General features: G+C 44.6%; 3 protein-coding genes across 3 annotated transcripts; 1 reads left to right on the top strand and 2 right to left on the bottom strand.

Annotated features, from left to right (window-relative positions):
* Positions 1-7,159: 7,159 nt before the first annotated feature.
* Positions 7,160-31,240, bottom strand: ZNF597 (zinc finger protein 597). The gene is given in 9 exon segments (XM_045820666.1): positions 7,160-8,250; positions 8,252-8,346; positions 8,349-8,490; positions 8,493-8,666; positions 8,669-8,883; positions 8,886-9,083; positions 12,655-12,733; positions 24,748-25,428; positions 31,232-31,240. Coding segments are annotated over 9 exon segments (1,632 nt in total). The 3' UTR covers positions 7,160-8,211.
* Positions 24,876-46,985, top strand: NAA60 (N-alpha-acetyltransferase 60, NatF catalytic subunit). Its single transcript, XM_045820877.1, has 6 exons — positions 24,876-25,062; positions 40,667-40,782; positions 42,204-42,333; positions 44,158-44,254; positions 45,071-45,305; positions 46,695-46,985. The coding sequence occupies exons 2-6, from the start codon at positions 40,673-40,675 to the stop codon at positions 46,849-46,851; spliced, it is 729 nt and encodes a 242-aa protein (XP_045676833.1). The 5' UTR covers positions 24,876-25,062; positions 40,667-40,672; the 3' UTR covers positions 46,852-46,985.
* A 3,565-nt stretch (positions 46,986-50,550) lies between these two features.
* CUNH16orf90 (chromosome unknown C16orf90 homolog) lies at positions 50,551-55,476 on the bottom strand. The gene is made up of 4 exons (XM_045820665.1): positions 55,409-55,476; positions 54,862-54,917; positions 52,772-53,125; positions 50,551-52,385 (listed from the first exon to the last, which is right to left on the bottom strand). The coding sequence occupies exons 1-4, from the start codon at positions 55,474-55,476 to the stop codon at positions 52,198-52,200; spliced, it is 666 nt and encodes a 221-aa protein (XP_045676621.1). The 3' UTR covers positions 50,551-52,197.
* Between the last annotated feature and the right edge of the window lie 350 nt (positions 55,477-55,826).

Below are 55,826 nucleotides of genomic sequence, written 5' to 3'. Positions count from 1 at the left end.
GCAGGATGATTCCCTGGTAAAGAGGTTCTGTTCTAGAAGAGAACAGTGAGAGTCCTTTCTGATCCAGCATTGGGAAGAATCGAAGGTCATAGATCAACCAGAAGTCAGATATGTACCCTCAGGAAAGGGATATTGGAGCCAAGGAGAAGTCCTTTTTGTTGGGGAAGTTTGCTACTAGAGAATAAGGGACCTTCCAAGGCAAGTGGATGGGATAGGACAGTTGTATCCCAAAGGACTATTCATCCTGGCTGGGTGGAGGAGCTGAGCATGAAGTGTTTCAGGACCAGGACCATGGGTTTCCAGGTCAGATTCCCACCCAGAGATGGCATCTTTTATCAGGAGTCTTTCCAGTTCAGGGGAATGGGGAGGTCCAGGATACCCAACTTTGCAGCCATCTTATGACTTAGAGGGACAGCCTCATGCCAGCTGGGACTGTACCTGGGAATGGCACACTCTCTCTGTCTGTAGGGTGTGGTCAGGCACCTGGGTTCTCTAGTTTCTGGCTGTTTTTTTTTTTTCCCAGGAAACAGGGACAGTACAGGTGAACAGGGAAAGCTTACCATACATAGGATCAGCTGACACATTAGCTGAGGCCCTTGTTAGGTTCTCCATTAGAGAGGTCAGCCCACTGCCCTTTCCAGAAGTGTCCAAACAGTAAACTCCAAGTCATTGTGCAGCTTCCAGCTCTTCTCAGAAGAAAATGGGTTCCCTGGCCTTCCTGGCCAAGTGAAATCTCTTTCACAGCATGATGTGTCTCTTCTCTATAGTATGTACCACAGTTGCAATGTCACACTCACTTGTGATTAAAGCATCTCCCTAGAAAGTTTAGAAAAAATGGCAAACTCATGAGGAAGCAAGAGATCTTCTCTCCACAAAGCTACCAACCATCAAGTCACCCAAAGCAGAAACTTTCAAGTCATCTGTGACTCTGCTTTCTCACCCCACCACATCAAAGTCAGCCCTTTTTCCTCTTTCCCATGATTCCTGGCTACAGGCCCTCATCTCTCCCTCACTCTATTACAGCAGCTCCTGAATCTGCCATCCCTGAGCTAGTCCCACTTTGCAGTATTTGGCTACAGTTACCCCTGCAATGCTGATTGCATCCAAGCCCTGTCCCTGTCTTCCTACCTCACCATGGCACGGGGGCGCCCCTCAGCTGAGAGTAGCGCGTGGGGCTGCAGTTGGCCACCAAACTGCCCCAAGAGATGATTAGCTCAGAACAGTGTCTCCTTGGCTGGGCTAGGGGCTGGATTGGCAGATAGGACATAGACACTGGGTGCCTATGGGTGAGGGGCGAACCCCTCTACGGAATGTACACAGTTCCCCTCTGATTGGGCCATCTGAGCTGGGACATCGTGGAGCCCCCCAAGAAATGTAGTTCTAGCCAGCTCTGTGCCTTGCTTGCGTCAGGAGGCATTGTGCAGTTGCTTGCTTGGGACAGACGGCCTGAAGCTAAAATGCTGTCCTGGAGGTTCATTCATTAAACTTGTTCACCCTTGTGAAAAATATATATTGAATGCCTACTTATACCTTAGGCACCTTTAGGTGCTGGGGGCGGGGTGCTATGGTGAATCCAGACGATGCACATGCTGTCTTAGCCCAGTTTGTGGGGGAGGGGGACAGAACATATGAATCAAGCAGTTAAGCAAATGTAAAACTGCAACAATAACTAATAAAAAAGAAACGTAAACAGGAATTACATGCTGGAAAGTGACGGGAGAAGGCTGTACTTGAGATAGGAAGGTCAGAGCCCTCCTGCTTTCTCCTTCAAGGACAAGGACAGTCACTTGATGGCAGCACTGATTCTTCAGAGGTATACCTCACAGCCTCTCCTTTGACCCTGAGATGCTTTGAGGTAGACTTGATGACTAGTCTCCTGGCCTTTTAGGAGATTGAGACTCAGTCATTTTCTGGATGCTTGCACAAAACATTAAAAGCTGGGTGATTTTCTTAGACTTCCAGCCTGTCTCCCTCTTCCTGACATATCCTACAATCCAGCCTATTTTCTCCATGTGTACAATGTGAATGATACTGGTGAAATAATCCAGGAAAAGTGGTTAGTCCAGGGGGGGTTCAGACATATAACAAGCACTTCATTAGTATTAGCCATTTTCATCACTATTCTAATTACCTGATTCTCTACTCTGACTTATCTGTTACTTTTGACTCCAATACCCATCCTTTCTTCTTCTTCTTACTGTATCGTAAGTATCCCTTAGAGTCACTTCTTCCTTCACACTTGATCCATGTGATTTTGGTGAGGTTTGATCCCAACCATAGCTCCAAGGTAGGGAATGAGAACCAGACCTGGCCGGTCTATTACATCCTTCTAGCCTCAGGGGTTGGTTCAGGGATTGGCTCATGAGCCAAATAAGTCAAACACACTCCTAATAGGCATGTGGACCTGCTAGCCAAGTCCCTTTTGTTCCATGATGTTCAAGGTGTCAGCAGTTCCCCCTCTTGGAATTTCCTAGGCAGCCTAGCCTTCAAGTATAGCACCATTCTGCCACCCATGGATGTTGCCTCTGCTACACTTTTTACAGGCAGTGATGTTATTGGGCCAGGTTCCTCTGGTTCAGTGATGAAAGCTACTTTGGACATTAAGACTTTATTCCTGGAGGGTTCAAAGTAGTAAGACGTAGACTCAACTTGTTCAAGTCTCATTCTCTGTGGTCTTGGCTCAACATGATACTATTTCATACAAACATCACATTTATCTCACGTCCTTCGAACATGGCTTATAACAATTGTGCATCTTTGCTAAATTATTCCACTTAATCCTATAGATCATAACATTTTTCTTCTGAGAAATATTTTAGTCAAGCTTTTTGCTAAATTCCATACTGGAAGTGGGCCACTATTACACTTCCTATTTGTGACAGCACCAATGACTATTCCCTTTCCTCCAGTCAGTCTCATGGCTGTATCCAACAGAGCCAACAGAGACAGGGCTCAGAGAAGCATGAATTACATCAAGTTCAGGTGCAAGTGCACAATAAAGTAACTACTGAAAATATGCCTCTTTGACAGTAACTAACACTTAGGGTTTTTAGAAGATTTTATTTACTTATTTTTAGAGAGAGGGGGATGGAGAGAAATACTGATGTGAGAGAGAAACATCAATTGGTTGCCTCTCACACATGCCCTGATGGGGGACTGACTGAACCCGCAACTCATGTACGTGCCCTGATTTGGAATCAAAATGGTAACCTTTCCCTTTATGGGATGATGCCCAACCAACCGAGTCACACTGGTCAGGGCACATTTGGGGTTTAAGAAAAATTTCTTCTGCATATCAATCATTAATATTATTACACCGAAGAGGTATTTTAATTACACTCATGTCTATATTAATGTTTATGTAAAAGTGCTATTCTTCTAATCTCTTATGGAGACTTGGCATATCTCCCAACATCTGAAAAGTAAAGAAAAATGTGAAACCTGAAGTTAATTGTGAAGAAGCTTCATCTAGAAAGGTGACTTTCCATATTGAGGTATATACAGAACAGCATTTCTGGCATAAATTCTGACCTTCCCCTATACTTTTTTAGCAAAGGGAGGAATGACAGCTTCCAGCTTTTACATCAGACCCACTCTGTCCAAGTGCCTTCTAAAGTAACTTTTCCTATTTCTTTCTGCAGCAATTCTGCTTGTAGGGGCCTCTTTCCCAATTAGATTTCCCTCCCACCCCCACAACTCTTCATTCACTCAACTGAACTGCACTATGAGAGTCCCCAGTGTGTGATGACAAGGCACTGACTGTGCCAGCTGCTCCCACTGAAGGCAGGAACAGGAGACAAGGGAGATAGTGCTTTTTGATATTTAGCAAAGATCATTATATCCCAGAGCTGACTGACAAATCTAACTGGAGACTATCTTTTACACAATTTTAAGCACCTTAGAGAGGCTTGCTGAAGAAAAAACTCTAGAAGCCCTCACTTTTAAAGTTAAGACCCTGACAACCCCACAGACTGGTGTCCTGTATCCTAAGAGTGAAGATATCATAAACAAAGAACCAAGTGTGACCCTGGCCTACAGAAGAGCACATGGTCTCAACTTTGGAAATGCACACTGGGAACAAAATAAGGATGACAGAAGGGGGGAAGGAGTGGTGGAACTAGGCTAGGACTATTGGTTTCCCTTTTCTTTATTTACCAACAGTATCTTCCTGACTCAAACCAGTATTAAGTGCTTACAGCAGCAGCCAGCAACCTTTTGAGTATTCAGTTCTCAATCTGCTGTTCTGTAGAAAGATCATATCTTCGAGGTACGACTTTCCATCCACTTAGTCTTAAAGAGGCCTATTATTGCTCCTGAGGGTTCCCAGCAAAAACCCCATTTTAGTAAATGCTGTACATCTATACTTTTAAAATCTAAATACCATTCTCAAATCCCAATCAAAAGCCCACTTTAATGCTGTTATGCTGATAGGTACAGAATTTCACTTTAAAGAGAAATTCTATGAATTTATATTTACAAGATCCCATTTTTTAAGCAGTAACCATTCCATTTAATAATATAATGCTCCAACATTTACATATAACACAGTATCTAAAGACCTATATATTCTCAAGTATTTTGGTTAAACTCTGTATGTATTTTTCTTTGGAGAGGAATTTTTTTTTAAACCCTAACCCAATTAAAACTATTAGGACTGTACTCTACAGTCTACAGTCTCTGATCTGAACATAAGGATGGGAGTCTGAAGTTAAAGTGTTCCTTTTTTTGGTCCTGTCTCATCTGAGGATATTTTTCATTGCTTTTAGAGAGGAAGGGGAGTGAGAAATGTCAATGTGAGAGAGAAGCATAGAGTGGTTGCCTCCTGTACACACCCAAATGGAAGATGGAATCCACAACCTAGGTATGTGCCCTGATTGAGAACTGAACCTGCAACCTTCAGGTTATGAGACGATGTTCCAACCAAGCCATATCGGCCAGGGCTGAAAAGGTTTTTTTGTTGCTTTATCACTATACATGTAAGTCAGGCATGGGATAAACCACAAAAGGTGTGTGAAGGGATCCAGGATATGCATGTAACGCATAGCCTCCATGATGACCATCCTTATCCATCTACTTCAGCCTCCTCAGATGCTTGCAGTGCTAACATGTGATACAAATGCCAACACATAATGCAGTGTGGCAGTATGCACAGCCTTTGGTGTCAGAGACCCAAGGCTAAATGCCAGCTTCAGCACATTGCTATTTTTGTGACTTAGGCAAGGTACTGACTACCCTTTGTGAGCTTGTTTCCTAGTCATGAAATGAGAATAGTCCTTTCTTTATCATAGATTTATTCTGAAGATTAAATTACCTGATATACCTAAAATATCTGGCATGCTCACTAAAGAATAGTTACTATTTTTCATAGCAAGACTGGTAACAATGTGCCTTGGTAGAGACTGGAGGTAACTCTTCCTAGAGAGGAGGAAGTATCTTTCCTTTGGTCAAGTCCAGGCACCAAAAAGGACTATAGCCAAATTGCCAAAATTCCTTATAAACACTTAATCACAAAGGCCAACAGCATCAGATCTGAGACTGGGAACTCCACAGATACTAACAGCCATCAAGACACTAACTAGTCCCAACCCATCTGGGAACTTTTCACGTAAGGGAGAGAAAGGCTTCTAAACCTTTCCAGTAAAACAGTAATAATTTCAAACAAATATTACATTCAGATAGTTATAGCAAAAACCCTACAGATATACATCCTAATTCCAGAACCAGATAAAGACACAACAAAGGAAAAAAACTACAGGCCAGTATCACTGATGAACATAGATGCTAAAATCCTCAACAAAATATTGGCAAACCACATCCAGCAATACATTGAAAAGATCATACACCACAATCAAGTGGGATTCTTCCCAGGAATGCAAGGATGGTACAGCATTCACAAATGCATAATATCTCACATAAAGGAACTCTAGTGAACTGTTAGTGGGATTGCAGACTGGTGCAGCTACTGTGGAAAACAGTATGGAATTTCCTCAGAAAACTAAAAATGGAAATGCCTTTTGACCTGGCAGTTCCACTGCTGGGCTTATAACCTAAGAACCCTGAAACACCAATCCAAAAGAACCTATGCACCCCAATGCTCATAGCAGCACAATTTACAATAGCCAAGTGCTGGAAGCAACCTAAGTGTCTATCAGTAAATGAGTGGATCAAAAAAAACTGTGGTATATTTACATGATGGAATACTATGCAGCAGAAAGAAAGGAGGAGCTATCCTTTGCAACAGCATGGATGGAACTGGAGAGCATTATGCTAAGTGAAATAAGCCAGTTGGTAAAAGAGAAATACTGTATGATCTCACCAATAAGTGGAATCTAATCAACAAAACAAACAAGCAAGCAAAATACAACTAGAGACATTGAAATAAAGAACAAACTGGCAGTAACCAGAGAGGAGGGGGGAGAGGGATAAGGGATAACAGGGGAAGGGCCATCAAGGAACATGTATAAAGAACACATGGACAAAACCTAAGGGGATAGGTCTGAGGGTGGGAGGCAGGGTGTGGTGGGGTGAAAATGAAGACAACTGTACTTGAACAACAAAGACTACACAATTGAAAAAGGCACAGCTACATTCTTCAAGGCTCCCAGAGCCTGGCAAAAAAGACTGAATGGATCTAGTGCATAAATTACTAGGTCTGCAAGTAGTTTAGAAGAAATGTAGACAAATCGCTAAAAATATTCAAAGGGAATAGGCAGGATTATGAAAATTTTTATAAAATAGCCTGTATTTACAGTGTGCCTCAAAAGTATATAGTATTTTTTTTTTTAGGTAGGACAATGAAGGCAGGGAGCTTTATATGTGAACAAAAACACAGAGCTGAAAAAATAGGTGATGTATTCTGTAAACAGCACCATATTCTAAGTGGCTCAGAATACAGAGTATACTTATGGAAGTAATGATATTAAATGTTTACCAAAGGTCTGAAAAGTTGAACTGAAAAATGGGGACTTCATTTGGTTAAACCAAGATGACTCCTGGTGGATTTTAAGCTGTAAATAATTTAAGAGCAGCTAAGAACAGTCTGGCAGTTTGCATGCAATCGACTGGAGTTTGAAAAGGCAAGGGGCCAAAGGCAGAGTGAAATGTTAATGAACTATTACAGCAGTCCTGGAGAGTACAGGAGCCCTGAGATGCTGGTAGTGAAAATGGAAAGGAGATTTGAGCAACAATGCCGAGGCCAAACCTACAAGACTTGGATTATAATTTGCATGTTAATAAGTAGAAAACAAGGAATAAAAAATAAACGTTTTCAAACATGGAATGCTTACTTAAACATTTTTTAATGTTCTAGTATATGAAAAATAAGCCAAAACAACAAAAAAAAAACCAACAAAAACAACCTACAGATATACAAGTATTTACTTTCCTAGATGCTACATCTGCAAAATTGGCAAAAAAATAAATTCTCCTCCTTCTAAAGCTTGCTCAGAAACCATGTAAACTACATTAACTGAACTCTAGCAGTAACCTTTATTTTAATGAAAACTGATTTTAAAAATGTGTTCTCCAACTCGTACAAATGGAATCTGAACAGTAATTGAGTTACTCAGTTAGAATCCTGGCTTCATTCTCTAGCTCTGGCATTGGTTATGTTTCCTTGATTATGAAATAGAAATCATAGTGCCTAAATCAAGGTCGTGGTGAAAATTAAATATTACATGGAATGTGTGTAAAGTGCTTAGCACATATAGGGTAATGGCTCCCCATTTTTAGTATAGATACTGAAAAGCACAAGCATGAATGAAAATCTGTTGTATATACATAATGTTTTTCATATGGGTTCGCTAATGAATAATGAGATGCATATTCAACTGGAAACTCCCCACACACAGTACATTTAAAAGGCTTCTCTCCTGTCTAGCTCTTCTGGTAGTACAGAAGCTCTGAGTCCAAAATAAAACTTTTTGCGTATGTTTTGCATTTATGGGACTTTTCTTCTTTATGAACACTCTGAGGAGAAATAAACTCAGAACCCTGGCCAGTGTGACTCGGTTGGTTGGGCATCATACTGCAAGGTACTAGGTTGCTGGTTGATTTCAGGTGGGGATATGTGTCTGGGTTGTGGGCTGTCCCCAGTTGGGGCTGTGCGAGAGGCAACCGGTTGATGTTTCTCTCCCTCTTTTTCTCCCTCCATTCCTCTTTCTCTATAAATAAATAAATAAAATCTTTTAAAAATATATTAAAAAAATAAACTCAGATATGAAGAAAGCTCATTGCACATTCAAGACATTTTTAAGAGTTTGAACTGTGAGAACAAAAACAAATTTTCCCCACAATCTCTGCAGTGTTCAGAGTCATCCTTGTGGCCCTTTTCAGGGAGGGCAAGCAGTAAGGCTGCCTCAAACATTTCATGCACTGAATATACTGAGACTAGGTGGCTAATGTGTGCATCTTCTCATGCAAAGCAAGATTTGTTTTCTGACCAAAATATTTACCAGAGTTGGTACATTCACAGGCTTTTTGTTGTTGTTGTTTTTGTTAGCATGGGTTTTTGGATGCTGTGCTAATGCCGGGAGCCACAAAAAACCTCTTCCACATATGCCACATGTGTAGGGTTTCTCCTTTACGTGGACATGCATGTGCTCAGTCAGATGTGAGTGCTAGTGGAAGCTGCTGCTGCACTCTGCACAATTGTAAGGCCCTTCTCGCCAATATGGATTCTTCTCTGCATCCTCAGATTTGGTCTATGACTGAAAATCTTCCCATAGGCATCACATTTATACGTTTTCTCTCCTGAGTGAGTTTTCTGATGCAAAACAAAGTATGAATTTTCACAGAAGCTTTGGTTGATTTCAGAACACTTGTACAAATTTCTGGCTTCTTCCCTGGGAAATTCAAGAATTTCACAAAGTGCTCTGGTATCTAACACTGAGATAGTTCTATTAATGGGGTATAGTTTTCAATGGTAACTGAAAGGCTTATGACATTTTTCTTGAAAGCAGAAGTTTCACCTGATATTTTCCTTTCAAAAGGCACAGCAGTGGAGGAGTATTCTAGGGCAAGCTCTTCAAGTCCTACAGTTTCAAGACTTAGTTGCTGTTTATTCTCAATTTTGCCTTCCCCTCCTGTTGATAAAAACAAACCAAACCAAAGCATAAACAACATCCTGAAGTAGTACTGGGGAAACAAGCTAAGGTAGTTACACAGAGGATCAGGGAAAGGCAGGTGCTTTGTTCAATAACTCAGTCACTGATAATATACAAAATCAGGAGTAGCAGGTTCTCCTGGCTTCCCAGAAAATCCAGTTTTTAAGTGAGCCTGCGAGAGGAGGAAGGAGAAAATAGCTACAACTAAGTCAGGGTCCAGTGGGATAAGAACTAAGGGCAATCTTGATAGATATTGTCTAGAGGTGAGGTTTTCCAGTTAGTCTTTTTAAGCCTCAAGAGCTGTTCATCGTTTAAGCAATCTCAAGTGACAGCTGAACAACCACAATGGGAATAGAGAGTGGGATTCATATTTATCAAGAAAGGAAGAGAACAAATGAGCATTTTTCTACCTAGCAGAGAAACAGTCTGGTTATTAGAAATACTTTTATTGTTACCAGGAGTTTTTTGTAACAATACTTTTATTGTTACAAAAAATTTTTTTTTTTTATCTCTCACTAAAGATGGATCAAGGTAGAGCTGCTACACAAACCACAGGGAAATAATAACCAGTCTTATTGCTAGGACGGCTGACAAAACTCGGACCTGCTAAAAAGTATTTCTTTTTAATATTTTTCCAAACATCCTTAATTTATAAAGCCAATATATCAATATAAAAGGGGTCTTTCCTTTCAAAGAAACAGCCCTATCATTGACCCAGCTCGTTACCTGGAAAGCATTTCTGGGTTACAGTATGTTGTGCGGGAATCCAAACAATACCCAGTGGTTTTGCTGATTAGAGGAGACCAAGTTCAAGGATGCCAACATGGTTAGAATTCAACAGCAAAATATCAGAGAAGAATCAGGTGCCCAGGCAGAAAGCTCTGGACATCTAGATAGGGTCCCCTTAAGACTCTGGCCGAGTACTAATCTGTAAGTGCATGTGAAAAAACTACCCCAGGCTAGAGAAAGAACTACCAAAAAGGAACAGAGAGAACAATCTCCAGAGTTCACATACAGTTCAATAGTTCACATACCCCCAGCCAAAGTGGAAAGACTCCCTAAGAGGCATAGGCAGTATCTTCAGAAAGACATTGCCTTAGCAGCAGACTGAATCAGCCCTACACTAAAGGTTACTCTGAAAACACTCTAACAAAATAAAAATTAAGCCTTGAAAGGAGTGTTTTGATTCCAAGTAACTGCATTGCACTGCACTACCAAGTTCAAAAATGTTTTTTAAAATACAATAAAAAGCCAGCTCCAACAACATAAAACTCACAATGCCTAGCATCCAATCCAAAATTACCAGACATGTAAAGAAGCAAAATCAATCAACAGGCCCAGAAATAACACAAATGATAAAACTAGTAGAAAGAATGGAGAAATATCTATTTAAATATACTTCATATGTATGAGAAGATAGAGGAAAACATGAACATGAAGAAAAAAGTGGAAAATATAAAATATGGATTATAGGATAGTTCAAAAAGTCAACCTTCATCAGGGATAAAATCTACTCAGGCACAGAGTTCCCCTTAGGTAAAAAAGGCATAGCACCCTCTTAACAGTCATCAATCTCTAGTCTTTAACGACAGTAACCTATACTAATGGAGTTTCAAAAGTAAAATTGTGAATTGACCATAACTAATATTTGAGAAGGTAACCAGGTATTGCCATGTCTCATGACAAACCATAGTCACTGTACTAGAAAGAATTTTTGTGTTTTAAAAATCATCTTATCCTTTGAAAATTGCACTCTCATGCAAGTTCTTATCATATCTACATAAATTACCCAGGGAGAGGTCCCAATCCCCAATACCAACATGTGGATTAGACATGAAATCCTAATCACAGAACTGACAAAACTTCCAATATCCAGAAAAAACTGCCTTACCCATTAAGGCCTTACCCTCAAAACACTCCTGGGGGGTGTCTCTGCTGAGGGACATCTGGGCAGGTTGCAGACTCACACTTTTCTCTTGAGAAAAATACAGTCAGGTCTTCATAGAGCATTTGTCCCTCAAACAACATGAGAGCCCACCTCAGGACAAGAGCTAGGAACACCATCCCCTCACTTAGTCTAGGAAGGCTGAGAAGAGCTAGAAACATTAGATGCAAGGGAGAAAATGGCTTAGTGTAAAAGGATCCTGAGTACTGGGGATGGGATATAAATTGGTTCTAAGGAATGCTGGTGGGGATTGAGAAGGAGGGAGCAAAAATGGACATATCTTTTTTTTTAATCATCACCTGAAGATATATTTTTATTGATTTTAGAGAGAGAGGGAGAGAGAAAAATATCAATGTGAGAGAGAAACACCAATCGATTGCCTCCTATAGGCACCCCAACCTGTGATCAAACTTAAGTATATGTCCTGACTGGGGACTGAACCTGAAACCTTTTGATATATGGAAGGATGCTCTAACTAACTGAGCTATCTAGCCAGGGCTAAAAATGGACATAATTTTTGAGTCAGTGCTATAAGGACCAAGACAGCAAATTGTGAAGTTCTAGAAGAGATTAATAGAAGAGAAGGGTGAGGGAACAACTCTTGGGGAACATTAAGAAAGGATGCTCTAGCAGGGGTGTCCAACCTTTTGGCATTTCTGGGTCACAATGGAAGAAGAGTTGTCTTAGGCCATACATTAAATACACAAACATTAGCCCTGGCTGGTGTGGCTCAGTGGATTGAGCATCAGCCTGTGAACCAAAAGGCTGCAGGTTTGAACCTGTTGGGGCACATGCCTGGATTGAGGGCCAGGTCCCCCAGTTGGGGATGTGCAAGAAGCAACTGATCTATGTATCTCTCGCACATCCATGTTTCTCTACCTCTCTTCCTCCCTCCCTTCCCTCCCCTCTCTCTAAAAATAAATAAGTAAAATCCTTTATATACCCAATAAATAAGTAAATACCCAAACACTAACAAAAACTAATGAGCAAAATAAAAGGTTTTAAGTGAAATTACGGTTTTATGTTGGGCCACATTTATAGCCATCCTGGGCTTGGGATTGGACACCCTTGCTAAAGGTAAAGGAGAGGACTGAGAAGCCCTGGAAGAATCATAGGAGAGATAGGGATTCAGAGTTCTCCCAACACCCTTCCCTTTGCTAGTCCTTCTTCTTCTTCCATATGACACTCATTGATATGCTCACTGTGGTATCACATCCAGGCCTATTCCTTCTTCCCTAAGTTTACCAGTCCTATTTAAATCAACAGAATTTCAATGTGATTAACAATCAAATGGAGGTTTTGTTTGTGTTTATTCAACAGGTATGGAAGACTAGATATCCATAGTTTGAGCAGCATTTCAGAAAGACACTTGAGGTACTATTATAGCCTTCTACTATGGGTTCTCTTCCCAGGTGGTGATTCTGAAAGTAAGAATTTGGTAAGCCACTTCTATGTGCGTGGGAGCAAAAACAGCTTGTTGAAAGGGATATTTGGAGACCAGAGGCCTTCCCATTACATAGGGCCTACCTTATTCTAAAAGAGGTCAGGCAGAGCACAGAAAGTAGCTACTGGAAGTGGGACTGCGAGGCAGGGATCTGATCTCACCCGGGCCGCGGTTGTCGGGAGCATGGGCGCCTTTTCGGATAAGGGAGTGCCTTCTTTCAGACGCCACAGGGACTTCGGGTCAGAACTGGGAGGGATGAAAACAGTCCTTAGAGGTCCAATTCTGCTGCTAAGCTCCCTCGCGCACCGCCAGCCTACCTCGCTCCCCTTTAAGACCTGAGCCGATGGCTCCCCTTATGGTCCCAGTCTCGGAAGGGCTGACTCCAGGGCCGGGGCCCACTTACAGCTCCAGAACTAATGATTTTGGGAAACCTCCCGCTACCCAGGCAGAAGTAGCAGAAAGCGACCCCCCAATCGAAACCCGAGATCCCGAATACAGGACACAGTGGGCGACCCACGCTCTTATACTCTCCATTGGTGGAGCGGTCGGCCTCAAGCTGTTAAGCAACTCTGCCCTATGATTGGACAGCGTGACCTTGGAAGGATCGGTTTCTTTTACGTAGACCACGACGCCCGACGGGTAGGTTACCGTGCATTCTGGGAGATGTAGTCTCTTTCCGGTTTTTCCAAGCAATTATTTCCGGTTCCGCTGCCTAGTCTCCTCGGTGAGCTCCACGCAGGGTGACCCCAGGAAGTGGAGTGTTAGAGTAACTCTAGAGGGATGTAAATGTTTCAGGAAAGGACGACAGCAAGAAGACAGGAGGCTCGAGCCCGAAAGATTATCGGTATCGAAAGTTGGCTATAGCCGGCAGTGTCCTGTGGGCCCAAAACTTGGGTTCCGCTGGTGTAAGGTGAATAAGTCACCAGAAATGAGGGTCCTAGTCTTGGCTTGAGCAGTACCTTGTGTCTAGGGCTACCTGTGGGTACGTGGAAAATAATGGGGTGTCTTCAGCGTGGGCGAAGCTATGATCGGTTTAGGCCGGATTGCTAATCTCAGGCCCAGTGTACTTTAGGGCAGTGATTTTCAACCTTCTTCACCCCATGTCACACAGAAACTAAATACTAAAATTCTGCGGCAGCACACCAAATGATATGGGTTTTTTTTTGTTGTTGATCCAACAAAAATAGGTGTAATTTTTATTCATTCACACCAGACTGCTATTGTGTTGGCTGTCGTTGATTAATTTACAATCTAAGGGAAAACAGGTTAGTAACTCCTGACGAGTCGGGTTTTGCATGCTTTAAAAATTCTTGCAGCACACCCGTTGAAAGTCTCTGGTCTGGGGGAAAATGGCGGCATCTGAAATAGTGTTAACAATAAAAGAAAGGAAGAAAGAAAATCACTGGTTTAGAGGCATTGTGTTCTGGGGAGCTGCAGCCCATCTGAGGTCAAGCTCAGAGCCTGAAGTGGGGATTGGAAGTGTCTATGTGCTACTCAGAAGGTTGTATGTCTAATGATACCTCACCTTGGACCTGCCCCACTGCCACATATATTCCATGCTGACGACACTCAGTGCTGTGGTGTAAGGGTTTGGAATTTAAAAATTGAGCTCCTACCCTGGCCAGGTAGCTCAGTTGGTTAGAGCATCATCTCAATATGCCAAGATTGTGGATTTGATCCAGGATTAAAGCACATACAAGAATCAACCAATGAATGCATAAATAAGTGTATCAAGAAATCCCCCCATCTCTATATCTCTATCTCTACCTCTATCTCTGTCTCTGTCTCTATCTCTCCCTCTTTTCCTCCCTTTCCCCCTCACCATTCTCCCTCTCTAAAGATCAATAAAGTTTTAACAATTAAAAATTTAAAAATTGCTTGGGTTCTCTTGGTCAATATACAACTTTGCTTTTTTCAGGTGCAAAGAGCTCAGAATATCTCTCCTCAGAGTCTATTTTCAAAGAAGTTGTCAGTTTACAAAGGTGTTTGTATGAAAATCCAAGGTTGATGGGTACCTTAATAGAAAAATTCTGATTGAGTCTCAATATATTTTCTTATTCTAGTGTTGGGCATGTACTTATACTTAAAAGGATACTTAAGGAACAGCATGGTTATTGAAATAATATTGTCAAAATTCACAAAATAGGTTGGGATTTGGTGGAATATCAAGATAGTTTCAGCTGCAAATAACAGAAAACCCAACAAAACCATATTTAAATGTAGGGTAGTTACAGATTGGTTAATTCAGTGGTTCAGTGACACCATCAAAGTCCTAGGGCTTTCATATTTCTCTTCTGCCATTCTTAGTGTGTTGGCAAAGGTGATGTGCATTGTGTCATGTACTTATCCTAATCCAGTCATTATCAAGAATAAAGAGCCTACTTGGCACTGTGGGAAGGACCCAGACTCCCTGATCATCTATTTGCACAAAATCAGGGCTTTGCTGGAAAACAAAAAGAAGGAAGTAGAATAGATAGATAACTAACAGAATGCCACAAGTGACATCTGTTGACAGCTAGCTAAGACCTAAGTTTGTGGGAATGGGTCCCAAAAGATGTATCTGGTTGTTCCGGGAGGAAGAAAAAAGGTGTTGAAAGGACAGGTGTAACAATGGTAAGGGAAAACTTCCATATGACCTAAACCAATCCAAAACATAAATGGTTAAGAAGAGCTAACAGCCTGGTATATATTGGTCTAAACCAAAAGCATGTTCATCATAGAGTCACAGTGCTGCTCAAGGAGTCCTCCTCACCCTCTTCCTTTCTGCTTATATTTAATGGTATTCTTACTTAAGGCATGTCTCGTTTTGGACTCAGATTCTCCTGATTTTGATTTTTAGCCTTTTCACCAAGAATGAATGAGAGGTTCTCATAGCTCTTTCCTTTGAACTGTGTTCTCATTATTACAAACAGATAAACACAGTTTCAGATGTCTAGAAATGAAGCTTGTGGCATTAACTCAGTGGATGACCCATATCTCTGAAATGGGAAAGGAAACAGAACCTTCCCTAGACATTCTAACTACCAAAAACTAAACAAGCAGAGCAAGAAAGGAGAAGCTAGAAAACTTGATCCTTCTGAAAGTAAAGGGATGAGATGTGAAGTCTAAGATAAACCAAGATCGAAAGAAAAAGACAGTTATATGCCTAATTTGATTTTTTAACAAATCAGAGATGTTTGAGTATATATTCATTATATGTTCAAGTGAAACATTTTAATCATCAAAATTTTCAAAATCCTTCTGCTACAACTTCTGACAAGTTTCTTTATTTCAGCCTTTAATAATAATAATAATAATAATAATAATAATAATCTGTCAGTATTAAGATTCTTCCTATAGCCAAACATCTGCTTTCTCTCTGAAGAACACATCATTTTTTTAAAAAATTAAACATAATTGTTTATTATTTAAATAGTAGTATATGTACATTTTATAAAGTTAGAAAATGCAGCTAAGAAAAAATAAAAGCACCACATTTTTATCACCTAGATATTACCGCTGCTTACTCCTCAGTGTATGTATTTTCCTTGGTAATTTTAAACATGATTTCTAGAATTAATTGTTTACTAAGTTTAGTATTTTTAACACTCCCAGATGGCACTGTTTTTTAGGGTACATTACTTAAAAATAAGTAAGTTGCTGGTTTTTATAGACTTCAGTGTATGTTATCTATGGGAAATTGGTAGGACCTCACAGTGCATCAAAGGAGTTTAAATAAAAAAAGACTATCTTTCCCCCCCAACTTCAACAAGAGGCTTTTCTCACAGGTATCTAGAATGCTTGACTAACCTGTTAAAAAACTAGGTTTACTAGTATCCAGTCTGTCATTGTGGAAAGGATGTCTATAGATCATACCTGAAGGAATTACTTTCACCAAAAACAAGAGGCTCTCATGATTTTGAAACTAGTATTACCTTTAGCTGGTCAAGAGTTCCTTCATCAGAAACAGGATCAGGGCTCTAAAATGTCTAAAATGTACCCCCTCAGTTAATCCCATTACCAGAAAATGGCTTTGCTCCATGTCAACTCTGGCAGAATTCTCTTTTAGTCATTGAGGCCAGAAATGCTTCCAAAGTAAGATTCTGGACCAACCGTTGCTGATTATTGAATAGACTATTGAGTAGCTGCAACCAGAAAGTCCTGGAAAACAATGAAATCTACAGAGAATGCAGGTTAGACAGTGAGGGTGGAAAAGAAACAATGGGTTGTATAGTATGTCAGTGCACTGCATGCTTAGATAATTAATTTATTCCCAAAGGGCCCATCAGATTTAGAGAGTTGAGATCAGGAGTTTAATTGTCTGAGACAACTGAACTTAGGAGTTAGGGAGACAGCATGGCCAGGAGTGAAGTGATGGCCTTGCCTCTCACCCCTGCAGCATACAGAAGGGCAGTACCTGAAGGAACAAGGCACTGAGCCAGCCATAGTGGGGAGAAGAGTACCAGGGGGTGAGTCAAAGCCTGCTGTGTCCTGCTGTATATGATGCTCTCATAGTTAGAGGAAACCTACTGAAATGAAGTCTACTTTATTGGTCAATTTTTAAAAAATTGTTAATACCAAGTGCTAAAGAAGGTTTAGTGAAACAACTGTTTTTACTTCACTGGTAAATGGGTAAATGAGTATATTGTTTGTAAAGTAATTCATCCCCACTGTATGAATTGTGAGGTTTAAAACTATTCATAGTTTTTCATAGTCCCTGTCAATCTAATTTGTAAAACCTCTCTGTATTGATTGGGCATTTGATTTCATTAACTATACAAGGAGACCCAAAGTAACATTGGCTTAAACATATAGAAATATATTTTTCTTTTACGTATAATGCAAGCTAGTATGATAGCTATGCTCTTGAAAGTCGTTAGGGCCCTGGCTGGTGTGGCTCAGTGGACTGATTGCTGGCCTGTGAACCAAAGGGTGGCCAGTTGGATTCCCAGTCAGGGGACATGCCTGGGTTGCCGGACAGGTACCCAGCTTGGAGCATGCAAGAGGCAACCACACACTGATGTTTCTCTTCCTCTCTTTCTCCGCCCCCCCTTTCTCTAAAAATGAATAAATAATATATTTTTTTAAAAGAAAGAAAATCATTTTAAAAAGAAAAAGAAAGTTGTTAGGGACCCAGTATCCTTCTGCTTTGTGCTGTACTGCCCTTAGAGTGTTTTCTTTCAAGACTCTACTCCACTATGGCTCACTACCACATGTGCATCGCAGCCAGCAGCAAGGGGAAAGGAAGGGCATGTCCCTTCCTTTTCAGAGCAGAACTGGGAGATTGCATCTGTCACTTCAGTTCACATCCCATTCGCTAGTCATGTGGTCACATAACAACACCTAGCTTAAGGGAGGCTTGGAAGCATTGTATGTATTTATTCTGGGTAGCCCATGCCCAGGTACAAAGCACAAGTTTTATTGTAATGAGAATGAAGGAGAAATTAGACATCAAGGGCAACTGGCAATAAGTACTATGTTATCCTGAGAAAATATGTTGAAAATGGAAAAAGACCAATGGAAATGTATGGAAAAACATGAAGATGGCTATTGCAGAATTATTTACATTAGAGAAAAATTGGAAATGACCTGATGTCAAAGTATGAGGAAAGACTGCAGCCAATGAAGATGATATTTATAAGGAGTTTTTAATAACATGAGGAAATGCTCCAATTATAAGTTTAAAAATTAGATACAAAATTATAGATACAATGCCATAATTATTAAAAATATACTGACAAGAGCAATAAGGAGACATACTAATGTTGAGTGATCATCTTTGGGTAATGAGGAATGGGAATTTTTATCTTCTTTATACTTTTCTATATTTTTCTTATTTGTTACAGTGGGTATACATTTCTCCTATAATTACCAGAGCAACTAAGTCAGGGCTCTGGATTTAGATTTCCTGGGTTGAAATTCCTCTTAACAGCCCTATCATTTTATGTTACTCATTTAACCACTATAAGCCTCACTCTCCATATCTGCAGAATAGGAATAATCATTGTAACTACCTCATGTGATTGTTGGGATGATTAAATGATATAATATGTTATACAACACTTAGCATAAAATAAATGTTCAAAAAGTATGAGCTTTATAACTGAAAAAGTTTTAAAATCAAATTATCATATATTGGTCCTTTAGCAATCAGATACATTAGTGTAGTCCACATATCACTTCTAGTAATGAGGTGTTTCCAAAGAACATAGAAAGAATAAGGCTGAATTTTGAGAATTAACCTGGGAAAATAGAAATAAAATCACATTTCTGTAGAAAGAAGTAATCTTAACCAAAGCCTAGAAAGTTAATGAAGGCATGACTTATGACCTGAAAGGGAATGTGTTTACAGAGTTCGAATGTGCCAAGAGAAAGAAGGGTCATCATGAGTGTGGCAGCCCTCCAGGCACTGCTCGGACACCAGGAACACTTGGGGACAAGCATTCCTGACACTATGGAAGGGTCTGTTGTGTCATATGCTGCCTGAACAAAAGGCTCTGTTTTCCTTCCTCTTCTACCCTGCTCACCAAGAACTTTCTGGCTGGTAATCTAGCTTCCCAAGAATACTATAGAGGAGAAGTGTCTGGAGCAGGAATACAAGTATTCGAGTGTCTCTTAACTACTAAACAAGTAAACCAGCATTTGGCATCATTTGGTTTAAGCCTCAGTCTTGTGAGTCTGGCTGGTAAGCCCACTCTCAGGGCACACCGACAATGTAAGTGGAGAGCCAGACTGTCCCAGTGTACTAGCCTGACTCTCTGAGTCCAGGCTAAGTGACCACATGGTCTGCAAAATAGGAATAATGATTGTAACTATGTCTGTCACCTCTGTCTTGGTTGTAATTGCAGCAAGCAGTATCATCTTTGGTGATTCTTATACACTTGCACCATTTTACACTAAAAGAGAATTTCTTTGAAAGCAAAATATTTGGTTCCTGGTTGTACTGGCTTTGATTCATGCAAATGTTAATAAAACCTTCAGAACCATGAGTCAGAATAATCTACTCCAACTCAAGCCAGTCCCAGGGAGTCTTTCTCCTCTCATGGGAATGCTGTCAGGTGGTTAAGAGTCCTCTCAGGCAGAGCAGATGCTGGTCAACAAGCTGACTGTCCCCAGAGCTTGCCAGTGAAATGGCTTGTTCATGATCTGTTTCTGGGACCCTGAAAAAATGTTTTTAGGGTCTTCCTGGAAAGGCTGCTTTTGGAAACTTAGCTGTTTTCCAGGGTGAGTCAGGAAAGTTATGATCCAAGAGAAGGCATCATGGCTTTAAATGGTGGAACAGTTCATTTGTTCCTCGGCTTTTATCCTTCATGCTGTTGCTGAGGAAAGAAGCTTCACTCTGCATGCTGTAAAGACCTGGTTGGGGTGGGCTTCTTTCATCATCTGTAAAATAGGAGAGTAACACCTACCTGTCAGGGCTATTGGGAAAATAAATGAGTACATTCAGGAAGCACTGTAATACAATGAGTAGCATATAGCGGACACTCAGCAAGTATGCGTTCACTCATATTCCATTGTCCCGTGTAAGTACCTCTGTTGAAATCCTTATCAAACCATCTTGTAATTATGCATCTTCTCAAAGGCAAAGAATGTATCTCAGTCACCATTTGTACCCACAGCTCCTAGCACAGTGCTCAGCTCTCTGTAAATGAGGGAAGAAAGAAGGAAAAGAATCCAATATCCAAGCATGGCCCTCATCTCACTCACACTCATTTTTTATTTAGGAAAATGTCATGTTGCTTGTCTGTGTAAATAAGATCTCTGAGAGGATACCAGACACTGTAGGAGTGGTTACCTTGAGAACTCTGGCACTCAGAGTCAGAAGGGAGAGAAACTTACTTTTCCAGTCAGAAGGGAGGGAAACTTTACTTTTTGTCCTGCTTTTAAACATTTACCATGGACACCCTGGCTGGTGTGGCTCAGTGGATTGAATGCCAGCCTATGGATGGAAAGGTCACTGGTTAGATTCCCAGTCAGGGAACATGACTGGATTGCAGACCAGGTCCCCAACTGGGAGTGTGCAAAAGGCAACCAAATGATGTTTTCCACCCTCTCTTTCTCTCTCCCTTCCCCTTTCTAAAAGTAAATAAATAAAATCTTTAAAAATTTATCATGGGCAGTCATACTTCTCAAAAATATTTATGTCATTTTTTAGGGGGGAAATTCTCCAAAATTAAATCAAAATCAAAATATCATGTTGGAAAGATCTCTAAAAATCATATAAGGAAGAAATATCTGTGGTTAATAAAAATAGGAAAAAGTGGTCAAACTTACTAGGAAATACACATTAAGACAGTGAGATCTTCACCTAGATTGCAGAGGTAAGGAATGATAATACTCCATGTTGGTAAGGATGTGTGAAATAGGAATCTTCTCACTTGAAAAATTTTAACAAACATTCTAAGAATTTTCCCCAAGGAAATAATTGAATTGTGTGCAGGTTTCTGTACAAAGTTGTTAGTTGCAATAACATTACAACCCAAATGTCTGGATATTTGGTGGGGAAACCTGATCCTCATCCAATGCTATGCCTCTCCCCAACCTCAGTCCATCTGATGGAGCAGCAAGTGGGGTCCTAGGCAGTGTAATCACCCAAGTTGGTGTAAGCAGTATGGGCCAAAGAGAGCCTGGGAACAAAGGGAAGAGGTGAAATTGAAATGCCTTAATTTCTGGAGAGATCTTGGCCTTGGATATTCAAGGGACTGCAGAGAAAGTTAATTCTTATTTGGTACAGTATGTATCACTTCCATAAGTAGCAGAGTAATTAAACTAGGGCTCTAGAAGGGCAGAGACTGCTCACATAGATGGTAGCTTGTTGCACTGTGTGGCCCAGAGGAACCTGGGTACCTTCCTATCTCTGAAGAAGCAGGAGGGTTCTGTATCTGAGAAGGCAGGAATTGAGGGGTTTTCTTCAAGTGCTGCATAAAGGATTGTCTCTATATGGCCTCTTGGACTGTGGCTAGACTGCAGGTGTAGAGACTGCTGGCTTTGCTCACTCATAGTGACTCTAGGTATCTCCCTGCTTGACCCATGCCAGAGGTTAAAAAGAGCCATGAGTAGACAAGAGAGAAATAATGATAAACCTGAAAAGACCTTACAGCAAGAGAGAGGGAGAGCTGGCAGAACTCTTTAGAAACAGAGGAGACAGATGACAGTGCTACCTGCAATACAAAGACTGGAGATTTGTAGCAAAACTTTCTGGAACTGAACAGCATGTTTTGTTTTTTATTTAATTCAGTAGATAAATGAAGGAGAGGATGCTCATCACAAAGCCAGTGGTCTCTTAGATAAAATGTAGCAAATATCTCAAAACACACCAAAAAGAGAAAAAGAAACCAGAAAGGCAAAAACTGGAGGGACCAATCAGTACTGAGCTCAGTGCTGATTAGACTTTTTGAACCAATCTCTGTGACCAAGAGTTGCCCCTCCCACTTGCTGTGTTACCTGAGTCAATCACCAAGCCAAGGGGCAAGGCCACCAAATTGGTTAGCGCTGATTAAAATAATTTTGAGGGTGGAGTCAATACCACTCACATAGTGGGAGGAGGTGGAATTTTTTTTTTAGAACAATTATCTTGGCTATCCCTATAATAACTGATAGTACCTAACTGAAACAATTGCCCTAAGGATTGGTGAGATCCTGTGTAAGATGCTTAACACAGTGTATGGCACTTAGTAAGCTCTGGGAAAAGAGCTATTATTTGTTAGATCTAGGCAGGCCTAGGAGGAATGAAAATCACCAGGCAAGAAAATGGCACCATGGGAAGCTGCTGCAGACCCTAACCAGGGAGATTAGGGTCTGGGGTCTGCTTATCTGGCATAAAAGGATGCAGCTTTCACCCAGCAACCTGCTCTAGCCAATCAGACTCTAATACCCCAACCATAGGTTTTTGCATTTAAAAAACCTGATCTAAGAACGACGGAGTGAATCCTAACCTCCCTTGGTTGGCTCCACTTTCCCTCTTATTCCCCGCTAATAAACCCTGCTCTCCTTAGCTCGCTGCACCCTTCCGGTTTCTTGAGCAACTTCAACCTAACATTATTATTTTCTCATTTGTGTTTAAAAAGTGTTTTTAAAGTTTGAATGGATATGTACATTCTCAGGGATTTTTAAAAGATTTTATTTATTTATTTTTAGAGAGAGGGGAAGAGAGGGAGAAAGAGAGAGAGAAACATCTACGTGTGGTTGCCTCTCCCAGGCCCCTCACTGGGGACCTGGCCCGCAACCCAGGCTTGTGCCCTGACTGGGAATCAGACTGGTGACCCTTTGGTTCACAGGCCAGCACTCAATTCACCAAACCACACCAGCCGGGGCCCCTTCTCACTTTTGACAGTTCATTTTAAATTCATTTTAAGCTCACCTGTACATTGAATCTTAGAAACAATAGAATGTTCCTCTGTCATCAGCTAGGGAGTGCTTCTTAAACTTTAATATGCATATAAATCACTTAGGAAACCTGTTAATTGAGGAGTCTTAGTTAAATGCAAATTATGATTCAGTCGATCTGAGTGAGGATTGAGGTTCTGCATTTTTAACAAGCTCCTAGGTGATGCTGATGCTGCTGGACCACAGATCGCATTTTGAGTAGCAAGGACATACTTCGGGTTTTGCTTCTGTTGTATGATTGAAGGGGCTTACCACTGCATCCATGGGGAAAGGGGAGAGAGAGGACAAGGAAAGCAAGTAATTTCCTTTTTTTAACTTTTTATTTAAAAATTTTCAAATGGGATTATCTGAAAGAATAATGCAGTAAACATCTATGTAACATTCACCTAGCTTCATCAATTGTTAACATTTAAGCAAGTTCCTTTTGAGGACAGGACACAGAAGATGCCTACATCACTTTCACTCTCATCCATTGGTAAAAACTTTGGCATATAGCCTCACCTTTGCCCCAAGAGAGGCCAAGAAATATAAACCTATTTTATAGGTCTATAGGTCTAGCAGCTATTTACCAGCTAGAGAGGGTAAGGTTCTATAACTACAAGAAGATATAATAAAGCAGTTATTTTTTAGGAGGGGAGGAGAAGGGGAGGGGAGGAGGAATGGGACAATGGACACTAGGGGACAGTTAGCCACTTCTGACACACTCCCCTCAAAGTGGATTCTGGAAAGATTGGATCTAAATTTGCAGCCCATCTCTAGAGAGTATGTAGGGCTTCAAATTCTGCATTTTACACTCCCACCTCACTCTTAAGTGTCTTATTGTCCTTTATCTCGATGTATTGTGTAGATCTTTCTAATTATTCTTAATGTTTTGCAACAAGTTTATTAATAAGCAATTTAATGACACATTAAATAGTGTAGAGTGCTCATTTCTGAATAAGCCTAAACACAGTTTACCATAGCATTTTTGCTTACAGTAGTATGTTTGTAGTACTTAAACCTATAACTCTATAGAGTTGTAAATAGTATTATATTAATTTTCATTGCGTCTGTGATTTATTTTAGCCTTTTACAAAAGATAGGAACTTACAGAAACAGCTACCAAAAAGGAAATGTAAATACAGGTTACTTTACATAAATCAGGATTCCACTAGCCACTACACATATGTAGATAACGCATGATTTATTTCTTGTTGTTTTCTATCGCATTGTTATACTATTCTTGATCTCTTTATACAAGTTACCTTAAAACTTTAAATCTATTTAGATACCATTTCCTTGTCAAAATGTTAAAAGAATGTGGTGTTAACATTTCTAACATTATTTTATTTAGACTTTTAATCTGTGATAACGTTTATTCTCTTGAATATGAATTAAATCTTTTAATAATTGATCGCTGTACCCCTTGGCTGTAAGCAGGCCCTTTTTATTCCACTCTCTGGCTATATGAACCATTGTTTAAATTATTGGGAGGCAAAGAATAAATTCCTGCTTTAAAATTAACATCAGATTTTGCTCAACACGATTCCCTAGAGGGCTCTGTATCTTGTGATATAGGGCCCTCCTGCAATTTGAGGTCAACTGACCCCTGCCCATTTACACAGTAACAGCCCTAAACTGCCTTTCTCAGACAGATCTCAGGTTGTTGGGCTAAAGTCTGGCGCTGGGAAGGGGGATGCTACTTGCAGTCGGGCGAGTCGTTCAATCTCGCTTCCCTGGGCTGGGACAGACAAGCACAAGACCAAACAAGGGAAATGCTAGCCGAGAACTGGAGAGCTGTGAGCAACCTCCCAGTCTGCGCATAGGCCCCTTAGAATCAGGCCCGCCTCATCTGGGCACCCTAGTCAGCTGTCAGAGCTCCCCCTCGCCTTCCATACGCCCCCCCTAACCCTGTAGACGTTCCCCCACCAGCGTCCCAGCTTTGTCGCCGCGGATTTCAGGGGAGGCCTGCCCGCTCCTAAGATGGCGGTGTCGGCCTCAGGGAGGTGGCGACCTACGTGAGCCCCAGTGGCCAATGGGCTGCCGGCCCAGCACGAGGGGCGGAAGTGCCTCGGACAGTCGTCTCGGTAGCGGCGGCGGCCCCTGCCGGTTACATAATTCGTTACGGGTTTACGGGCTCCGTGCGGCCCCACTTCCGGCTCCTTGCGACCCCAGGATGCGTTGAGCCCCACGGCGCCGTGCGCTGAGGCTGGCTCCCAACTGAGGTAAGGCCGCGGGGCTCTGGCTTGTGGTGGAAGCGGACGACGACGGATCGTAAATAGAGAGGAGGGGCAGTTCGGGTTGGGACAGGCGGTGGCGCAGGGGGCCTTGCTGGGGCGCGGGACTACCGCGCTGGTGGAGGGAAGCCGAGGGGCGTCTCTCGCCACTCGGTGCCCAAATCTCGCCGCGGGGTTTCGGGGCCACGAGTGACCTCGCGCTGGGCAGGGGCGAGGAGGGGCCGCGGAGTGAGGAGGAGCATCACCCCAAACCCCAGGGGTGCCGAGGGGTGCGGTTCCCAGCGTTAGGTAGAAGCCAGCCCTTTCACCTAGGGCGCCTCGGTGCTGGACCCCAGGAAGAGTTGTTGGGAATGCCTGGAACCAGAGTGCAGCCTGCCCCTCGTTACTCACTGGGTCTCACTCGAGGTTGAAGTGCCTGGCCTTTTCACAGTTGAATGACTTGCTGCCTCCTCGATTGACTTTGGTACTTGTTGCACTGTTTGTAGTTGTTTTGCCGGTTTGTTTGCTCTCCTGTGAACTCCTGAAAACCTGGGGGCTCTGTCTTGGTCGTCTCCGCTTCTTATTCAGCTGCACCTTTTCGTAGTAAGATAAATCAATTCCTTGCTTTTCTGGTAGTTTATATGCACACCCCTACTCTGACCTCCTCCGCCAAATTGGGCACTTTCTAAGGAACAGAGGGAATTTGTGGCATCTGTGGTTTGTCCCACTGAGAAAATTTTGAGGGACGCTGTGGGCCTTCTTTGGACCATTAATAGCAAATGTCTGTGTGCCTGCCCAGCGGGTGACAAAACCCAGGACCTGAGATGAAGCAAGGAGTAATTCTGCAGTAAATGTGGACATTGCTGTTTCATTGATCTGTTTTCACTCTGCCAAGTCCTTGACCCGTATAATTTTGTTACTCATTTGTCCTGAAGGAAAGGATAGCCCCATACAGTAGTTTCTTGTGGTACTCAGAGTGGTTGTTAATCCTAGTGTCAGAATTGGAGAGAACATTGCCGGTTGCAGATATTTTACCAGAGAACTAAAGACAGAAAATCCCTAGTTAATGTTTGACTGAACTGGGACAGACTCCAGGTCATCTACAGAAATATTGAAATCCTCCTAGCACTTTGTGAAGTCGAGAGGAGTGATAGAAGTTTTATGGCCAATAGTACCAGGCATCATTACATTGAAAGGGACTGAAAACAAAAACAAATTCATTCATTCAGATTTATTCTCTCTCCCCTCCCCCCTCTCTTTTGCCCTCCCCCTCAAGTCCCTGAGTCATTTTAAGCTCAGAGAGGATGGAATTAAAGACTAAAATAAACTCAAGGGTGGCTGAAATATACATATATTTTGCCTTGTATAATGCCCACTTTTTGCCCAAATTTGTGAGGGAAAAAAAGGATGCACATTATACATGGGTAATAAAAATACCATATCTGTATAAATGTTTTTAATTCTTTTACTTATGCTTATGAGTTAAGAGCATAACTCTAGAAAGCAATAACCATATATGTATGCAAAATAATACCCTAGAATAGGATAATCGGTTTTGTTTCTAAATATAAATAATAAATAATTGAATTAAAAAATTAAAATGAAAGATTTTTTTCCCTGAAACTTTGGGCCAAAAACTTGAGTGCACATTATGGACGGGAGCACATTATACATGGCAAAATTTGGTAAGTCCCAGTCATCTTTCCAAATGGACAAATCAGCCATGGCAGTGCACAGAGGTCTTCAGCTCTCTGATTCCAGAATTTTGTAGCCATAAGAATTAGTGTCCAAAGCAGCCCTTTGAGAATGCAGTGTTCATGAGTCCTTTATTGGACCAGGGTTTGCTAGAGTTCCATCTTACTGAGCTGTTTAGTTTTCTATGAAAATAGTTAAAGCCTATGAGAAATAAAGCCAGGACATGGAGTTGTGTTAACAGGTCAGAATAAAAAATATAGACACATTTTTAAAATGTCTGTGTGTTTCCTGTCTTTGGCCTCTCCCAGTTGTAACTTGCAGTGACTTTGTCACTGTTTATTTTAACCACACCTATTCCAGATTTGGAATATGACTTATTGAAGTTGCTGAGTAACAGCATGCTGTGCCCTGAATGGAAGAAAATTCCTGGATGATAGGAGATTGAAAGGAGATTAAAGATACACCTGAACTGAGAAGGGTGCTGCTGTCCTGGGTGCTCTGCCCGGTCTCCAAGCCTCAGTGTATCTGTTAGCAACAGTTTGATGTCTCAAAGCCTGAGGTGCGTTTAGAACAGGTGGACATGGCATCCTCATATTGCAACAGCTACAGGGAATACACTGTAGGGAAGACTCTCAGAACTCTCAGTTCAGACCAGTGCATGTCTTCTGTCTGCTGAAACAGCCAAGAGGCTTCACTCTGTTGGTGATAGCTCTTCTACCTGAATAGAAAGCTGACTGCCTATGAGGCAGTGTCTTCCCTTTTGGTGGCTCCTTTTATCTCTACATCTTATCTCCATTTTCTTCCTTCAACATCTCTCTGGAAAGAATCCGCAAAGCCCTCATGGTTTTTCCATCTCAGTTCCTTGTTTGTAGAAAACAAGCTTGTTGTATAGACTCTGCATTGAAGCTGGTCCTGCTTGTGTCCATGTGCAGGGCTTTGAAGTAAAATGCTGACCTGCAAAAATGATACTGGAACTACTGGGTCTTTTTCTGGCTAAGTTCAGATGCTGAATTTGATTTAGCAAATATTTGTAAGTATCCTCAATAACTCCAGGATCAGGTCTCCGTCCCTAAATAACACTCTTTTTAGCATGACCTCTGATAGGAATGGGCCGGCAGGCCAGCTCAGTTATTTGAGGCCTGGTCAGCTAACATTGCTCATTAAAGAGAACTATGTGTTTGAAAACCCAGCATGCGTATAGTAGAGTTCATATTCTGTTACAAACCTTAAGGCATTTGCTCAGTGCTTGTGAAGAATTGGAAGGGGATCTGAACAGGTAGCCAGGGCTTTCTAAAGGAAGTGGTTTGGAGTTCATGCCAACAGTTGAACTAGCGCTTGATGGAGCCTGAATACCTGGCTGTGGAGGCTGGCGGGCACATGGCGGTCACCCTAAGGTGGCCACAGCTCTGAGCTGAGATGGTCAGGTGGGTGGGGATTAACAGCAAGTGAGAGCCAATCCCTAGTCCCATCCTGTTAGCATCTCAGACTCCCCAGCCCTTCATCTAAAACCTACTTCCTGCTCAGGCAGGACCCACATGGTAGGGAGGAGCCAAACACTCCAAATAATGATCGCAAGAATTATGAGTGTAAAAACTTAGAGATTTTTAAATGTGTCTTCAAATTATAAGTAGAATGATTATCCATTTTGTCCCAAAATAAACTCTTAGTGCTAACTTTTAAACCCCATACCCATGGAATGGCGTGGCATTTTTTGTATTGATGCCAGAAGTCAACATTCTAAACATAGTTTCACATTGTAAAGAAGGAAAGAGGAGGTTGTTGTGGATAGAGACACAGAACAAATATTTGAGAAAGACTTTGTTACCTTTGCTTCCACAGGAAGGCCAAAGAAAAGTATTTTGTCATCTTTAACAGACCACATTATGAAAAGAAATTTCTTTTAGTTCTTTTGTTGGATAGTTATTTTTTTAAATCAAACTGTGTTCTTTTTATGTTACCTGCATTACTGAAATAGGGTCTGTTTGGGCAGCAAAATATTGAAATTTGGGCCCATTTTGAAAATAGCAGAAGAAAGCAATTTCATTTTACAAAAGAGGCTGTGGGTAGTTATCCCTTAGATACTAAAAAGAATTCTTATCTGGAATATGTAATGCAACGATATTTCCATCATTTCTGTAGTTCATGGGAGTGATGTTGGGTACCTTTTTCAAATTTGTTTCTTTTGGAGGATGACTCCTTCTGACTCCAGTTGTAAACTATTCAGAAGGTCTCCCTAGTGGATACTTGCTGCTCTTTATACTTATTTTCAAAGTATTGGTACTTCCCTTTTACCTTGGCCTTCCATTTTAACCTTTTCATTAAAATATACATAGAGAAAAGTACACTGCTCGATGAATGGTCATGGCATGAGCTACCTGTACACCCCAAAAGACTACCTCGGGCCCCTTACCAGACAAGGCCTTTATTTGAAATACTAATTTTCTTGTAGAAAACACTAGAACCCATTAACAGTGATTTTATGGGGAATGGGGTGAATAGGGGATTCTTAGTTTTTCCTTTATATTGCGTATGAAATCATTTTTTTAACTTTTTAAAAATTATATTTATTTATTTTTTATGTTAGAGAAGAAAGGAGGAAGAAAGAGAGGGAGAGAAACATCCATTGGTTGCCTCTCAGAAGCCTCTAGCAGGGGACCCAGCCCACAACCCAGGTGTGTGTCCTGTCAGGGAATCGAATGGCCACCTTTCAATTCTCAGGCTGGTGCTCAACCCACTGAGCCATACCAGCCAGGGCACATTTGACTTCTTATTCTATGAACATATGTTCATAGTAAAACAAAAAGTTTTAAAAGAATATTCCGCCCTGGCTGGTGTAGCTCAGTGGATTGAGCACAGGTTTCGAACCGAAGTGTTGCAGATTCGATTCCCAGTAGGGTACATGCCTGGGTTGCAGGCCATGACCCCCAGCAACCGCACATTGATGTTTCTCTCTCTCTCTCTTTCTCTCTTTCTCCCTCCTTTCCCTCTCTAAAAACTAAATAATAAAATCTTTAAAATATATAATAATTTAAAAAAAGAAAGAAAAAAAAGAATATTCCCTTCCCTCAAGAAGGGGTGGGGGGCAGTGTTATTTTTAAACCTTTTTTTAAGTGGTTGTCTTAAAATATACATATTTTTTTAATTGGATTTTAGGTAGCTATTAAAATTGCTGTTTTTTTTCCCCATTATCTTACAGTCTTTTCATTGGGATATTTATTTATTTAATTTTTGAGGGGGAGAAACATGGATATACAAGTGATACATTGATCTGTTGCCTCTCATGCACCCCCGACTGGGGACCTGGCTTGCAACCCAGGCATGTATCCTGACTGGGAATTGAACCAGTGACCTTTTGGTTGGCAGGCAGGTGCTCAATCCACTGAGCCATACCAGCCAGGGCTAAAATTGCTTTTCAATGATTACACAGGAACCCTTTAAAATATTTTTACAAGTCTGTTCAGCGCCCTTATCCACAACCACCCCTCTTTGCTTCATTACAACTTTGAATCTGTTTATTTCTGGCATCAAGTGCACAAAATGCCACGTTATTCCAATAGTATGGAGCTTAAAAACTGGCACTAAGAAAGTCTATTTTGGAGCAAAATGGGTAATTATTCTACTTACAATTTGAAGAGACACTATAAAATGTCAAAGTTATTAATTAAAAACAACACGTGAGATTATTTTAATATAAAAGTGTGCTCATAATTTTTACATACCACCTGAAAGTCTTTTTTTCCTGATAATAAAAATAGCCCAAGCTCGTAAAAAAAAAGAAGTCAGAAATTAAATGGTGTTAGGTTTGCTTGTAGCTATTGAGGTTCTCTATGGAAGAACCAATCCTCTTTAGGTTTTGAGCCCTGGGCAGGATCCAGTGTTGGGCATTCTACTACTCTTCGATTCCCACCTGGCAAAAATGTAGTCATACAGGTGGTTTTGTTTTGCAAAGGTACTTCCTGACCAGACCATCCTTACAGCTCATCCAGCCCACACCCCACTTGTTCTACTTTGAGCTTTAGCTGCATCTTCCCACGTAACCATGCAAGCTGGCAGCACAGGCTCATCTGTGCCCTCATTTTCTATTCCAGGAAGATGACTATTCTGAGCTTTCAGGCAATGGAACCATGAGGTCTCTCTCTCTGTTTTATGATCTTGGTTTCATGTCTCTGGCCCCAGTTCAGACCCAAGTCCTGCTCTAATCTGTTCTTCCTCTTTGTCCTAGTCTCTTTCTCTGAACCTAGCTAGACTGTCCTTCTCCAGTTCTGACACTGACCTAATGGGGCCACAAAAGGCAAATAGTCCTCGGTGGCACACCACAATCCAGTCCTTCCTGTAGAAACTCATTAGCTGCTCTGGTATAGGTCCTGAGAACAGTGAGAGGATTCTCTCAGACTGCCATGACCAAGGTTAGCCCAAATGCCTTCTGAAGGAGCGTTGGGCTTTACAAGTGGTACATATGCACAGTGGTGGCCTGACAACTTACCTTTCTCATCAGGTCATTTTACTGTGGACATGTAATAAAAAAGCAAAATGATTAAATAGAATTTCAAACAAAATAAGAACTCATCTTAACACAGTGGAAAGCTAAAGAACACATCTCCGAAATACACGATGCTGTGAACTGTCGTGGAGGCCTGTGTCATGCTGAAACGATGCTTGGGTCTGGCATCTTTCCTTCTGGGGCAGTTGAAGAGGCTGTGCTGTGGGTGGAGCCACATCTGTGGGAGACTTCGATGGAAGTTTCTGATTAAGTGAAATTGAAGGCTTCCTTTCAAGTTGACATTTTTAGTGAAGAGGTGTCAGCATAAAATGTTGCTGGTGTCATTTGTAGAGACAGAAAGTGAAATGGTGGCTGGAGGCTGAAGCAGGAGGAGCGGGGAGTTAGTGTTTAATAGGGACGGAGTTTCAGTATGGGAAGATGAAAAGTTTCAGGAGATGATGGCCATTGGTGACCATCACTGGTGGCAGTTGCACAACAATTTGAATGTATTTAATGCCACTGACCTATACTCTTAAAAATGGTTAAGATGATAAAATTTATATTTTACCACACTTTAAAAAAAAGATAAAGAATGTTGCCACATTTAGACATTTTTCATTTTCTTAGTAGGGTTCCTTGGATCTTAGGTGCAGTTTGGGGAAGATGCAAGGGCATTGATCCTCTGCCTTTGTCCTTGTGGCTCAGGGAGGAGAGCATCCCTTTCACACAGTTGTGTTAACCCCTCCCTGCACAGCCCGGTTGACAGCACTTTCCATGTTCATCGATGTGCTGTTTTGTCATGGCATTCTTCGAGCAAAAGAAAGTGGTTTCTGTGAGTATTTTGTAATGGTGCAGGAAAGCACAAACCTCATTCCCCTATATACCCTCTCTCCCGTATAATCCGAGATTTCTGGCTCTGTTTATTGCTGCAGCCACGGTACCTAGAGCAGGGCTTGGATTTTCAATACAATTTTGGTGAATAAAAACCTGAATGGATTCTCAGTATGAAATGTAGGGGATGGTAGAATCTTTGGCCCAAAGGAAAGAATGGCCTGGACCTGGGACCACACCGGAACCAGCTGTTGTCATCTTTAAAGTTGAGGTATAATTAACACTTAGCCAAGTGTTCAGATTTTAAGTGAGCAGGTCCATATGTTTGACGACCAACGAAGGAGACATAGAACATTGACATCATCCCAGCAAGTTGCCTTAATCCCCTTCTCAGTGTCCCCCTCTTAACCACTTTCTGATTTCTGTCACCAGCAGTTCCCTTGGCCAGTTTCAGAATTTCATGCAATTGGAATCCTCTAGTATCATTCAATTTATGCTTGAAGAGATGTGTCTTTTTTTTTAAATATAGCCTTTGATTTATGTATATATTTTTTAAGATTTATTATTTTTAGAGAAAGTGGAAGAGAGGGAGAAAAACATTGATTTGTGAGAGAATCATTGATTGGTTGCCTCACACATGCCCCCAGCCAGGGACCTGACCTGCAATCCAGGCATGTGCCCTGACTGGGAATCGAATTGGTGACCTTTCTGTTTGCAGGACACCACCCTACCCACTGAGCCATACAAGTCAGGGCGAGATGTGTCTTAAATTAAATGTCACGAATATACAGGCTCCCCTGAGAGAGTAATGGTTGGGTTTTAAGAAGGAGGCTGTTTGGTACTAGAATGCTGAGTGTTCATTTCTTGTCACCCTGTAAAATTATCACGTTCCTTCTACACTGAAGTTTTGGAAGCAGCCCAGGCTTCCCAGGAAAGGGCTTACCGCCCCCATTGGCAGCTGCTCCTTTGAACAGACCAGCCATGAAGAGCATTCACTGTTTCCCTCACTCTCTCCTTTTATCCCTTGACCCATTTTACTGATGAGCAGGGCAGTGTTCTGTGCCCGTCACTGGTTTATTTTTTCTTTTCTTCTCTCTCTATCCTAAATGCAAGAACTTGTAGTTTATTGTTGAATTTTCCAAGTCAATAAATATGGCATCTGCAGAATTTCTTATTCCTGAAGGCCTGGTCGTCTTTAATCCTTGTGCCATGGAAGAGTGCTAATCTTTTTTCGTGTTTCACTTGAGAAAAAGCCTGGAGTGTTGGAGAAGGACCAGGGTAGTGCTTTGTCATAGAGTGAAGGGAGTCAGGGGATTGAGAAAGGGGTTGACTGAAGTGTGAGCTGTAGGGAGTCAGAGGAGGCAATTTCCAAGGGAGAGCTACTGGATTTCAGAGACGGGAAGCTGCTGGTTTGTCATCCCCGGTGTGATGGAGCAGGAAGTGCAGGGCAGGAATAAAGCAAGAAGGTGGCAGCAAATGCGGTATTGTAAGTGGTTATGTTGAAGGGAAAGAAGGTGGCAGGAGGCTTGTCCAAAAGAGGGTATGCATGTATTTATGGCCCATTGGAGGGGAATTTGTGCAAAAGGAAAGGTTGAAAATGTTGAAGAACAGGGTGCTTGAGCCAGGGAGAGGGGAGACAAAGAGGTGGGCAAGGGATTGGGGTGGCCCTTTGGAAGTGGCCATCTCATTTGTCTTCCCAGAGATAGATAAGAAAGCTGAATGAAGCATGGAGCAGGACAGAGATGTCTCAGTAGACATCAGAGCTGGGATTTGACCCTGAGTCATGGTGACTCCAGCATCCGGAGCATGTCTGGAGGTTGGCGTAGTCTTTGCAAAGAGGAGGGTTGTTTTGGAACCAATGGAAGTAGAAGAAGAGAAGGAAGGGAAGGTTCTAGGGTGATGGAGGGTGCAGTGTGGTCATGGCTGACCTGAATACTCTTAAGTCTGCTGAGGTCAGAGCCCAGAGCCCCTTGGGTAGAGCCCAGAGCACTTTTAAAAATTTTTTTATGTATTGAAATTAGAAAGAGAGAGAAAGGGGGGTGAGAAACTTTAATTAAAAAAATTGTTTATACTCACCCAAGGACTTCTTTCCCATTGCTTTTAGAGAGTGAGGAAGGGAGAGAGAGAAACATTGATGCAAGAGAGAAGCATCAATCAGTTGCCTCCTGTACGTGTCCACACTGGGGATCTTACACGTCCAGACCTGGGGGTTGCACACGCCCATGCCCAGACCAGGGATTGAACCAGAAATCTTTCTGGTTATGGGATGATGCTCCAACCAAGCCACACCGGCCAGATGTGAAAGGGGGGTTTTTTAAAGTTCAGTGCAGCTTGTCTGGGACCCAGAAGCATTGTCTTCGAGCAAGGGAGAGGCCCTGTGGACCAAGGGCACCAGGACACAGTCTATGAAGGGGAAGGCTCTGCAGCAAATAGGGCTGTTCCAGCTTTATTACTTGGCGTGGGAGTAGAGGGACCTGTGGGTGTCATGACAGTGCCAGGAACCCCCTCCAGAACCTGGAACAATTCCATTTCAAGCCCCCCAGATTCTGAATCACTAAGACATGGCAGGGAGATGGAAAATGTTCCTGAGGACATTAGGGACATCTTGGCAGCCAGTCCTCCACTTTCATCTGTCCCTCTGAGCACACAGAGGCACTTGGGAAGTATTGTGAGGGAGGGAATGTCTAGATATCCAGACATCATCTCCTTAGAGCCACCATGGAGTCCTCAGGAAAAAGTGGCCTTGGGTAAAGGGACCAGAAAGGTCATTTCAGCAAAGAAGAAAGATGAGGCTTGCAGATAGCCTCAGGAAGATGAGGTTTGGGGAAGGAGAAAGGATGGAATGAGGGTTGAGCCAGCAGGCCCTTAATTTCGGTCTTAGAGAATCCAGTTTCTGCCCCTCCTTGAATTACTTCACTCATCCTCCTCCTAAAGACCAAGAACATGATGCAGACCCAGGAATCCCTGGGAAGAATTTCCACTACAAGCCTGACCTTGGCAGCTGCATATTTTCACTTGAAACCTCCGTGGCCCTGGCTAGGTGCCTCAGTTGGTTAGAGCATCATCCCGATACACCAAGGTTGCAGGCTGGATCCCAAGTCAGGGCACATACAAGAACCAACCAATGAATGCAAAAATAAGTGGAACAACAAATTGATGTGTCCCCCCAAAAGAATCAATAAGTAAAATTTTTTACAAACTCAAGTGAACTGAGTTCTTCTGTACAGTATTACCCTACCGTTGTAATGTAGGCATGTCAGTGTCTTTGTAAGGAAATGTATACCAAGAGGTGGCCTGTGCATCTGTGGCTTCGGTGTCCATCCCATCAGCTCTCCAGGGCTCAGAACCGAGCAGAGGGCCTAACACCAGGGTCCCCACACGCGCCATATGTGGGTTCCCTGACTTGTTCCCCCAGTGGTAAACCAGGCCCTTGCCACACCAGCCTCCCACCTGCATTGCCACCATCTCTAAACTCCTCCTCTCTGACTCTATTTCTTCTTTCACTGGCACTAGGGCACCAGATTCTCCTTCTCCTGTGCCTTTCTGTCAGCTGGGCTGGGACAGATTAGGCACTGTAATATCTTGCTTTCTCCCTAGTTAAATGTGGCGTTTCTGTTTTTAAATCAAGGCATCTGAAGAACTGGCCTTTGCAAACATGGAAGGACTTTTAATAGGGATGTGAGAATCTACAAATATCTGTTTGTCTTGGAGCCCACTGCTTTTCTTGAAAATTGAACAGGGAACAAACCTTCCCATTTTGGTCAAGAGCCTTGTCCCAAGGATACTAGGAGAAAAATATATAAATCCCAGTGTGTAAGAGATGCTGATTTATTATGGATCTCTTCCTTTTCTATCGAACCTCAAAGTACAGTGGTTTTTTAAACTTTTAGCATTAACTTTGTTGAAGTTTATATAATACAAGAAAATCTTTTTAGTGAGTTTTAACATGTGTGCATATATGTTCATTTGTGTAACCACCACCATCAAGATATAGAACAGTTCCGTCTCCTCAGGAAGTGCCCCACCCCCAGCCTCTGCAGTCAGTCCTCTGCTGAGGCAACCATAGAGGTCAAGGCCTTGCATCTTAGCACTTATTGACTGGGCAATGGCTCCAGCTCCTCGGGTGCCCCAGGTCTGTCTGTGGCCATCAGACCTTGGCTTTGCCAGCTGCTTTTGCCAGTTGCCTCACGCATCCGGCCAGCTCTGGTGGAGTGACTGCTGAGAGCAAGCTGACAGCTCCTGTCCTGCAGTTCTTTTTGTAGGAGGAGCTCAGAGCACATTTGCTCTTGCTTAAGAAAACTGTGGGGCACAGGAGATGAGACATCTGGAGCTCTGCCAAGGGTGATGAGGGTGAGCATTCAAGTCACCCTGGACAGGCTGGCTTGAGCCTGTCCAGACCCAGACAAACCACCAAAGCTGGTTTGCCAGGGAAGAGGACAATATGGAATTTCCTAGCGTACGTCATGCATTGGGGCTGAAAGTTGATTTTACATTTATTTGGTGGTTTGTGGTTTGTGTTAATTATCTAGCCAGGGGAAATCTAGAGTGATCTTTACTTTCTCAAAATCATCTAAGTAGCTACCCCCTGAAAACTCATGGACAACACTCATGTGCTTAGTTGAGACTTGATAACTTTCTGTGGTCACATCTTACACATTCCAAGCCAATGACAGATTTTTTTTCTTTGAATATGAAATACTAAAGTTGGCCCAAATCTGGAGGAAGCTACCATGTTGGCCTTGGTGGGCTGGTAGCTCTGCCTCATCTTTGTGAGTCTGTGCCTCCTTGATCCTCAGCCTCGTCTTCCCCAGAGGATCCCCAACCCCACCCTGGCAGACCTGGCACAGTGGTGGACCCACAGGAGGCGGGCCCTGTGCCAGTCCCCTTAAAGGAGTCCTACCACAGAGCACCAGCATGAGTCCCTGCGGTTTGACTTGCAGACTGGAAAGCTTGTGAATCTTCCTAGAATTTACTATGACTTACTTCAAAAAGAATCTTCTTTATCCATTTGCTCACAAAACAACCATTCACTTTCAAGATTAGGGCTGTTTTTTTTAACAGCTTTTTTGAGGATATAATGTCCTCATTTTATACATGTCATACAGTTGACCCATTCCAAGTGCACCTTTCAGTGTTTTTGGTGTGTTCACAGAGCTGTGTATCCATCACATTTTATTTCAGAACGTTTTGACCACTCCAAAAGAAACCCCACACCCTCTGCCATCACCCTCCAGTTCTCCCAACTGTAGGCAACCTCTATCCTCTGTCTGTCCCTATGAATTTGACTATTCTGGACATTTCATATAAATGGAATCATAAGATATGTGGCCGTTCTCTCACTCAACATTATGTTTTCAGTGTTCATCCACGTCGTAGCAGGTACCAGTGCTGAACATCCACTGTATGGATAGACCACATTTTGAGTCCACTCATCCATTGACGGACATTTGGGTTGCTTCTGCTTGAGGGCTGTTTTTTTGGTGAGCCCATAGTAGACTCCCACTGTACTTCTTTGCTCAGTTTAGAGCAGGGGTTGTATTATCACTAGGGTGTTAAGCAGAATTTTTATAGATCATCCTGTTTGGCTACTTGGATTAGAGAGGTGGTTAGGTAATTGGGCTTGTCTGCCAGGATTTTCCCTAGAGCTGATTACAACAGAGAGGAAAACCCTTGTCTCAGGAGCCCTCTCCAGAAAGACTGCGTTGATGGACAGGCCTTGCTTTGGCCTGGGATAATGTAGGATTGTTGACTTTGTTCCAAAGGTTCAAATTTTTGATAGGGCTTTCTGCCTTTCCTAGTTTTCTTGGCCCTGAGGGAAAAGGAAGGGTGTTGCCCTAAAGTGGCCCTGTGGTTGATACCTAGCAACTTGGGCAACTTCAAGCACAGCTCCTAAAACAACGCCCTGTGTCCATGGACTGCACAGCAAGTGTTTACACTGTCACTCTTTAAAACCTTAGTAGAGTTTGAGGGTTGGTTAAGATGGGTCCCAAACAGTAATCTCTGCCCCCACAGCATTCTGAACTGGGTGCCTGACTCATCTGGGATCCAGAGTGCTCAGCAATTAAACGACCATGATTTGCTGAGAACTCACTGCTTCCAGGGAGGAGGTGTGCAAAGGCTGTGATGCTGCTTCCCAAAGGTCTCAGTGAAGACACCAAAGGCATTGAAATCTGTCTCCCCAAAAACCTGCTGTCCATATCCGAAACTCAGCCTAGGTGGAGAAGTTTGGTTGATCAGTGGTTAATTTTAGTTAAGAATATTTTTTAAACATTCACTTGGCATACCCATCATCCAATTCAACAGTAATTAATATTTTGCCACTTTCGTGCCAACTGAATTAAAATCCATAACATCATTTTGTCATTTCACCCCTGCATATTCAGTGTGCATCTCTTAAAGAACATGGACATCTTCTACATAACCACACTGCTATTCTCATATCTAACAAGAAAAAACACGTTCAGTTTTTGTGTGTGTGTGTGGGGGGGGGGGGGGATCTGTTCCTTTTTTGGGGGAAGGGAGGGTCACCTGTGTGGTAGAGTTGCAGAAATCTCCAAGAAAGTTGTTTCCAGCTGGAGGCTGTGATGTGCTGGTCTCCATCCTGCTTTTGGCAGGTGGACCTCTTGAACCTTTACAGTTGTGTTCCATGGAGCAAAAGAGCCCTTTACCCACGATAACTGGGGAGTCCCTCCTAGCCAGTGACCGCTAGGATATATTTTGGACAGAGATGACTCAAAAACTTAGGACTTGCCTATTTTGGTTAACCAGTCCATCTCCCAAGAGGGAGCTAGCCACTTAGGCAGCGTGAGGTCCCTGAGGTCACACTCATCGGAACATAGACAGTCCTGAGTGCCATTGGGGATGGGCGGCTGGAGCAGTGGCCATGGAAGGGGGTGCTGGTCACTGGAATGGCCCAGCTGTGTAGGTCAGATAGTCAAGCTGTTTACAAGACATTGGGCAAGACGGTGTCTTATTTTCTGAACGTGCATCCTAGTGAAAAGAAAACAGGCAACATGGGAAGTTCAGAGCTGCCAAGTCTGGGGGTATTTTCTTATTTGGTTGGTGTTTTTGTTTTGTTTTGTGTTTAGAACTAAGAACTCACATAAACACAGCACAGCAGCGGTGGCCTGTCCTTTCTCGACAGACCTCTCATACTGTTGTGATGTCCCTGTCCCTTGTTTTGCCATCCCTGACCAGAGAGACTTGTCTGGGTCAGCTCAGCTCTCAAAGATCGTGCATCCAGAGATCAGCTCTGTCCCCTGCTAAGTGACTAGTCTTCTCTAGCACTGATGGGAACACTTCTCCTTTTCTAAGATGTGAGTGGTACCTCAGCTTCTTCCTGACCTGTTGGGATCCACCAGGCCTCACGCAGGAATATTCCCATTTCTTGTCCCGGAGAGCTTCCATCCCTGACCCCTCAGAGCCCGTCGGGGTGCAGGCCGGATAAGGGCACCCAGTGCTGCCTGCGGGCTCACGGGAGGGCCCCCTCCCCCCGCCTTACAGATGTCACATGGGCAGTGTTCAGATGCTGCCTGAAAACAGAAGGGAGAAGAAAGCAGGTCCCTTGTCATTTCAACTTTCTTTTTACATTTTTTAAATTTTTCCCATCATCATTTATCTCCCCTAACCCTCTTCTACCTCCACCTCCCCACCCCCAACAGTCATCACACTGTTGTCCCTGCCCATGAGTTCTTTTTCCCTTTTTCTTTTTTGCTCGATCTCCCTACCCCTCCCACCCCCTCATTTCAACTCTTGAGTCATGCTGTGCAGAGGGACATGTCGGGGTCGTCCATTCCCCACCCCTTGGAGACCCGTGTATTCTAGAAAGACCAAACCTAAGGTGGTCCCAGAGCCATGGAGTTTCTGCAGTACCTCTGCCCGCTCCTTCCTCCCTACCCACCCTGTATGTCTGTTTTGAAGTCACCAAGGTCACAGTGATATTTCCAGCCTTGCAGACGTGCCCTCTAGAGCCCCTACCCCAGATGATCCTCCTCAGGCTGGCTGGTACCAAGAAGGGGAAGAGGCACAGCAGCTGACCTGTCATTACCCTGAGGGGCTGCCAGCCCATGGCTGGCCCCCAAAGGAGCCATTCTTGCTGGGCCTTCTTCGCCACTGGCCCAAGTTGGCAGCAGTTGGGCTGACAGGGCCTGTGTGCTTTGTGCAATGAAGAATGACGGTGTGAGGGAGACAGGAGACTGCCAGGGAGGAGTGGTGCTCAGAGGGCAGCTCAGAGGGACGGAGAGGAGAGAAAAAGCTGACCAAAGGCAGGTTGCTCTCTGGGGCTCAGGGGTGTCTTGCGTGAACAGTGAGGGGAACCTAGGTCTCTATCCTGCCAGCCCTTCCCAAGCCTCAGTTTCCTTGTCTGCAGTGTGGGGGTGACTGTGACACCTGGTACAGGGGATTATTGTGAAAGACAGTAATTGCTTCATGCAATTACTGAGGGCACTGCCATCCATGGGGGAAGGCACTAGTCTTCCTGTCTTTCCTGCCTCGCAGGTTAGGAGGTGGAAGAGGAAGTAAGTGTGTCATGATGGGGTCAGTGGGCTCAATGGGGGTTTTGGGGGAGGGGGATTGGCTGCCTTCCTGACACTGCTTTTCTCCCTACAGGTGTGAATGACAGAGGTGGTGCCATCCAGCGCCCTCAGCGAGGTCAGCCTGCGCCTCCTCTGCCACGATGACATAGACACTGTGAAGCATCTTTGTGGTGATTGGTTCCCCATTGAGTAAGTTGAGTGGCTCCCTCTGTCCCCAGCTGCAGATTGGAGGGGTGAGGGAGCAGATGGGGGTAGTACCCACAGATCCACTGAAGCTGGCAGGCTTGTGCAAAGGTGAGGATGACCTGGAGGTGCCATGGTGGCCCAGAGTCACCTTGCCTGTCAAAGGACCCCAGGCCTTGTTCCCTGATGGCCATCAGACCCTTTCCACCTCACTGTATCCCTTATGCAAAGAGTTCCCCAAAAGGGCTTCACTGAGAAACTTTAACTACAAAGGTGTTTGATACAGTGCTATTTATAAATCTGCAAAGTGAAAAGCAAATTAAGTTACTTACCAGTAAGGAATTGGTGACATATATTAGGGCATGTACATGCAGAAATGCCATATTACTCAGCCAGGAAAAAAATATCTGTCATCAAGATACATTTGACAAGAATTTTTTTTTACATGATAGTAAATGAAAAAAGACTAGAAAATAGTATGTACCACAATTCCACTTTCATTTGAAAACATGCACAAGATAAAAGCCTGTGATAAAAGCCTGTGATATATACCATCTAGCAGTGGTTTTTTGTATTTTGGGATGGGTAGATTATTAGTAGTTACAAGTTTGTTTCGTTTTGCTTGACTGTATTTCCTACTTTTTTTTTGTAATATGCACATTTTTGTTGAAAAATAGGTGCAAACTTTTAAAAATTAAAAATAAACAAAATCCTGCTAAACATCGTATGTCTATGAGTCTTAACCTCAGATTTTACCCACTGTGACCATGAGAGGAGCTTAGACAATGCTCCGGCCCCATAGGGCCTTCTGGTGGCTGCGCAGAGGCCTCTGCAGAACAGACCCGAGCAGAGCGCCTCTCTGCTGCATCTCCACACAGTGGAGGGTCTGACACCCTCTTCCAGCTCTTGGTCTCAGGAAAGGCATCTGGGCTAACTTGTTATGTCCCAAGTTAAGAAACAAACCCACAGACCCTTAAAGCTCCTAGTGCTCTTTCCCCTTACTAAGTGTCCTTATCTGGGGCTGAGTCATCTGCCTTTCATCACTGATGGGACTTTGCATGAAATGTTCTCTTCCCTGCTCCCCTCAGGCTACCAAAGGTCTTGAGTCTGAACTCTTCCAGCTGCCCCTCCAGACACTGCTCAAGGGGAAACAATGTCATGGAAGGTCCCCAGCCCCACCCCTTATCGCTACATCTTATAAAATCATTTTCCCATCAGAAATTCCCCATCTTGCCTGGATGGATTGCTGCTTTAAGAAGATGATTCACTGAGAATGATACACTTTGGTGGAGACTGAGTGGCAGGCTCCTTGTCAACCCTGGAGCAGTGGACAGAGTAGCCTCGAGTACCCTGTGGGTCCTCTGTCTGAAGCACAATGTTAATCGGACTTGGCCTTTGGCAGTTTCACCTGAATTTGTTCTCCTCAGGTACCCAGACTCATGGTATCGTGACATCACCTCCAACAAGAAGTTCTTTTCACTTGCCGCAACCTACAGGGGCACCATTGTAGGAATGATAGTAGCTGAAATAAAAAGTAGGACCAAGATACACAAGGAGGTAAGTATGTGCACTGAAGATGGGCCCGGGCCTCAGGGCAGAATCGTGCTGCCTGCTCTGTGGACCTTTTTCTCAGGAGCCTAGACTCACGCCCCGCTGGTTTCTTTCTCTGTGTATGTGATGCCGTCATATGCACATTAAGTAACAAGTCCCAACCGCAGCTTCTTACTAAGGACTGTCATTTTGAAGTTAGGAGGGGAATAAATGGTCCACTGAGAATCTGTAGTTGCAAGGGATGATTTGTGTTGATGGCAGTATCACAGAAACTGCTAATACTGCTGTGGTGTGCTGAAGGAAATGTTACGTTTCAGTTAGAGGTTAGTGAAAATAAAGATACAATTTTTTTTATTCAACGTCATAGACCCCTCCAAGATCTATCTAAGAACCCTAGTTTCGGGGAGTCTGTGGACCCCAGGTTAGCAAGTCCTGCTCTGAATGTAACGTGTGAGGTCATGGTCACAAACACATTGTTCATGTGATCGACTTGGGTCAAGATTCTGCCTAATGATTTTGGTCATCTTAACGACTGAGTAGCATCTCACATGGGTATTTACTCCAGAGGAGGAAAAAATCCACCAACTGGCAACTGCTTCTTTTTGTTTACCTTAAGGCTATTTCTTTAAAAATGCAGGAAGGATCTCTCTCTCTCTTTTTTAAAGACCAGACCCACTCAATTTTTTTCCCCTAATTTGTCCATTATTAGATTTTGGCAAAGTTGGTTTCTTTTTAGTAACTTTTCCTCCATCTTTTTAGTGCTAAGATACAGCACTCTGCCACTTTCTTAGGCCGTACTGAGAGGCTGGATGAATTGAACACTGGGAAGAGAAAGCAGGGCGTGTTAGACATCAGCTGGGAAATGAAGTGCCTGCCTTTCCTCCCTGACCCTTTCATGGGCTTCAAGTGACCAGAACAATAAGGATACTGCCTTCCCTGAGACTGAGTTTGCATGTATCTAGCTTAACTGTGGTGTGGAGTGCTAGAGCTGGGGCCAGGGCCAGGAGAGTAGGGAGTAGGGACAGGCCAACCCACTCCCAGCACACAGGAGCCACTCACGTAACCAGAGAGGCCAAGTCACCAAGTATCCTTTCCATGGGGTAGAATTCACTGAGCCGCCTTCTTTTTTGTGAGGCAGAAAAACATCAGAACCTCATGGTGGTTGAATTCACAACTTAGTCCAGAATTCTATCTCTAAAACCAGGAGACACATGTGTGGTAGCTGGCTGTGGCATGCTGCTCTGCCTGGTGTGGACGGTGGAGGAGCCACCCAGACTCCCCACTCTCTTTACTCCAAGACCACCTGGGGCAGTGCAGGACCCTTTAAAGTTTTCTCTTTTTTTTTTTAATAGTTTATTTTTTATTGTATTTTTTTCCATTACCATTTATCCCCCTTATTAATTAAACTTTTCAACTATGTGTTGAAACACTTTGTGTTCGTCTGGCTGTTTGGTCTCTTGATGTGTCAGCTGACACGTGCGAGCACCACATAGAGCCCGTACAGCATAGCCACTTCCTTTGTGCTGCCCGCCGTAGCTTCACTTGTCTGGCCCAGTGTCCTTCCTTGTATGGCCTACCACCCATTCCAAAGAGGAACAACTTTTTGTGAGTGTTCTTATTTTTAACAGTTTTTAGCAGAAAGGCCCATACCCTCTGGTTTCCATGGAGTAGGGGTGACTCTCCATATGCTCTGTTCTGTCCCTTCCTGCCCCGGTGTCCCCCCAGGTGTTGCGGATGGGAGAGTCAGCACATGAGATGTGTTCTGCGGTGGGACCGGGTACTTCAACTGACTTCATGTGGACCTGACTTTATTTCTGACTTTTTCTTTAGGATGGAGATATACTAGCCTCCAACTTCTCTGTTGACACACAAGTTGCATACATTCTAAGTCTGGGAGTAGTGAAGGAATTCAGAAAGCACGGCATAGGTAAGGGGCAGCCAAGCTCATGGTTTTTGGCACATACACCCCACCTACCCACATCTAGTCACTTCCCAAATCCGGATGATTCTTGCTGTTCAGTACCCCTCTGTCTCTCTCTCTACCCCTCCTCCGTTTTGCATCAGACCTTCATCCTCTCCTCTCAATAGGTCTCCTGCACTCCACCTCCCAAATTGACCTTCATTTCAGCCCATGACCTTTCCACACATTACCAGGTCTTTCTGCCATGGCCTCATTCCCAAGTCTGATGAGATCAAATTACTAACAACTTCCAAAGGTCCTCGTTACAGAATGGGCACCTCTTGACCACACCTGCTGCCTTACACACAGCTTTTGTCTGGTCATTAGGCATTTTTCATTAAGAGTACAGAAAACATACTTAAAGAAACAGTCCTAGCTGCCAGGTAGCAAATGCCTATCACATCTGGGGTGCCATACCATCCATATTATCTCCAAATTCCGCATACAGCCAGCAAATAGCAATCTTTATTGTAATCCAGGCTTGCCCGTTCCCCATTTTTGTGGCCTTAGGTTTAGACTTTTTGTTGTCTGAAAAGTTAGTGAGATTCCACTGGGTCCAGCCCTTGGGAGGAAACTATGCAGCCTGCGTCCATGGTCCTGGTCCAGTGGTATGCAGCTCACAGGCTCTGTCTGGGTGTGGGATTTTAGGGACTTTGACAGTAGCTGGTTATGGGAAGTCAGTCTTTGATGCAATGGCTGAGAGATCTGTAGGTGACTTCCTTGTCTGCCTCATGCTTCCTCCTCACCTCTCTGCCATGCTGACTGTTGCCCCTTTACCTGCAGGTTCTCTTTTACTTGAGAGTTTAAAGGATCACATATCCACCACCGCCCAGGACCACTGCAAAGCCATCTACCTGCATGTCCTCACCACCAACAACACAGCAATAAACTTCTATGAAAACAGAGACTTTAAGCAGCACCACTATCTCCCCTATTATTACTCCATCCGTGGGGTCCTCAAAGATGGCTTCACCTATGTCCTCTACATCAATGGCGGCCACCCTCCCTGGACCATCCTATATCCTTTCTTCTCAGGGGCAAGGGACTGGCTTCTTAGCAGGGCCTGTGAACCAGCTGGAGCTGTGGTCACTTTCAGATGACATTCACAAGGCCAAGCTCACAGGATGCATTTTTCCCCAATGAGATGGTATTGCGGGTAGGTCTGGTCTGCATGTATTTGGAAATGATGGTCTGGTTGCAGATATTGGGAAACCAGGCGTGGTTTAGCACTCAGTGTTTTTGGACTTCAGCTCAGCACAAGGGGTGAATTTTTCACCCTCCTGGTCCAAGATCCACTCATCCCTCTGTCCATTCATTCATCCAATAAGTATTGGTTGAAAGCCCCTGTTGCTGGTGTTGCAGAGGCTACAGCGATGAATAAAATAGACAAAAGCCCCTGTCCTCATGAGGCCTGTGTGCTGGCCTGGAAAAACGAAATGAAAGAGTTACTTGCTGCTTTGAACACTCGAATATGGGGTGTGGGGTACTCAGAGGTATGTCCCTTCCCTGCTCCCTCCTCTTTAACTCTGTTTAGCCCTTGACAAGTAGGAGGGAAGCTGGAAGACTTCTTAATAATCATAGAGTGTGGCCCAGAAAATACTGTGTTTGCATGTGTGTGTAATTGAATGAGTCTAGGATTTATCCATTTCATAGGGAAATAAACAGGAAAGAGAAAGGCGGTACAAGAACCCACAGGCCTCCACGCTCATGTGAAGATGGGTGGGTCTCTGTGCTATCTAAGGGTTAGCACTGTAGACCCCTCTGTGTCACAGGGACAAGCCCGCCCTCTGAGGATTAAGAGTAGGGGGAGGACCATGAACATTTGCGCTCTCTCTCTCTCTCTCTCTCCCTCTCTCTCTCCCTCTCTCTCTCTCTCTCTCTCTCTCTCTCTCTTTTTAAAAGCCTTTATTTATTTTTAGAGAGGAGAAAGAGAGGGAGAGAAACATCCATGTGTGGTTGCCTCTCATGTGCCCTCTACTAGGGACCTGGCCCAAAACCCAGGCATAAGTGCTGATTGGGAATCAACCAGTGACCCTTTGGTTCACAGGCCAGCATTCAGTCCACTGAGCCACACCAGCCAGGGCGAACATTTGCTCTTCTGCTATACCCCTCCCTGCAGCATCCAGTCCCTATCCTTCAGCCTTAGTCTGCGTATCTATATGCCTGAGGCCTTGCCTGGAAGGTCCTCTTGTACCTATGTGCAGCCCTTTATTATTTTGCACAGTGGAGGCCCCTCCATCTAAGAAGGTTTTCCAGCACTGCAGACACGGAACAGACTCTTGGCCTCTTGAGAATGGCATGCTGTCTGCACATAGTCCTGCAGGTTGCTCTTCGGGCCTCTGCTGGCAGTGCCACTCCAGGGGTGTGTGGGCAAGGCGAGTTGGCGTCTTCCTTAACAGAGCCCCACGGACTACATCCAGCACCTGGGCTCTGCTCTAGCAAACCTGAGCCCCTGCTCCATCCCACACAGGATTTACCGCCAGGCCCACAGCCTGCTCTGCAGCTTCCTGCCATGGTCAAGCATTTCCACCAAGGGGGGCATTGAGTATAGCCGGACCATGTGATGCCAGCCGGGCAGTCTCCAACAGGTCCCACCCCCCGGCGCCCTGTGGAGCCCACCTTCCTGGCCACCTGACCTCAGCTGTACTCTGTAGAGGAGCTGGCCCGTTGCCTGCCCCAGCTGCAGGCCCGGTGCTACATGGGCTCAGGAGCAGAGCGTTGTGGGGCAGGTGTGCCCGGTCTCCAACAGGTATGCCAGAACAGGTGGTGGGGAAGAGGGGAGCAGAACTGAGTGGGATGATGGTCCTGAGAAATGGAGGGCCTGGTGCTTTCAACATTAAAGACAGAAGGCTCTGGATTGGCACTTGCTGCACCAAGGGCCGAGGTAGTTCCTGACCCACTCACGGGAACTTGGAGGAAAGCAGAGTCCTTGAGCCCTTGGCAGAACTTTATTTTTTCACTTCCTGAATGACTTTTTAAAAAATAATGCATTCACATGGTTCAAAAAGGGAAAAGGTACTAAAAGATCAAACCCCCATCTCCCCACCTGTCCATAGCCACTTGTTACCCTCCCAAGGGGTGTCTGGAGCTGCTGTGTCTCAGGCATGCTTCCATAGATCCTGCTTAGATGTCAGCTTTAACACCAGCAACATCATCAGCTTACAGCGAAGCTTCCTGAGGTGGGCACCTTGTAAATGAGAGCTCTGCTCAGACGTGGCCACTTCTAACTACCATGAATGCTACAGGGAGCCTATCTCTCTCAGACCTCAGAGAACATAGGAGCTGGACAGGGTCATTGAGCCTCCTTGTGCATGGACATGCCCTAGAGCAGATTGGTGATTCTATGTGTGCTCCATGGCCACCTGGGCTGGCATGCCCAGTGCCTTGATTTGTGCTGGGGCTGAGGACCCCAGGGGTCACTAGAAGGTATTCTGGGGGGCACCCAGGACCATCTGTGGGTTCCTAGGCCAGGCATAGGGTGAGACATAGCATTTCTGCAGAGGCATTCACCCCTGCCCCTCTCTTCTCTTTCCTGCAGGCTCTTCCAGCCCTCCTTCCTGCTCTGGAAACCTCTGCCCGTGCCCTGGTGTGGCTCCCATGTGAGTGCACCAGCCCCACAAGTTGGCCGTAGTGTTCACTGTGGTCAGTTTCTTCTGCTGCCTTGGAAGTAAAGGGGCAGGAGGGGGCTTCCTTCCCTGCACTATTCACCGGACTCTTCCCCTGTACTGCCTGTTTCTTCCAACTCCTTCCTCCAAAGCCAGAATGAACTTCTTGGATGGAGGAACCCAAGTGTTGTAGATAGACTTGACCCTAGAGACACAGGAGCCTCAGAACAATGAAGGGGTGAAATAAACCCTTGTCCAGAACCAGCCCACAAAAGCCTGGGGGGCAGGGAGCAGCCCCTACCTCCCCAGGGCTGGCAAGTGGTGAGCAGAGTGAGGGAGGCTTTTCACCCAAGCACAGAGCTCTTGAGGATTAGTTCCCTGACATGGTCATCAGACAATGAGAAAGTTTCTAACTCCTCTGCTGCCAGTCCTGCTCTTCGAGAGAGTGAGGAATTACCCATCACATGCTGGATGTGCCATTCAGCTGAACTGCTGCAGGGAGCCAGGCTGAGGACAGGTGCTGGTGAGTGTCCCAGGAGTCGTCCCCTCCAGCCCTTCAGTCCCATGAGATTTGGTTCCAAGGCCTAGCCAGATGCAGACAAGAAGAAGCTGAGTGTGGTGTTGGTCAGGTAGGACCTGGCCTTTGGGACTGGAGGCAGTCACGTGCCTTGTGGTCCCTCAGCTTCTGGGGGCAGAGACAGGAGAGGCTGTGTCAGTGCCAGGAAGTATGTGTGGACATCACTCGCTTCTGGCATTCCCCTCCACTTCATCCCCCAAAGCTGCCTGCTCCCTGCCCTGACCTCTGGAGGAGAGGGGGTTGGCGGAGCCATGCCCAGCATTGCTGCAGTGTCATGGAGCCATCACCACAGTGCACCAGCCTGAGCGGGAGGAGAAGGAAGAACCAGGCGAGGGGGCCTCGGACTGGCACCTTTCCTTACCTTGGAATTCCCAGCCCAGGGGCCCTTCTGGCTTTATGGTGAAGGAAAGGCGTTCCTTGTGATGAAGGGGAGCCTGGGCAGGAAAAATCACCCCTCCTTCCTCAGCCACTTCACAGTTGCTGGCTGGTCCTTACTCTGCCCTGACATTAGCTTCGAGCTGAGGCCCCGCTCAGTGTCCTCTCTAATCTGAATCAACGGTTATCATGTGGTTTTTATTTCTGCCTCTTGGAGAAAGGGAAGAGTCTTCCTGAAGATTCTGCCTTGGACATTCATAATTGAGCCAAGGCGTTGTCCTCCCCCTTCTTCCTTGCCCCCAATCACAGCAGTGTCCAGCCCAGTGTTGAACAGATTGTAGTGTTTTGTCTCATTACAAATAAATAGATTTTAATTGGTCACATCCTGTCTTGCATTTTGGGCCATTCCTGTGGGGATTTGCCCCCTTGCTGGGGCAGTGGCTTTGGGCTACCCAGGAACTGCTTGTCGCTATCAAGTCCCAAGGATGGCTTCTAGCTAAAAGGGCCAATTGTTTTGTATAATTAACCTGCTAAATAATGCAGTCTTACGGAAGTTCAGGAGGTGAAAGGCACAACTGGGTTCTTTTTCTGAACTCAGCAGGTCCTCAGCTGCTGCCCCCATTTGTTCAGGAGTCTTCTTGGCCAACTTTAGGCCTTGAGCTGGGGCCTGGTCCTCTGGGGGGTGCTATCCTGGCTTAGAGAAGGCTCACTAGGTGACTCAGTGTAGCAGTCAGGTAGGCACCCTGGGCCAGTGCACATTTCCACAGGACACCCTACCATGGGGGACCCCTGGGCTAGGGCAGCCCATAATGGGGGCCTGAGTCTGGGCTAAGCCTGGTACCACATGCTCCCACCAACCTCCTGTTAAAGCTTCTGGCCACCCTGAGGGCAAGGGGGTGGGAGTTGTTCTCACCCCAATAGGCAGATGAAAAAAACTAGTTCAAGGGCAGGAAGTTTCCCAGGAGCCACACAGCTCCTAAATGGCCCCTCCAAAGCCCAGGTGTGTAATGCTCCCTGAGGGCAGAGCACCAGCCACCCAGACAGCCTGCTCCAGAACAGTGCCTGAGGCACCTGCAGAGCTGGGTATGGGGGAGCCCATGGGGTTGTGTGGGGACTGGAGGTATTAAATGGAGTGAGGTCAGTGAGCTGGCCTGGACTCGAGTACCTAGCAGTGTCTTGGTGCTGAGTTATACCATTACTTATTGAAACATCAGTCTGCTTTCACCTTGTCAGTGGGTCAGCTTCAGGGTTAAGGGGTGACTGCTTGGGGCCCTTGTTTGGCTGTATGGCCAGTTATCAACTTGAGGTGGGTAGTGGAAGGGGTTCTGGTGAGCTTTGCCCTCCCAGCCCATTGGGCTTCAAGGGCAGGCTCCCAAGGGCTGAGACTGACTCCTGGTGGCCCCGTTCCAAACCTACTGGCCGTTCAGGGAATGGAGTGAGAGTGCCGGGGTTGATCAGTGTGTATTTCCACACTGTCTGCTTGTTTGAGGCTTTGGGTGCTCCTTTACAGCAGCTCCCTGTCCCCAGCATGCCATGGCCATGGCTTTTCTGCTTCTCAGCCTTTTGCGGGTGCTTTTCAAGAAAGCTTTGGGAAGTTTAGGGAAGAACTCTTTGGAGGCCAACTCAGTCAGTTTTCTTTGGAGCTGCCATGTTGCTGTAGCAAATGTCCTTCCTTAGGGAAAGACCCGGCTTGTGGCTCACTTGCCCTCCATGTTTCAGGGAGGGTGGCTCAACAGGCTGAAGGGTCTACTCAGGTGGCCTGGAGCTCAGCCGTGACCTCCCCTAGGTGGGCTGGTTTCCTACCATGTAAGGGCTTCTTATATGAACACTGACTTCACACACATACAAACATACACACGAAGCTACCAGGCCTCCTCTATGCCAGAAGTGATGCCATGTCACTTCCATCACATTCTATTGGTAAAGCAAGAGACAGAGCCAGTCCCAAATGAAGGGCGGGGAGTTCTACATAGGGAGTTCTACATAGGACCATGACATGGCCCAGCGGAGGCCACCGTAGTCTGGGCATCCTGAGACTCAAACCCTGTGCTCTTCTCTGAGCCACAGATAATCAAAAAGTAGGCTGGGAGGGAGATGTAACTGTCTCCAAGGACTGAGTATTAGGGCTTCTGGCATGTTCTCACTTCTGCCTGCCACCTGCCTGCTACCTGGCACGGCTCCCTAATGTCTGTCTTGAGCAGTGGTCCCTCAGGTCCCCCAATCTCAGCCTTCTGGGGGAGTGAGTGTTGGGGTGGTGGGAGAAGGCAGCTGCCCTTTCTGACACCCCATGAGGCTCACCTCATGGACCAGCTGGGTGGCTGTGTCCCTCACACACCTGCCCCAGACACAGCTGGAATACTCAAACACCTGCTTTCTCATGGCTGCTCTCTAGCTACTGCAGTCTGACTCCCACTGACAAGGGCCACACCCCTACTAATAACCTGAACACAGCTCAGGGACCAAAGTCTCCAGAATTTGCTGCCCCAGGGACCTATGCAATGTTCAGGGTGGAACCAGATTACAGGAGCAGGGAAGGGGCCTAAAGTAGTATTCCCCTGAGTCTGGGAGGAACCCAGCTGTCCTGGTGTCCAGAGTGTCATTGACACTATCATGTGGGTCTGGCAGGAGCCCCCAAAAGGGGCAGCTCAGCCCTAACCCACCCCAGGCTGCCAGGACTGGAAGTCAGCCAGACAGTGAGGGTCATCGAAGCCAGTATCTGTGCTCCCATCCTCCCCTGGCAGGCCTGAGGCCCCAGTGACATATATCAGGCATGTGCTGCCCCCAGGGGACATTGGACTCTATTGAGACACTTTTGGTTGCCACAATTGGGCAAAGGGAGCTAGACGAATATAGTGGGTAAATGCTACTAAACATGCTACAGCACACATGATAGCCCCCACCACAGAGAATAATCTGGTCTCAAATATCAACAGGACCAAGGACACAGAAACTTGCCCTCAGAAACACGGGTGCCAAGGGACTGTTTCCCTAATTGAACTGGCTTGATGGCCAAAGGACAGAGATGCATGCAGGCTTTGGCTTTTATTGAGATTAGACCTGTGGGCTCCTGTACCTCTTGAGAGCTCCACTCTGCTCAGCCTGGCCTCCCAAGTAAAGTGGTTGACTCGAGTTGGAGCAGGCTGCAAGGGCATGCCCAGGCTTCTGGTTTTTCTGTCCCTCCTTCAGGGCCTCCCCCTCCCTCCCCTTGAGTTTTCCTGAGGCTGGCCCAGGCTCTGGTGCTGGGCAGCTGCAGGTGTCTCAGTCTGGAGGGGCTACTGGTGGGGGGGAGCCCTCCCTCTCTAGACCTGCCTCCTCCACCACTTCCTGGGTCATTTTTCACCTCCTGTCCTGAGCTATGAGAACCAGCCCTGGCCCTGGGATCCCTGTGGCCTCTCCATAGGCCCAGAGCGGGTTCTCTTGCACAGTGGACATTTAGACTCCTCTGATGCTTCCCAGGACCTCTTGGGCCTGAACGCCAAGCCTTCAGAGGTACCAGGCTGGGAGAGGGCATCCTTGGCTAGATCCATGCTGGAACTGGAAGCTGAAGAAAGAGGGGAGAGAGGAGTCACACAGAATGACCCGGGGGAGGTTGCCAGCCTATCTTATCCTATGACTCCCTCCCCGAACCCAGCATCCTTCAAAACAGGAGTGGAGGGGGTGGGTGTCTAAAGATAATCCATGAGGGAGGGAGATGGAAGGGGGAAATGTGGTTCAAGTTGGAAGGATCCTCATCTTACCCAAACCCTTCATTTTACAAATGGGGAAACCGAAGCCCAGCCCAGAAGTGGGGGAGCTTGTCAATTGTAGAGATGGGACAGAAACCCAGAAGGCTTGGGAGTGGAGAAGGGCCCATCTGGGTCCATCTGAGTCTCCAATCCGACCCTTCCCTGGTTCTTACCGTCCTGCTTCACCTGGACAGGTGCTCACCTGTATTTCCCAGGCTGTCCCTGGGCAGTTGAGCTTCCAGAATGGCTGAGTGGTGGCTGTTATCTGGGTTCAGAGTCCCATGTGGCAGGTCTAGGGGCCAGGCCATGCCCTCAGGCCATAGGAGGCAGCCCTCTGCCAGGAGCCGGCCCAGCCAGTGACTCTCACACTGGCCAGCAGGCTGCACGTGGCTTGGCAGGTAGAGTGGCAGGCCCCTGAGGTGGCGCAGCCGGAAGTTCTTGGGCTTGCTTCCCTGGGCACTGGGGCACTGCTGCTGCTGGGCCCCCAGCCCTCCCTCGTAGATGTTGGATGGTGTGTCAGGGTGACTGGGGAGTCCTCGGGCCCAGCTTACTGCATCTGTGGAGGGGAAAGCAGGAGGGTGGTGGCCAGCGGGCCACAGCAGTCATAAGGGGAAAACAGCCCCATGTTCATGTGATGGTTTCCACACTGGCTTGCCGACCCTCAGCTTACCTGCCTGTCAGTGGGGCTAAATGTCCTGACCCTGGCCTCCCCTGACCCAACATATTACTCCTCTTTCCTCTCCTGGCCAACAGGGAGGTCTGAGAAGCCTTAGCCTTGGCACCAAATTCAGGATTTCAAGCCCTTTTGGCCCCTTTTTACCCCCTACTCTGGAAAGAGTATTCTGGTGTCAGTAGAGAAATTGCACAGTGGGTGCAGAATCACACAGTCCAGTCACATGTCATGGACCAGTGACCATTCCTTTCTCCTAAGCATGCATGTCTCTGAGGCCACCCTGGTGGCTTTTGTCCCAGGTCAGGATAAGAGGACATTTTTCTTCCTGCCACTTCTCCCCACAGCCCTGCACCTTCTCTTATGCGCAGCTCAGAGAACGCACAGACCAAGGCTTCCATTGAGAGCCTGTGTGATGGGGGAGGAGTGGCCCAGCCTTCTGTGCAGCAGGGCTTTGCTCTCCCCTGCTTAGGGAGTAGGTCTGCAGGTTTCCCTTGGCAACCAGCTATGTGATGTCACAGGGAAGACTTCCAGCCTTCCTGGACCCCCTGAGTTTGGGGTAGGATGATGCCCAGGACAGGGACAGGGTGGGAGGAGGGCAAGGGAAGGGGGCAGAACCCTAGAGGTAGTTCTTGGTCTCTCTGGCTTGTGACAGGCCACACAAAACACTGAGCTCTTGGAGGCTGTCACTCAGTTTCCTCACATGTGGGTGGGAAATGAGGATTAGCAGTACAGACTTAGTGAAACCTGGGTCAGTGCTTTGAGCGTGCCGATAAGGTGGTTCTGGTTGACTGGGGGAGTCACAACTTTTTTTAAGAGAGGAGAAGGGAGGGAGAAAGGGAAAGAAACATTGATGTGAGGGAGAAACACTGATCATATACATCCCAACCAGGGACCAAATCTACAACCCAGGCACGTGTCCTGACCAGGAATTGAACCATGCTTTTTGCTTTGCAGGACAACACCCAACCGACTGAGCCACATTGGTTGGGGCACCACACAACTTTTTAATTGTCCATTTTCCCATAAGTAAATGATGTGGTATTGTATGGCTCTTGCCAAGTGTGAAGAAAGATTATGAAGGAACTGGAGCCTTCATATACTGCTGGTGGGAATGTTAAATAGCTCCACTACATTGGGAAACAATTTCTTGAAAAGTTAAAATTTCAAACAAAAGGCATCCAGATTGGAAAGGAAGAAGTAAAACTTTAATTATTTGCAGATGACATGATAACTATATAGAGAGAATCCTAAAGAGCCCATGAAAACGATATCCTGGCCAGATAACTCAAGTTGGTTAGAGCATCATCCCAATATGCCAAGGTTGCAGGTTTAGTCTCTGGTCATGGCACATACAAGAACCAACGAATGAATAGATAAGTAAGTGGAACAACAAATTGATGTTTCTCTCTCTGTCCCTTGTCTCCCCCCTTCCCCTTTCTCTCTAAAATTAATTTTAAAAGATATCAGAACTGATAAATTAATTCAATCAAGTATCACGATGCAAAATTAATATTCAGAAATCAGTCACGTTTTTGCTTTGGCTGGGTGGTTCAGTTGGTTGGAGTGTTGTCCTATGAACCAAAAAGGTTGTGGGTTTGTTTCTCAGTCAGCCCACATACCTTGGTTGCAGGTTTGATCCCTGGTCAGGGTACATACAGGAGACAACTGGTGGATGTTTCTTTCTCATGTCCATGTTTCTCTCTCTCATCCTCCCTTCCTTCCCCTCTAAAATCAATAAAAACATATCCAATAATGAACTATCAGAAAGAGAAATTAAGGAAACAGTGCCATTTACAATTGCATCAAAAATATAAAATATTTAGAAATGAATTCAAGGATGTAAAAGAATTGTACTCAGAAAATAAGACACTGAAGAAAGAAATTTAAGAAGATACAAATAAATGGGAGCATATACCATGCTCCTGGATAGGAAGAATTTAACATAGTTAAAATGTCCATACTATTCAAATCAATATACAGTTTTAGTGCAATTCCTATCAAAATACCAATGGCATTTTTTCACAGAACTAGCCAAATAATCCTAAAATTTATATGGAACCATAAAAGACTTGGAATAGCCAAAGCAATCTTAAGAAGAACAAAGTTGGGTGGTGCTCGCTGTGGAGCACACCCGTACCTTTCCCTCTTTTTCCCCAGGGACATTACCTTTCCCTTTCTTCTCCTAAGTTCCCAGGGCCCTTCTTTTGACTCTGTAATTTGTTTCCTGAGCCCATGCAGCCCATCTGGCTCGCTTTTTCTACCCCTGTGACTTTCAAAATAAAGTTGCTTATAAAAAATAAAAAGAAGGACAAAGTTGAAGATACTGTGCTACCTGTGATAATCAAGCTATACTACAAGTGTACAATAATCAAAACAACATTGTATTGGCATAAAAGCAGACATAGATCAATGGAACAGAACAGAAAGCCCAGAAATAAACCCACACCTATATGGTCAATTAATCTATGACAAAAGAGGCAAGAATATACAATGGGGTACAATCTTCAGTAAATGGTGTTGGGAAAAATGGACAGATACATGCAAAAAAAAAACTAGACCACTTTCTTACACTATACATAAGGAT

This window comes from Phyllostomus hastatus, unplaced genomic scaffold, assembly GCF_019186645.2.
Source record: "Phyllostomus hastatus isolate PE091 unplaced genomic scaffold, TTU_PhHast_1.1 phas_scaffold_442, whole genome shotgun sequence".
NCBI classification, from domain to species: Eukaryota; Metazoa; Chordata; class Mammalia; order Chiroptera; family Phyllostomidae; genus Phyllostomus; species Phyllostomus hastatus.
Note: the sequence above shows the minus strand (reverse complement) of the source record. Positions and strands in the feature narration are given on the sequence as shown.

Coding starts and splice junctions, on each gene's coding strand:
- NAA60 (XM_045820877.1), top strand. CDS start 40,673: ATGACAGAGGTGGTGCCATCCAGCGCCCTCAGCGAGGTCAGCCTGCGC. Junction 42,334..44,157: donor GGACCAAGATACACAAGGAG/GTAAGTATGTGC, acceptor CTTTTTCTTTAG/GATGGAGATATACTAGCCTC. Junction 45,306..46,694: donor CACCCTCCCTGGACCATCCT/ATATCCTTTCTT, acceptor ACAGAGCCCCAC/GGACTACATCCAGCACCTGG.
- CUNH16orf90 (XM_045820665.1), bottom strand. CDS start 55,476: ATGGGCTCAGGAAACAAATTACAGAGTCAAAAGAAGGGCCCTGGGAAC. Junction 54,918..55,408: donor TTAGGAGAAGAAAGGGAAAG/GTAATGTCCCTG, acceptor ATGAGAAAGAAA/CATCCACCAGTTGTCTCCTG. Junction 53,126..54,861: donor GGATCAAACCTGCAACCAAG/GTATGTGGGCTG, acceptor TCCCCTCCACAG/ATGCAGTAAGCTGGGCCCGA.